This window comes from Lissotriton helveticus (assembly GCF_964261635.1).
Source record: "Lissotriton helveticus chromosome 1_1 unlocalized genomic scaffold, aLisHel1.1 SUPER_1_unloc_19, whole genome shotgun sequence".
Lineage (NCBI taxonomy): Eukaryota > Metazoa > Chordata > Amphibia > Caudata > Salamandridae > Lissotriton > Lissotriton helveticus.
In genome coordinates, this window is record NW_027611658.1 from 308,638 (window position 1) to 380,726 (window position 72,089).

Consider the following 72,089-nt stretch of genomic DNA (forward strand, 5'->3'; position numbering starts at 1 on the left):
CCCATCCGCGCAGCGAGTCGGGCCGATGGCGCTCCCGTCTGCGCCCATACGGGCCCAGGGGCCACGACCCCTGACCAATTTACGTCACCTAGGCTCATCTATGGAGCTGATCAATTGCATGCTTTGAAACCCATACCTATCCATGCAGCTGTTACCTTTGACATGCTTGATCAGTTCCCACAATTTTGCCCCCATTGCACTTTCTCTTTGGATGTCCCACAGTTATGTAACTGTTTTGTTCAGCGGACCATTACTCCTTTTTACCCTAGTTATACCTTTCTCAGCTTGAATTGTCGCTCCCTGCATAAGCATAAACGTGAGATTTTTGATCTTCTCACTGATGAATCCCCTGATGTGTTATTCATCACTGAAACATGGCTCCACGAGAGCTCCGGTCCAGACATCGCGGAAGCTTTACCCGTTGGCTACGCCATTGCTAAAAGTGACCGACCCAAGAAAACCGGGGGTGGCATTGCAATTATATTTAAGAACGCATATCTATGCCAACTCGATCCGGTCACCTTATGCAATTGTGAGGCAGCGTATTTCAAGCTTGCTCTTCATCCTAAGGTCACCCTCACTGGTCTTTTAGTGTATCGTCCTCCTGGCCCAGCTAATGCCTGGCTGGTACAATTCTCGGATTATATAGCTTCGGTTTTAACATCCTCCAGCAACTTCTTGGTTGTTGGGGATCTGAATGTCCACTTGGAGAACCTGCCAGGTCTTTAACCACGCTAAAAAGTACCTCCATCCTAATAACGTGCACTCGCATGTCCTCTCTCTCCCTCCCTCCATCCCCCAATCCTGGGCCCACTTCAAGTCCCTGGCCGCAATGGTTTGTCTCGTGTAATGCTTCCGGTCAGTGTTCTTGCGAACCCTGATTTTAAATCTTCCTCCTCCCTGATGAAAACCAGCTCAGTAAGGCAGGCGGCTGCTTGGAGTGTTGAAAAATGTACTCTGTGAGGGCAGAACGCGGACATAGACAAGCGGGATCCCCGTAGGACACTAAATGCCCATTCTAGGGCTGGGAACATCGAGCCCTCTAGGGGAGTGCCCTTCTTTGAAGTGAATCCCATCTCCATTGGAAAGTCAACCCCTTACACGCAAAAGTCCCACCCCTATGTAATTAGCATTTGTTCAAGGACCCTTTACCGTTTTGAAAAGAGGTTTGCCCATCCCAATTTAGAGAGCCCCCACCCTTTTGATGATTGCCCTGTCCTCAGAGACGTTTGCTTTGTTAAAATTCTTAAGAGAGAGGCCTTCCTCGTTTGGGTTAGTTCTGACTATTTGGCATGAGTTGTGTCTACTTCGATGTAGCCTGGCGCTTTACAAGCTTAATAATTCCATACAGTCGCAGAGGTTTCCTTTGAATCCGTATTTTCTTTCAGAATGCCTTCCCTCCAGTGATTTAGCATCAGTCAGAAACGTTGTATACCCTACACCAAATCAAGTCATTTCTGTCGTCTTGAGGACTGCCTGCAACAGGAACATCGAATTGAAACCACAGTTACAAATTCGTCCAGTCTCTGAAACAATGTAAAAGGAATATGTTTGGGGAAACCTCTGCCTCCTCCCCCTCCCCAGCCAGCTTGGTGCCGCCAGCACCTCCGCTCTCTCTCCCCGCACACAGCCTTGCTCGCATTTCTCCTCCCCCTCCCCAGCCGCCAGCACCTCCCCTCTCTCTCCCTGCAGTTTCACGGCCACCAGGCCGTGTCTCCCTTTATTTTTTCAGCCTCCCCTTTTTTCAGCCCCTGTTGTGCCGCCCGACTTGTTTCTGTTTGTTTTCTTGTTGCTATTTTTTTTGGTTTGGTGTCATGTGAGTTGCTTTGCAGAGAGCATGACGCCCAGCCCAGTTCGCCCTCCGGTTGGGTGACTTGGCAGTGTGGTGGACGTCACGGATATGTGTTGCCCTGGACTAATGCAGGCGTTAACATAAAACTGGAGTTTGGGAGGGGCTGGGAACACATGTGTAGGACGTTTTCTTGCGTCACTGGGGAATCTAGTGAGTGTGCGCTTTCCAAAACGAACCTATTCAAAACAGGCATTTAATTTGTTTGAAATCGATGACTGGGACGAATTACCTGATAACAACGTTCATTTTCTTTCTTTTTAGCATCACATGGCAGTCTGAAAATATAATTCTTAATCAGTGTTGCAGAATTGTGCACTTTAATGTTTTTAGGTCTTGCGGACAGACAGCTGTAGTTATTCATCAGAGATGCCATTTTACCACACAGTACAGAGAGAGTGTGCTTTTGGTCCAGCCATTTGCTGTTGACTTTTTTATCCGCTGGTACGATAGTCATGGCAATGTAAGGAAGGCTGCATGAGTTTGACATTATTTTCCGACTGGGTGTTGTGATAGGGTGAGGTTATATGAAGATCCTTTTCCCTGTGCAACAGTTCATTCTGCACCTCTTCACAGCTCAGTATCCTGTTGTGCAGGATGTGGCCCCTCTCTCAGCTGTTTAGCTTCTGCCTTTGCCAGTGCTTGTTGAATTGTTTCGTAAGCACAGTCCATTGCAACCGCGGAGCCCAGCCATTTGAGGTGTTATTTTTTTGTTCATACAGGCATACAGCCAAAGGGACCTAGATGTTGCTTCACACAGTACCAAGGCCATTTCACCCCCTCACCCACTCATCCTCACACACCCTCACTCACCCTCACACCCTCAACCCCCTCACAACCCTCTCACCCGCCCTCACCCTCACACATCCTTGCTCTCACCCCCTCACCCTGACACACCCTGTCACACTCACCCCCTCACCCTCACACCCCCTCACCCTCACCCTCCTCACTCACCTTCACACCCCCTCACTCACCCTCACCCACCCTCACACACCTTCACACCCCCTCATACACCCACTCACCCTCACACACCCTTACCCTCACCCCCTCACCCTCTCACACCCTCAGTCACCCTCACACTCACACTTCCTCACCATCACACGCCCTCACATCCTCTCACCCTCACAAACCCTCACCCACCCACCCTCACCACCCTCACACCCTCACCCACCTTCACACCCCCTCACCCTCACACCCTCACTCATCCTCCCCCCCTTATCCTCACACACCCTCACTCACCCTCACACCCTCACCCCCCCTCACAACCCTCTCACCCTCACTCAGCCTCACACCCTCACACACCCTCACCCACACACACTCACCCTCACACCCCCTCACCCTCGCACCCTTTCACCATCACCCCCCCTCACCCTCACACACCCTTACCCTCATCCCCTCACCCTCACACACCCTCAGTCACCCTCACACCCTCACCCCCTAACCCTCACCTCCTCACCCTCACCCTCACCCCCTCACACACCCTCACTCACCCTCACACACCCTCACCCTCACACCCCCTCACACACCCTCACCCTCACACACCCTCACTCACCCTCACACACCCACTCACCCTCACCCTCACACCCCTCACCCTCACACCACTCAGTGCTACAACACATATTGTGTTACAATAGGTGTCACATTTGCGAAAGATAAAACTATTGGCATTGTAAATAACAAAGCTATTAATTTCGCTATTTTCAAAACAAGCACATAAATAAAAAATGTGCTTTTACAATACCAATAGCTCAAACTTTCCTAATGCGAGACCTATTGCATTGCTGTGCTACTCTCCCCTGCTGCACTCTCCTGCTCTCTAGAGATGTGGCCTAACAACCAGAGCTGCCATCTAAGTCACGTAAATACAAAACATGTTGCATTCCAAATGCTATAGGTGTCACATTCGCGAAAGTTATAACTATTGGCATTGTAAATGACAAAGCTATCAATTTAGCTATTTTAAAAACCAACAAATAAATAAAATATTTGTCATTTACAAGACCAATAGCTCCAACTTTTCTAATGCGAGACCTATTGCATTTCCAATGCTTGTTTCTAATATACTCCACCTGCATTGCTTTTCGGCATTGCCTGTTCTTTGGTCTGACCATTATTTAATTAGGTTTACTTTTACTCCTACTGAAGCATTGCCCCAGTGAGTATTCGAAAGAGAGACTGGAAAAAGTTGGACATTTGCTCACTTGACAGAGCTCTTGCCACTCACTTACCCACCAGCCTACCAAATTCGGTTGACGTGGAAACCGCTGCCACCGCTGTCAACTCCTGGCTCCTTGAAGCCTTTGACATCTGCCTTCCCTTTGTCCATAAGAAGATGAAAATCCATAGAACACCTGCCCCATGGTATAATGAGACATTACAAACTGATAAATCTCGATGTAAAAAATTGGAACGCGCCTGGAGAAGGGATTACTCTCCTTCAGCTGGCCTTACTTATAAAAATGAGTTGAAGCGTTACCATAAAGCATGTACCCTAACAAGGGCAAATTATGCAAATAAAATGATCTCGGAAGCGGTTAACAAATCTAAAGTACTTTTTAGCATGGTTAAAGACCTGGCAGGTTCTCAGACTACGGCCAAACCTCCCCCCCTGTCAATCAGCAAGTGCGATGAACTCGCTCAGTACTTTATCGCTAAAATTGAAAATATTTATCAGGATATCTCCGTTCAAAGAGACAGCAACATCTCTGCGACTCTGCCCCCTAATTTAGGGGAGGTCACTGACTCTCCTGCTCCGTCCCTGGCATTACTTCTGTCTTGGCCTGATCTTCACCCCCCCACTCTCTTGGAGATCCTGAGCAAGGTTAAGTCAGGCTCTCCGATTGATCCCTTGCCTATCCCTATACTGCGCCTTCTGGATACCCCTCAACTCTCTATGATTTGCACCTTACTTAATCAGTCACTCAACACTGCTGTCGTCCCTGGTTGTTGGAAGCACGCAATGGTTACCCCGTTGTTGAAAAAACCCACTGCTGATCCCACTGTTCCTTCCAACTTTCGTCCTATTTCTTTATTACCTGCATTTTCTAAAATCTTAGAGAGGCACATTCACCAGCACCTGTCCCAGTTTGTGGCAACTAATAACTTGCTACATCCCTCTCAGTCCGGTTTCCGTCCTGGTTTTTCCACCGAGACCACTCTTCTTGGCGTAATAGAAAATCTTCGCCTGCTGCTGGACCGAGGTGATACAGTTGCTCTGATATTACTCGATCTCAGTGCAGCTTTTGACACTGTATCCCACGACATACTCCTCAGATCCCTCGCGGCTATTGGCATCAGTGGACTAGCCTTGGACTGGCTTACATCTTTCCTGACAGACCGGACTTTCCAAATATTTTCTCACTCTTCCACTTCTAAAACGTATTCTTCCCCTCACGGTGTGCCCCAAGGCTCGATCCTCAGTCCCCTCCTCTTCAATCTTTACGTCACTCCCTTGGCACTTATTGCACAACGTTCTGGACTTAATTTATTTACTTATGCGGACGATTCTCAAATCGTCTTTTCTTTATCCCAAGTTGACCCTGCCTCGACCTCCCCCCTGCAGGCGGGTCTCAGCGAATTATCCCACTGGATGAACCACAACCTGCTCAAATTAAATGGTGGGAAGACCGAGGTTTTGGTACTTGGGAATAAACCCGACCTCTGGAGCCCTGGGCACTGGCCAGCTGCTATGGGTTCTTTACCTTCCCCTTCCAAATATGTGCGTAATCTTGGGTTGATCATCGACAATGGTTTATCCATGAAATGTCAGGCCAACAAAGTGGCAGCCACCTGCTTTACCATCCTGCGGTGGCTGAGAAAAATCTTTTGGATGTTACCATCCGAAACGCAGAAGTCCGTAGTGGATGCCTTGGTGACCTCCAGGTTGGACTATGGCAACGTACTCTACCTGGGGTCTACCAAGGCAGTCACACGGCGTCTTCAATTGGTCCAAAATGCCGCCGCTCGGCTTCTCTGTGGCTGTCGTAAAACCGATCACATCACAGAACGCCTTCGGGAGCTCCATTGGCTCCGTTTTGAAAGTCGAGTAAAGTTCAAGGCTTTGAGCTACATGCACAAGATCAAGGCGGGGGTAGCTCCCTTGTATCTTCAGTCCCTTGTCAAACCCTACACTCCTTCTCGTTCTCTTCGTTCTTCTCAATATCTATTTTATGTACCTAAGTACAGACTTTCTAGAATTGGTGGCAGTTCTTTTGTTAATCTTGGACCAAGACTTTGGAACTCCCTCCCCGTGGACATTCGCATGGAGAACTGTCATGCTCGCTTCCGCAGAGCCGTTAAAACCTGGCTCTTTAACCAATAATCCCTCATCTGCTAGTGATATGCTGCTTCTGTCCTTTCAGCGCCGGGAAACCCTTATGGGTAGCTGTCGCGCTATATAAACGTAATAAATAAATAAATAAATACTTATTGTAATTTTTAAGGGACTTTGGCCTATTTTCTGATTTGCCCTTGTCCTTTATTCGTTCCCGCTCCCTCAGAGCCGTGTGCAACAGATTGTACCCTTCCCAGATGTGCTGTCCCAATCTGTCTCTGGGGTCCCTCTTAGGACTCAGCTGGCTATCTTACTACAGAAATGGTTATATCAAACAGTTGGCATCACTGTATCCCACTCACATTTTACAACTGACCTTTGAGACTGTGCAACAAGGGGGAAGGGTCGTTCAAACTTTTCCTTTAATTTTATTTTATGTATGTTATCTTTAAAAGACATTCTTCTAATTTGCAGTACCTCAAATGCCCTGTTTAAGGCCACTTGATTTTCTGTGTCCTGCAATCTAAGTGCTTGGTTGGGTGTTGCTTTCCCGTACCAATCGGTCTACAGATTTCCACACTAGGAACAAGAACTCTCTGTACTACCTTAACAGCAGTATCTGTTTGACAGAAGCTTCTTTAGTAACAAGAGATCAGTGGGTTAAAGCATGCACTGCAAGGATCGATGGGTAACCATCAAATGTTTGCTTACACGGTCTGTGAAGTTGATGTGATGGTTCATTTCTCCTGCAAAGCACTGGGCATAATCTATAGGTCACAGATTTACATACTAGTACATTTCCAATGCTGTTCTTGTATTTGGAATAGAGATCGAGGTGTAATCCCAGGTCAAAGATCCTTTCCAAACAAGATAGCTCACTGGAGTATGTGCCTGCTGCAAACCCCATCTGTACTGTTCAGGACATAAGTAGCTAGCTCAAGCTTCCACTCTTTGAGTGTGATAAAGTTAGTACCAGTAAGTTGCATTACAATTAACAGCTTTAGTAAATATCAAGGAAAAATTACGATTGTACTGGGTGTGATTTGCACAGTTATTATTAGTGTAATGATTCCACTACACCTTCACTAGATATACTGGGATGGGACTCTGGCAGATGAGCAGAACCTCTTATTCCCGATTTCTGCTGGCTCAGTGTACACTGTAGGGGCTGGGGTTCTACCTCCTGGCTCGCCCCCAAACCCCCACTCCCGGATGGGGTTTCCCTCAGCCTGGCACCTCCCTCTTCAGCTCCAACATGACCACAGGTTCAACCACCCGGTTCTTAGAAAAATGCCACTGGCAGTGGGAGAACTTTTGTAAATCATCAATTCAGCCTGGCAGCACCAGTCTAGATCACTTTCCCAATCCTCCACTGACGGAGTGGCAGCTGCCCCCCATTTCTTTGCACAGTTTGTTTAGCTACCACTGCGGCTGGCACCAATCATTGCTTTATATCTCTTGGCTAGTCGTCATTTGCCTCCGATCTCAGGAGAAACCATTTGGCCTCCAAGGGGTCTACCATGCCCAACGCCTCCGACATTAACTTGGCAATTTCCTCCAATACTCCTGAAGAATCTGGCATTCCCAGAGTAGGTGGTAGAAAGAACCTTGTTTATTCTCACTCCTACCCGTATAGCACTGACCTGAAGTAATACACCCTGTGTAGCACTTTAAGCTGTATAAGTCGAAACCTCATCCAGATCGCCACCTCTCTTGGGCCCTGCAGCATTCTACCCATTGCTCGTCTTCCATGGAGCCCATATCTTGTTCCCATACCAACTGCAGACCACCCATGGGGTCCAGGGCATTATTAATGATCTTTTTAAGGATATGGTCTTGTTCTTGCTTTGACAGTAGCCTGCCTTTTACTGGTGAGGCAGTCTCCAGGGTCTCTCCCTCAAGAATATGCTTCTGTAATGTGTGTCTCCATTGAAAATATTTCAGCCATTCTCCTTTCCCATCTCATAATCCCTTTGTAAATCCACAAACGTGATATATGCTACAGTCTCGCGATGTTTCCTAATGTTTAAATTCCCAGTAACTCCCATTTGGCAAAGCCCTCTAATTTACCTACTTCCTTCAGAAAGTCACCCGTCCAGAGCGGCGTCATTGATGAGAGTTTGCTCTCCCAACCTAAGTGCTTTCTTGCCGCTTTCCAAGACCTGGCTACTGTGTTGGTATTTACAGAAGAAGTTTATCCATTTGTTTCGTGTATAACAATTCCTGTGGGCCAAGTGTTCTACCCTGGCTCCGCTCTGTCTTCAAATATCCAGCCATTCACATTCACCAGCTCTGAGGCCCAGTAAAAACTGCGAACGCCGGGCACCACTAGGCCCCCTTTGAAGACCCCTCTATGGAACATGATCAGTGCTGTACGAGGGGACGCCCCGCACCATAGTAGCACCTGTAATTCTGAATCCACCCTACGGAAGAAGAGGTGGGGTACTTCATATGGTGAGTTTTGCAACACGTAAAGCAGACGTGGGAGAGGCATCATTTTGAACAGTACCGCTCCTTCCATTCGAGTCAGGGGGAGTGTGTGCCAATGTTTACCATCTTTATGAACCGATCTAGCTGCCACTTGAGAAGGAAGCTTGATGGGGCTGGGAGAAACAAGAGAAGGAAGCTTGATGGGGCTGAGAGACACATGAGAAGGAAGCTTGATGGGGCTGAGAGACATATGAGAAGGAAGCTTGATGGGGCTGAGAGACACATGAGAAGGAAGCTTGATGGGGCTGAGAGACACTTGAGAAGGAAGCTTGATGGGGCTGAGACACTTGAGAAGGAAGTTTGATAGGGCTGAGAGACACATGATAAGGAAGCTTGATGGTGCTGAGAGACACTATAGAAGGAAGCTTGATGGGGCTGAGACACTTGAGAAGGAAGCTTGATGGGGCTGAGAGACCCATGAGAAGGAAGCTTGATGGGGCTGAGAGACACTTGAGAAGGAAGCTTGATGGGGCTGAGACACTTGAGAAGGAAGCTTGAGGGGGCTGAGAGACACTTGAGAAGGAAGCTTGATGGGGCTGAGAGACATGAGAAGGAAGCTTGATGGGGCTGAGAGACACAAGAGAAGGAAGCTTGATGGGGCTGAGAGACACTTGAGAAGGAAGCTTGATGGGGCTGAGAGACACTTGAGAAGGAAGCTTGATGGGGCTGAGAGACTCACGAGAAGGAAGCTTGATGGGGCTGCGAGACACTTGAGAAGGAAGCTTGATCGGGCTGAGAGACACTTGAGAAGGAAGCTTGATGGGGCTGAGAGACACATGATAAGGAAGCTTGATGGTGCTGAGAGACACTATAGAAGGAAGCTTGATGGGGCTGAGAGACACAAGGGAAGGAAGCTTGATGGGGCTGAGAGACCCATGAGAAGGAAGCTTGATGGGGCTGAGAGACACAAGAGAAGGAAGCTTGATGGGGCTGAGACACTTGAGAAGGAAGCTTGATGGGGCTGAGAGACCCATGAGAAGGAAGCTTGATGGGGCTGAGAGACACTTGAGAAGGAAGCTTGATGGGGCTGAGACACTTGAGAAGGAAGCTTGATGGGGCTGAGAGACACTTGAGAAGGAAGCTTGATGGGGCTGAGAGACATGAGAAGGAAGCTTGATGGGGCTGAGAGACACAAGAGAAGGAAGCTTGATGGGGCTGAGAGACACTTGAGAAGGAAGCTTGATGGGGCTGAGAGAAACAAGAGAAGGAAGCTTGATGGGGCTGAGACACTTGAGAAGGAAGCTTGATGGAGCTGAGAGACACTTGAGAAGGAAGCTTGATGGGGCTGAGAGACACATGATAAGGAAGCTTGATGGGGCTGAGAGACACAAGAGAAGGAAGCTTGATGGGGCTGAGAGACACTTGAGAAGGACGCTTGATGGAGCTGAGAGACACTTGAGAAGGAAGCTTGATGGGGCTGAGAGACACATGATAAGGAAGCTTGATGGGGCTGAGAGACTCTTGAGAAGGAAGCTTGATGGGGCTGAGAGACTCTTGAGAAGGAAGCTTGATGGGGTTGAGAGACACAAGAGAAGGAAGCTTGATGGGGCTGAGAGACACAAGAGAAGGAAGCTTGATGGGGCTGAGACACTTGAGAAGGAAGCTTGATGGGGTTGAGAGACACAAGAGAATGAAGCTTGATGGGGCTGAGAGACACTTGAGAAGGAAGCTTGATGGGGCTGAGAGACACTTGAGAAGGAAGCTTGATGGGGCTGAGAGACACTTGAGAAGGAAGTTGATGGGGCTGAGACACTTGAGAAGGAAGCTTGATGGGGTTGAGAGACACTTGCGAAGGAAGCTTGATGGGGCTGAGACACTTGAGAAGGAAGCTTGATGGGGCTGAGAGACACAAGAGAAGAAAGCTTGATGGGGCTGACAGACTCATGAGAAGGAAGCTTGATGGGGCTGAGAGACACTTGAGAAGGAAGCTTGATGGGGCTGAGAGACACTTGAGAAGGAAGTTGATGGGGCTGAGACACTTGAGAAGGAAGCTCGATGGGGTGAGAGACACTTGAGAAGGAAGCTTGATGGGGCTGAGACACTTGAGAAGGAAGCTTGATGGGGCTGAGAGACACAAGAGAAGGAAGCTTGATGGGGCTGAGAGACACAAGAGAAGGAAGCTTGATGGGGCTGAGACACAAGAGAAGGAAGCTTGATGGAGCTGAGAGACATGAGAAGGAAGCTTGATGGAGCTGAGAGACATGAGAAGGAAGCTTGATGGGGCTGAGAGACACCAGAGAAGGAAGCTTGATGGGGCTGAGAGACACTTGAGAAGGAAGCTTGATGGGGCTGAGACACTTGAGAAGGAAGCTTGATGGGGCTGAGAGACACAAGAGAAGGAAGCTTGATGGGGCTGAGAGACTCACGAGAAGGAAGCTTGATGGGGCTGCGAGACACTTGAGAAGGAAGCTTGATCGGGCTGAGAGACACTTGAGAAGGAAGCTTGATGGGGCTGTGAGACACTTGAGAAGGAAGCTTGATGGGGCTGAGAGACCCACGAGAAGGAAGCTTGATGGGGCTGAGACACAAGAGAAGGAAGCTTGATGGGGCTGAGAGACCCATGAGAAGGAAGCTTGATGGGGCTGAGAGACACAAGAGAAGGAAGCTTGATGGGGCTGAGACACTTGAGAAGGAAGCTTGATGGGGCTGAGAGACCCATGAGAAGGAAGCTTGATGGGGCTGAGAGACACTTGAGAAGGAAGCTTGATGGGGCTGAGACACTTGAGAAGGAAGCTTGATGGGGCTGAGAGACACTTGAGAAGGAAGCTTGATGGGGCTGAGAGACACAAGAGAAGGAAGCTTGATGGGGCTGAGAGACACTTGAGAAGGAAGCTTGATGGGGCTGAGAGACACAAGAGAAGGAAGCTTGATGGGGCTGAGACACTTGAGAAGGAAGCTTGATGGAGCTGAGAGACACTTGAGAAGGAAGCTTGATGGGGCTGAGAGACACATGATAAGGAAGCTTGATGGGGCTGAGAGACACAAGAGAAGGAAGCTTGATGGGGCTGAGAGACACTTGAGAAGGAAGCTTGATGGAGCTGAGAGACACTTGAGAAGGAAGCTTGATGGGGCTGAGAGACACATGATAAGGAAGCTTGATGGGGATGAGAGACACTTGAGAAGGAAGCTTGATGGGGCTGAGAGACACTTGAGAAGGAAGCTTGATGGGGCTGAGAGACACTTGAGAAGGAAGCTTGATGGGGCTGAGAGACTCTTGAGAAGGAAGCTTGATGGGGCTGAGAGACACTTGAGAAGGATGTTGATGGGGCTGAGACACTTGAGAAGGAAGCTTGATGGGGTTGAGAGACACTTGAGAAGGAAGCTTGATGGGGCTGAGACACTTGAGAAGGAAGCTTGATGGGGCTGAGAGACACAAGAGAAGGAAGCTTGATGGGGCTGAGAGACACAAGAGAAGGAAGCTTGATGGGGCTGAGACACAAGAGAAGGAAGCTTGATGGAGCTGAGAGACATGAGAAGGAAGCTTGATGGAGCTGAGAGACATGAGAAGGAAGCTTGATGGGGCTGAGAGACACCAGAGAAGGAAGCTTGATGGGGCTGAGAGACACAAGAGAAGGAAGCTTGATGGGGCTGAGAGACACTTGAGAAGGAAGCTTGATGGGGCTGAGACACTTGAGAAGGAAGCTTGATGGGGCTGAGAGACACAAGAGAAGGAAGCTTGATGGGGCCGAGAGACTCATGAGAAGGAAGCTTGATGGGGCTGAGAGACACAAGAGAAGGAAGCTTGATGGGGCTGACAGACTCATGAGAAGGAAGATTGATGGGGCTGAGAGACACTTGAGAAGGAAGCTTGATGGGGCTGAGAGACACTTGAGAAGGAAGCTTGATGGGGCTGAGAGACACAAGAGAAGGAAGCTTGATGGGGCTGAGAGACTCATGAGAAGGAAGCTTGATGGGGCTGAGAGACACAAGAGAAGGAAGCTTGATGGGGCTGACAGACTCATGAGAAGGAAGCTTGATGGGGCTGAGAGACACTTGAGAAGGAAGCTTGATGGGGCTGAGAGACATGAGAAGGAAGCTTGATGGGGCTGAGAGACACAAGAGAAGGAAGCTTGATGGGGCTGAGAGACACTTGAGAAGGAAGCTTGATGGGGCTGAGAGACACTTGAGAAGGAAGCTTGATGGGGCTGAGAGACTCACGAGAAGGAAGCTTGATGGGGCTGTGAGACACTTGAGAAGGAAGCTTGATCGGGCTGAGAGACACTTGAGAAGGAAGCTTGATGGGGCTGCGAGACACTTGAGAAGGAAGCTTGATGGGGCTGAGAGACCCACGAGAAGGAAGCTTGATGGGGCTGAGACACAAGAGAAGGAAGCTTGATGGGGCTGAGAGACCCATGAGAAGGAAGCTTGATGGGGCTGAGAGACACAAGAGAAGGAAGCTTGATGGGGCTGAGACACTTGAGAAGGAAGCTTGATGGGGCTGAGAGACCCATGAGAAGGAAGCTTGATGGGGCTGAGAGACACTTGAGAAGGAAGCTTGATGGGGCTGAGACACTTGAGAAGGAAGCTTGATGGGGCTGAGAGACACTTGAGAAGGAAGCTTGATGGGGCTGAGAGACATGAGAAGGAAGCTTGATGGGGCTGAGAGACACAAGAGAAGGAAGCTTGATGGGGCTGAGAGACACTTGAGAAGGAAGCTTGATGGGGCTGAGAGACACAAGAGAAGGAAGCTTGATGGGGCTGAGACACTTGAGAAGGAAGCTTGATGGAGCTGAGAGACACTTGAGAAGGAAGCTTGATGGGGCTGAGAGACACATGATAAGGAAGCTTGATGGGGCTGAGAGACACAAGAGAAGGAAGCTTGATGGGGCTGAGAGACACTTGAGAAGGAAGCTTGATGGAGCTGAGAGACACTTGAGAAGGAAGCTTGATGGGGCTGAGAGACACATGATAAGGAAGCTTGATGGGGATGAGAGACACTTGAGAAGGAAGCTTGATGGGGCTGAGAGACACTTGAGAAGGAAGCTTGATGGGGCTGAGAGACACTTGAGAAGGAAGCTTGATGGGGCTGAGAGACTCTTGAGAAGGAAGCTTGATGGGGCTGAGAGACTCTTGAGAAGGAAGCTTGATGGGGTTGAGAGACACAAGAGAAGGAAGCTTGATGGGGCTGAGAGACACAAGAGAAGGAAGCTTGATGGGGCTGAGAGACACTTGAGAAGGAAGGTTGATGGGGCTGAGACACTTGAGAAGGAAGCTTGATGGGGCTGAGACACTTGAGAAGGAAGCTTGATGGGGCTGAGAGACACAAGAGAAGGAAGATTGATGGGGCTGAGAGACTCATGAGAAGGAAGCTTGATGGGGCTGAGAGACACAAGAGAAGGAAGCTTGATGGGGCTGAGAGACACAAGAGAAGGAAGCTTGATGGGGCTGAGAGACATTTGAGAAGGAAGCTTGATGGGGCTGAGAGACACCAGAGAAGGAAGCTTGATGGGGCTGAGACACTTGAGAAGGAAGTTTGATGGGGCTGAGAGACACATGAGAAGGAAGCTTGATGGGGCTGAGAGACACTTGAGAAGGAAGCTTGATGGGGCTGAGAGACACAAGAGAAGAAAGCTTGATGGGGCTGACAGACTCATGAGAAGGAAGCTTGATGGGGCTGAGAGACACTTGAGAAGAAAGCTTGATGGGGCTGAGAGACACAAGAGAAGGAAGCTTGATGGGGCTGAGATACACTTGAGAAGGAAGCTTGATGGGGCTGAGAGACACAAGAGAAGGAAGCTTGATGGGGCTGACAGACACAAGAGAAGGAAGCTTGATGGGGCTGAGAGACACTTGAGAAGGAAGCTTGATGGGGCTGAGAGACACTTGAGAAGGAAGCTTGATGGGGCCGAGAGACACTTGAGAAGGAAGCTTGATGGGGCTGAGAGACTCTTGAGAAGGAAGCTTGATGGGGCTGAGAGACTCTTGAGAAGGAAGCTTGATGGGGTTGAGAGACACAAGAGAAGGAAGCTTGATGGGGCTGAGAGACACAAGAGAAGGAAGCTTGATGGGGCTGAGACACTTGAGAAGGAAGCTTGATGGGGTTGAGAGACACAAGAGAATGAGGCTTGATGGGGCTGAGAGACACTTGAGAAGGAAGCTTGATGGGGCTGAGAGACACTTGAGAAGGAAGCTTGATGGGGCTGAGAGACACTTGAGAAGGAAGTTGATGGGGCTGAGACACTTGAGAAGGTAGCTTGATGGGGTTGAGAGACACTTGAGAAGGAAGCTTGATGGGGCTGAGACACTTGAGAAGGAAGCTTGATGGGGCTGAGAGACACAAGAGAAGAAAGCTTGATGGGGCTGACAGACTCATGAGAAGGAAGCTTGATGGGGCTGAGAGACACTTGAGAAGGAAGCTTGATGGGGCTGAGAGACACTTGAGAAGGAAGTTGATGGGGCTGAGACACTTGAGAAGGAAGCTTGATGGGGTTGAGAGACACTTGAGAAGGAAGCTTGATGGGGCTGAGACACTTGAGAAGGAAGCTTGATGGGGCTGAGAGACGCAAGAGAAGGAAGCTTGATGGGGCTGAGAGACACAAGAGAAGGAAGCTTGATGGGGCTGAGACACAAGAGAAGGAAGCTTGATGGAGCTGAGAGACATGAGAAGGAAGCTTGATGGAGCTGAGAGACATGAGAAGGAAGCTTGATGGGGCTGAGAGACACCAGAGAAGGAAGCTTGATGGGGCTGAGAGACACAAGAGAAGGAAGCTTGATGGGGCTGAGAGACACTTGAGAAGGAAGCTTGATGGGGCTGAGACACTTGAGAAGGAAGCTTGATGGGGCTGGGAGACACAAGAGAAGGAAGCTTGATGGGGCCGAGAGACTCATGAGAAGGAAGCTTGATGGGGCTGAGAGACACAAGAGAAGGAAGCTTGATGGGGCTGACAGACTCATGAGAAGGAAGATTGATGGGGCTGAGAGACACTTGAGAAGGAAGCTTGATGGGGCTGAGAGACACTTGAGAAGGAAGCTTGATGGGGCTGAGAGACACAAGAGAAGGAAGCTTGATGGGGCTGAGAGACTCATGAGAAGGAAGCTTGATGGGGCTGAGAGACACAAGAGAAGGAAGCTTGATGGGGCTGACAGACTCATGAGAAGGAAGCTTGATGGGGCTGAGAGACACTTGAGAAGGAAGCTTGATGGGGCTGAGAGACACTTGAGAAGGAAGCTTGATGGGGCTGGGAGACACATGAGAAGGAAGCTTGATGGGGCTGAGAGACACAAGAGAAGGAAGCTTGATGGGGCTGAGACACTTGAGAAGGAAGCTTGATGGGGTTGAGAGACACAAGAGAAGGAAGCTTGATGGGGCTGAGAGACACTTGAGAAGGAAGCTTGATGGGGCTGAGAGACACTTGAGAAGGAAGTTGATGGGACTGAGACACTTGAGAAGGAAGCTTGATGGGGTTGAGAGACACTTGAGAAGGAAGCTTGATGGGGCTGAGAGACACATGAGAAGGAAGCTTGATGGTGCTGAGAGACACAAGAGAAGGAAGCTTGATGGGGCTGAGAGACACAAGAGAAGGAAGCTTGATGGGGCTGAGACACAAGAGAAGGAAGCTTGATGGAGCTGAGAGACATGAGAAGGAAGCTTGATGGAGCTGAGAGACATGAGAAGGAAGCTTGATGGGGCTGAGAGACACCAGAGAAGGAAGCTTGATGGGGCTGAGAGACACAAGAGAAGGAAGCTTGATGGGGCTGAGAGACACTTGAGAAGGAAGCTTGATGGGGCTGAGACACTTGAGAAGGAAGCTTGATGGGACTGAGACACTTGAGAAGGAAGCTTGATGGGGCTGAGACACTTGAGAAGGAAGCTTGATGGGGCTGAGACACAAGAGAAGGAAGCTTGATGGGGCTGAGAGACACAAGAGAAGGAAGCTTGATGGGGCTGAGAGACACTTGAGAAGGAAGCTTGATGGGGCTGAGAGACACTTGAGAAGGAAGCTTGATGGGGCTGAGAGACACTTGAGAATGAAGCTTGATGGGGCTGAGACACTTGAGAAGGAAGCTTGAAGGGACTGAGAGACACTTGAGAAGGAAGCTTGAAGGGACTGAGAGACACTTGAGAAGGAAGCTTGATGGGGCTGAGAGACACATGAGAAGGAAGCTTGATGGGGCTGAGAGACACATGAGAAGGAAGCTTGATGGGGCTGAGAGACTTGAGAAGGAAGCTTGGTGGGGCTGAGAGACACATGAGAAGGAAGATTGATGGGGCTGAGAGACACTTGAGAAGGAAGCTTGATGGGGCTGAGAGACACTTGAGAAGGAAGCTTAATGGGGCTGCGAGACACTTGAGAAGGAAGCTTGATGGGGCTGAGAGACCCACGAGAAGGAAGCTTGATGGGGCTGAGACACAAGAGAAGGAAGCTTGATGGGGCTGAGAGACACAAGAGAAGGAAGCTTGATGGGGCTGACAGACACAAGAGAAGGAAGCTTGATGGGGCTGAGAGACACTTCAGAAGGAAGCTTGATGGGGCTGAGAGACACTTGAGAAGGAAGCTTGATGGGGCCGAGAGACACTTGAGAAGGAAGCTTGATGGGGCTGAGAGACTCTTGAGAAGGAAGCTTGATGGGGCTGAGAGACTCTTGAGAAGGAAGCTTGATGGGGTTGAGAGACACAAGAGAAGGAAGCTTGATGGGGCTGAGAGACACAAGAGAAGGAAGCTTGATGGGGCTGAGACACTTGAGAAGGAAGCTTGATGGGGTTGAGAGACACTTGAGAAGGAAGCTTGATGGGGCTGAGAGACACTTGAGAAGGAAGCTTGATGGGGCTGAGAGACACTTGAGAAGGAAGCTTGATGGGGCTGAGAGACACTTGAGAAGGAAGTTGATGGGGCTGAGACACTTGCGAAGGAAGCTTGATGGGGTTGAGAGACACTTGAGAAGGAAGCTTGATGGGGCTGAGACACTTGAGAAGGAAGCTTGATGGGGCTGAGAGACACAAGAGAAGAAAGCTTGATGGGACTGACAGACTCATGAGAAGGAAGCTTGATGGGGCTGAGAGACACTTGAGAAGGAAGCTTGATGGGGCTGAGAGACACTTGAGAAGGAAGTTGATGGGGCTGAGACACTTGAGAAGGAAGCTTGATGGGGTTGAGAGACACTTGAGAAGGAAGCTTGATGGGGCTGAGACACTTGAGAAGGAAGCTTGATGGGGCTGAGAGACACAAGAGAAGGAAGCTTGATGGGGCTGAGAGACACAAGAGAAGGAAGCTTGATGGGGCTGAGACACAAGAGAAGGAAGCTTGATGGAGCTGAGAGACATGAGAAGGAAGCTTGATGGAGCTGAGAGACATGAGAAGGAAGCTTGATGGGGCTGAGAGACACCAGAGAAGGAAGCTTGATGGGGCTGAGAGACACAAGAGAAGGAAGCTTGATGGGGCTGAGAGACACTTGAGAAGGAAGCTTGATGGGGCTGAGACACTTGAGAAGGAAGCTTGATGGGGCTGAGAGACACAAGAGAAGGAAGCTTGATGGGGCCGAGAGACTCATGAGAAGGAAGCTTGATGGGGCTGAGAGACACAAGAGAAGGAAGCTTGATGGGGCTGACAGACTCATGAGAAGGAAGATTGATGGGGCTGAGAGACACTTGAGAAGGAAACTTGATGGGGCTGAGAGACACTTGAGAAGGAAGCTTGATGGGGCTGAGAGACACAAGAGAAGGAAGCTTGATGGGGCTGAGAGACTCATGAGAAGGAAGCTTGATGGGGCTGAGAGACACAAGAGAAGGAAGCTTGATGGGGCTGACAGACTCATGAGAAGGAAGCTTGATGGGGCTGAGAGACACTTGAGAAGGAAGCTTGATGGGGCTGAGAGACACTTGAGAAGGAAGCTTGATGGGGCTGGGAGACACATGAGAAGGAAGCTTGATGGGGCTGAGAGACACAAGAGAAGGAAGCTTGATGGGGCTGAGACACAAGAGAAGGAAGCTTGATGGAGCTGAGAGACATGAGAAGGAAGCTTGATGGAGCTGAGAGACATGAGAAGGAAGCTTGATGGGGCTGAGAGACACCAGAGAAGGAAGCTTGATGGGGCTGAGAGACACAAGAGAAGGAAGCTTGATGGGGCTGAGAGACACTTGAGAAGGAAGCTTGATGGGGCTGAGACACTTGAGAAGGAAGCTTGATGGGACTGAGACACTTGAGAAGGAAGCTTGATGGGGCTGAGACACTTGAGAAGGAAGCTTGATGGGGCTGAGACACAAGAGAAGGAAGCTTGATGGGGCTGAGAGACACATGAGAAGGAAGCTTGATGGGGCTGAGAGACACTTGAGAAGGAAGCTTGATGGGGCTGAGAGACACTTGAGAAGGAAGCTTGATGGGGCTGAGAGACACTTGAGAATGAAGCTTGATGGGGCTGAGACACTTGAGAAGGAAGCTTGAAGGGACTGAGAGACACTTGAGAAGGAAGCTTGAAGGGACTGAGAGACACTTGAGAAGGAAGCTTGATGGGGCTGAGAGACACATGAGAAGGAAGCTTGATGGGGCTGAGAGACACATGAGAAGGAAGCTTGATGGGGCTGAGAGACTTGAGAAGGAAGCTTGGTGGGGCTGAGAGACACATGAGAAGGAAGATTGATGGGGCTGAGAGACACTTGAGAAGGAAGCTTGATGGGGCTGAGAGACACTTGAGAAGGAAGCTTGATGGGGCTGCGAGACACTTGAGAAGGAAGCTTGATGGGGCTGAGAGACCCACGAGAAGGAAGCTTGATGGGGCTGAGACACAAGAGAAGGAAGCTTGATGGGGCTGAGAGACACTTGAGAAGGAAGCTTGATGGGGCTGAGACACTTTAGAAGGAAGCTTGATGGGGCGGAGAGACACTTGAGAAGGAAGCTTGATGGGGCTGAGAGACACTTGAGAAGGAAGCTTGATGGTGCTGAGAGACACATGAGAAGGAAGCTTGATGGGGCTGAGACACTTCAAAAGGAAGCTTGATGGGGCTGAGAGACACTTGAGAAGGAAGCTTGATGGGGCTGAGAGACACTTGAGAAGGAAGCTTGATGGGACTGAGACCCATGAGAAGGAAGCTTGATGGGGCTGAGAGACACTTGAGAAGGAAGCTTGATGGGGCTGAGACACATGAGAAGGAAGCTTGATGGGACTGAGACCCATGAGAAGGAAGCTTGATGGGGCTGAGACCCATGAGAAGGAAGCTTGATGGGGCTGAGACCCATTAGAAGGAAGCTTGATGGGGCTGAGACACTTGAGAAGGAAGCTTGATGGGGCTGAGACCCATGAGAAGGAAGCTTGATGGGGCTAAGACACTTGAGAAGGAAGCTTGATGGGGCTGAGAGACACTTGAGAAGGAAGCTTGATGGGACTGAGACCCATGAGAAGGAAGCTTGATGGGGCTGAGAGACACTTGAGAAGGAAGCTTGATGGGACTGAGACCCATGAGAAGGAAGCTTGATGGGGCTGAGACACTTGAGAAGGAAGCTTGATGGGGCTGAGAGACACTTGAGAAGGAAGCTTGATGGGGCTGAGAGACACTTGAGAAGGAAGCTTGATGGGGCTGAGAGACACTTGAGAAGGAAGCTTGATGGGGCTGAGAGACACTTGAGAAGGAAGCTTGATGGGGCTGAGAGACACTTGAGAAGGAAGCTTGATGGGGCTGAGAGACCCATGAGAAGGAAGCTTGATGGCGCTGAGAGACACTTGAGAAGGAAGCTTGATGGGGCTGAGAGACACATGAGAAGGAAGCTTGATGGGGCTGAGAGACATGAGAAGGAAGCTTGATGGGGCTGAGAGACATGAGAAGGAAGCTTGATGGGGCTGAGAGACACTTGAGAAGGAAGCTTGATGGGGCTGAGACCCATGAGAAGGAAGCTTGATGGGGCTGAGAGACACGTGAGAAGGAAGCTTGATGGGGCTGTGAGACACAAGAGAAGGAAGCTTGATGGGGCTGAGAGACACTTGAGAAGGAAGCTTGATGGGGCTGTGAGACACTTGAGAAGGAAGCGTGATGGGGCTGAGAGACACATGAGAAGGAAGCTTGATGGGGCTGAGAGACATGAGAAGGAAGCTTGATGGGGCTGAGAGACACTTGAGAAGGAAGCTTGATGGGACTGAGACACTTGAGAAGGAAGCTTGATGGGGCTGAGAGACACATGAGAAGGAAGCTTGATGAGCTGAGAGACACAAGAGAAGGAAGCTTGATGGGGCTGAGAGACACTTGAGAAGGAAGCTTGATGGGGTGAGAGACACAAGAGAAGGAAGCTTGAAGGGGCTGAGAGACACATGAGAAGGAAGCTTGATGGGGCTGAGAGACACTTGAGAAGGAAGCTTGATGGGGCTGAGAGACACTTGAGAAGGAAGCTTGATGGGGCTGAGAGACACTTGAGAAGGAAGCTTGATGGGGCTGAGAGACACAAGAGAAGGAAGCTTGATGGGGCTGAGAGACACAAGAGAAGGAAGCTTGATGGGGCCGAGAGACACAAGAGAAGGAAGCTTGATGGGGCTGAGAGACACTTGAGGAGGAAGCTTGATGGGGCTGAGAGACACTTGTGAAGGAAGCTTGATGAGGCTGAGACACTTGAGAAGGAAGCTTGATGGGACTGAGAGACACTTGAGAAGGAAGCTTGATGGGGCTGAGAGACACTTGAGAAGGAAGCTTGATGGGGCTGAGAGACACTTGAGAAGGAAGCTTGATGGGGTGAGAGACACAAGAGAAGGAAGCTTGATGGGGTGAGAGACACTTGAGAAGGAAGCTTGATGGGGCTGAGAGACATGAGAAGGAAGCTTGATGGGGCTGAGACACTTGAGAAGGAAGCTTGATGGGGCAGAGAGACACTTGAGAAGGAAGCTTGAAGGGGCTGAGACACTTGAGAAGGAAGCTTCATGGGGCTGAGAGACACTTGAGAAGGAAGCTTGATGGGGCTGAGAGACACTTGAGAAGGAAGCTTGATGGGGCTGTGAGACACTTGAGAAGGAAGCTTGATGGGGCTGAGAGACATGAGAAGGAAGCTTGATGGGGCTGAGAGACACTCGAGAAGGAAGCTTGATGGGGCTGAGAGACACAAGAGAAGGAAGCTTGATGGGGCTGAGAGACACTTGAGAAGGAAGCTTGATGGGGCTGAGACACTTGAGAAGGAAGCGTGATGGGGCTGAGAGACACATGAGAAGGAAGCTTGATGGGGCTGAGAGACATGAGAAGGAAGCTTGATGGGGCTGAGAGACATGAGAAGGAAGCTTGATGGGGCTGAGAGACACTTGAGAAGGAAGCTTGATGGGGCTGAGAGACACAAGAGAAGGAAGCTTGATGGGGCTGAGAGACAAGAGAAGGAAGCTTGATGGGGCTGAGAGACACTTGAGAAGGAAGCTTGATGGGGCTGAGACCCATGAGAAGGAAGCTTGATGGGGCTGAGAGACATGAGAAGGAAGCTTGATGGGGCTGAGAGACACTTGAGAAGGAAGCTTGATGGGGCTGAGAGACATGAGAAGGAAGCTTGATGGGGCTGAGAGACACAAGAGAAGGAAGCTTGATGGGGCTGAGAGACACTTGAGAAGGAAGCTTGATGGGGCTGAGAGACACTTGAGAAGGAAGCTTGATGGGGCTGAGAGACTCACGAGAAGGAAGCTTGATGGGGCTGCGAGACACTTGAGAAGGAAGCTTGATCGGGCTGAGAGACACTTGAGAAGGAAGCTTGATGGGGCTGAGAGACACATGATAAGGAAGCTTGATGGTGCTGAGAGACACTATAGAAGGAAGCTTGATGGGGCTGAGAGACACAAGGGAAGGAAGCTTGATGGGGCTGAGAGACCCATGAGAAGGAAGCTTGATGGGGCTGAGAGACACAAGAGAAGGAAGCTTGATGGGGCTGAGACACTTGAGAAGGAAGCTTGATGGGGCTGAGAGACCCATGAGAAGGAAGCTTGATGGGGCTGAGAGACACTTGAGAAGGGAGCTTGATGGGGCTGAGACACTTGAGAAGGAAGCTTGATGGGGCTGAGAGACACTTGAGAAGGAAGCTTGATGGGGCTGAGAGACATGAGAAGGAAGCTTGATGGGGCTGAGAGACACAAGAGAAGGAAGCTTGATGGGGCTGAGAGACACTTGAGAAGGAAGCTTGATGGGGCTGAGAGAAACAAGAGAAGGAAGCTTGATGGGGCTGAGACACTTGAGAAGGAAGCTTGATGGAGCTGAGAGACACTTGAGAAGGAAGCTTGATGGGGCTGAGAGACACATGATAAGGAAGCTTGATGGGGCTGAGAGACACAAGAGAAGGAAGCTTGATGGGGCTGAGAGACACTTGAGAAGGACGCTTGATGGAGCTGAGAGACACTTGAGAAGGAAGCTTGATGGGGCTGAGAGACACATGATAAGGAAGCTTGATGGGGCTGAGAGACTCTTGAGAAGGAAGCTTGATGGGGCTGAGAGACTCTTGAGAAGGAAGCTTGATGGGGTTGAGAGACACAAGAGAAGGAAGCTTGATGGGGCTGAGAGACACAAGAGAAGGAAGCTTGATGGGGCTGAGACACTTGAGAAGGAAGCTTGATGGGGTTGAGAGACACAAGAGAATGAAGCTTGATGGGGCTGACAGACTCATGAGAAGGAAGCTTGATGGGGCTGAGAGACACTTGAGAAGGAAGCTTGATGGGGCTGAGAGACACTTGAGAAGGAAGTTGATGGGGCTGAGACACTTGAGAAGGAAGCTCGATGGGGTTGAGAGACACTTGAGAAGGAAGCTTGATGGGGCTGAGACACTTGAGAAGGAAGCTTGATGGGGCTGAGAGACACAAGAGAAGGAAGCTTGATGGGGCTGAGAGACACAAGAGAAGGAAGCTTGATGGGGCTGAGACACTTGAGAAGGACGCTTGATGGAGCTGAGAGACACTTGAGAAGGAAGCTTGATGGGGCTGAGAGACACTTGAGAAGGAAGCTTGATGGGGCTGAGAGACACTTGAGAAGGAAGCTTGATGGGGCTGAGAGACACTTGAGAAGGAAGTTGATGGGGCTGAGACACTTGAGAAGGAAGCTTGATGGGGTTGAGAGACACTTGCGAAGGAAGCTTGATGGGGCTGAGACACTTGAGAAGGAAGCTTGATGGGGCTGAGAGACACAAGAGAAGAAAGCTTGATGGGGCTGACAGACTCATGAGAAGGAAGCTTGATGGGGCTGAGAGACACTTGAGAAGGAAGCTTGATGGGGCTGAGAGACACTTGAGAAGGAAGTTGATGGGGCTGAGACACTTGAGAAGGAAGCTCGATGGGGTTGAGAGACACTTGAGAAGGAAGCTTGATGGGGCTGAGACACTTGAGAAGGAAGCTTGATGGGGCTGAGAGACACAAGAGAAGGAAGCTTGATGGGGCTGAGAGACACAAGAGAAGGAAGCTTGATGGGGCTGAGACACAAGAGAAGGAAGCTTGATCGAGCTGAGAGACATGAGAAGGAAGCTTGATGGAGCTGAGAGACATGAGAAGGAAGCTTGATGGGGCTGAGAGACACCAGAGAAGGAAGCTTGATGGGGCTGAGAGACACTTGAGAAGGAAGCTTGATGGGGCTGAGACACTTGAGAAGGAAGCTTGATGGGGCTGAGAGACACAAGAGAAGGAAGCTTGATGGGGCTGAGAGACTCACGAGAAGGAAGCTTGATGGGGCTGCGAGACACTTGAGAAGGAAGCTTGATCGGGCTGAGAGACACTTGAGAAGGAAGCTTGATGGGGCTGCGAGACACTTGAGAAGGAAGCTTGATGGGGCTGAGAGACCCACGAGAAGGAAGCTTGATGGGGCTGAGACACAAGAGAAGGAAGCTTGATGGGGCTGAGAGACCCATGAGAAGGAAGCTTGATGGGGCTGAGAGACACAAGAGAAGGAAGCTTGATGGGGCTGAGACACTTGAGAAGGAAGCTTGATGGGGCTGAGAGACCCATGAGAAGGAAGCTTGATGGGGCTGAGAGACACTTGAGAAGGAAGCTTGATGGGGCTGAGACACTTGAGAAGGAAGCTTGATGGGGCTGAGAGACACTTGAGAAGGAAGCTTGATGGGGCTGAGAGACATGAGAAGGAAGCTTGATGGGGCTGAGAGACACAAGAGAAGGAAGCTTGATGGGGCTGAGAGACACTTGAGAAGGAAGCTTGATGGGGCTGAGAGACACAAGAGAAGGAAGCTTGATGGGGCTGAGACACTTGAGAAGGAAGCTTGATGGAGCTGAGAGACACTTGAGAAGGAAGCTTGATGGGGCTGAGAGACACATGATAAGGAAGCTTGATGGGGCTGAGAGACACAAGAGAAGGAAGCTTGATGGGGCTGAGAGACACTTGAGAAGGAAGCTTGATGGAGCTGAGAGACACTTGAGAAGGAAGCTTGATGGGGCTGAGAGACACATGATAAGGAAGCTTGATGGGGATGAGAGACACTTGAGAAGGAAGCTTGATGGGGCTGAGAGACACTTGAGAAGGAAGCTTGATGGGGCTGAGAGACACTTGAGAAGGAAGCTTGATGGGGCTGAGAGACTCTTGAGAAGGAAGCTTGATGGGGCTGAGAGACACTTGAGAAGGAAGTTGATGGGGCTGAGACACTTGAGAAGGAAGCTTGATGGGGTTGAGAGACACTTGAGAAGGAAGCTTGATGGGGCTGAGACACTTGAGAAGGAAGATTGATGGGGCTGAGAGACACAAGAGAAGGAAGCTTGATGGGGCTGAGAGACACAAGAGAAGGAAGCTTGATGGGGCTGAGACACAAGAGAAGGAAGCTTGATGGAGCTGAGAGACATGAGAAGGAAGCTTGATGGAGCTGAGAGACATGAGAAGGAAGCTTGATGGGGCTGAGAGACACCAGAGAAGGAAGCTTGATGGGGCTGAGAGACACAAGAGAAGGAAGCTTGATGGGGCTGAGAGACACTTGAGAAGGAAGCTTGATGGGGCTGAGACACTTGAGAAGGAAGCTTGATGGGGCTGAGAGACACAAGAGAAGGAAGCTTGATGGGGCCGAGAGACTCATGAGAAGGAAGCTTGATGGGGCTGAGAGACACAAGAGAAGGAAGCTTGATGGGGCTGACAGACTCATGAGAAGGAAGATTGATGGGGCTGAGAGACACTTGAGAAGGAAGCTTGATGGGGCTGAGAGACACTTGAGAAGGAAGCTTGATGGGGCTGAGAGACACAAGAGAAGGAAGCTTGATGGGGCTGAGAGACTCATGAGAAGGAAGCTTGATGGGGCTGAGAGACACAAGAGAAGGAAGCTTGATGGGGCTGACAGACTCATGAGAAGGAAGCTTGATGGGGCTGAGAGACACTTGAGAAGGAAGCTTGATGGGGCTGAGAGACACTTGAGAAGGAAGCTTGATGGGGCTGAGAGACACAAGAGAAGGAAGCTTGATGGGGCTGAGAGACACTTGAGAAGGAAGCTTGATGGGGCTGAGAGACACTTGAGAAGGAAGCTTGATGGGGCTGAGAGACTCACGAGAAGGAAGCTTGATGGGGCTGCGAGACACTTGAGAAGGAAGCTTGATCGGGCTGAGAGACACTTGAGAAGGAAGCTTGATGGGGCTGCGAGACACTTGAGAAGGAAGCTTGATGGGGCTGAGAGACCCACGAGAAGGAAGCTTGATGGGGCTGAGACACAAGAGAAGGAAGCTTGATGGGGCTGAGAGACCCATGAGAAGGAAGCTTGATGGGGCTGAGAGACACAAGAGAAGGAAGCTTGATGGGGCTGAGACACTTGAGAAGGAAGCTTGATGGGGCTGAGAGACCCATGAGAAGGAAGCTTGATGGGGCTGAGAGACACTTGAGAAGGAAGCTTGATGGGGCTGAGACACTTGAGAAGGAAGCTTGATGGGGCTGAGAGACACTTGAGAAGGAAGCTTGATGGGGCTGAGAGACATGAGAAGGAAGCTTGATGGGGCTGAGAGACACAAGAGAAGGAAGCTTGATGGGGCTGAGAGACACTTGAGAAGGAAGCTTGATGGGGCTGAGAGACACAAGAGAAGGAAGCTTGATGGGGCTGAGACACTTGAGAAGGAAGCTTGATGGAGCTGAGAGACACTTGAGAAGGAAGCTTGATGGGGCTGAGAGACACATGATAAGGAAGCTTGATGGGGCTGAGAGACACAAGAGAAGGAAGCTTGATGGGGCTGAGAGACACTTGAGAAGGAAGCTTGATGGAGCTGAGAGACACTTGAGAAGGAAGCTTGATGGGGCTGAGAGACACATGATAAGGAAGCTTGATGGGGATGAGAGACACTTGAGAAGGAAGCTTGATGGGGCTGAGAGACACTTGAGAAGGAAGCTTGATGGGGCTGAGAGACACTTGAGAAGGAAGCTTGATGGGGCTGAGAGACTCTTGAGAAGGAAGCTTGATGGGGTTGAGAGACACAAGAGAAGGAAGCTTGATGGGGCTGAGAGACACAAGAGAAGGAAGCTTGATGGGGCTGAGAGACACTTGAGAAGGAAGGTTGATGGGGCTGAGACACTTGAGAAGGAAGCTTGATGGGGCTGAGACACTTGAGAAGGAAGCTTGATGGGGCTGAGAGACACAAGAGAAGGAAGATTGATGGGGCTGAGAGACTCATGAGAAGGAAGCTTGATGGGGCTGAGAGACACAAGAGAAGGAAGCTTGATGGGGCTGAGAGACACAAGAGAAGGAAGCTTGATGGGGCTGAGAGACATTTGAGAAGGAAGCTTGATGGGGCTGAGAGACACCAGAGAAGGAAGCTTGATGGGGCTGAGACACTTGAGAAGGAAGTTTGATGGGGCTGAGAGACACATGAGAAGGAAGCTTGATGGGGCTGAGAGACACTTGAGAAGGAAGCTTGATGGGGCTGAGAGACACAAGAGAAGAAAGCTTGATGGGGCTGACAGACTCATGAGAAGGAAGCTTGATGGGGCTGAGAGACACTTGAGAAGAAAGCTTGATGGGGCTGAGAGACACAAGAGAAGGAAGCTTGATGGGGCTGAGATACACTTGAGAAGGAAGCTTGATGGGGCTGAGAGACACAAGAGAAGGAAGCTTGATGGGGCTGACAGACACAAGAGAAGGAAGCTTGATGGGGCTGAGATACACTTGAGAAGGAAGCTTGATGGGGCTGAGAGACACTTGAGAAGGAAGCTTGATGGGGCCGAGAGACACTTGAGAAGGAAGCTTGATGGGGCTGAGAGACTCTTGAGAAGGAAGCTTGATGGGGCTGAGAGACTCTTGAGAAGGAAGCTTGATGGGGTTGAGAGACACAAGAGAAGGAAGCTTGATGGGGCTGAGAGACACAAGAGAAGGAAGCTTGATGGGGCTGAGACACTTGAGAAGGAAGCTTGATGGGGTTGAGAGACACAAGAGAATGAAGCTTGATGGGGCTGAGAGACACTTGAGAAGGAAGCTTGATGGGGCTGAGAGACACTTGAGAAGGAAGCTTGATGGGGCTGAGAGACACTTGAGAAGGAAGTTGATGGGGCTGAGACACTTGAGAAGGTAGCTTGATGGGGTTGAGAGACACTTGAGAAGGAAGCTTGATGGGGCTGAGACACTTGAGAAGGAAGCTTGATGGGGCTGAGAGACACAAGAGAAGAAAGCTTGATGGGGCTGACAGACTCATGAGAAGGAAGCTTGATGGGGCTGAGAGACACTTGAGAAGGAAGCTTGATGGGGCTGAGAGACACTTGAGAAGGAAGTTGATGGGGCTGAGACACTTGAGAAGGAAGCTTGATGGGGTTGAGAGACACTTGAGAAGGAAGCTTGATGGGGCTGAGACACTTGAGAAGGAAGCTTGATGGGGCTGAGAGACGCAAGAGAAGGAAGCTTGATGGGGCTGAGAGACACAAGAGAAGGAAGCTTGATGGGGCTGAGACACAAGAGAAGGAAGCTTGATGGAGCTGAGAGACATGAGAAGGAAGCTTGATGGAGCTGAGAGACATGAGAAGGAAGCTTGATGGGGCTGAGAGACACCAGAGAAGGAAGCTTGATGGGGCTGAGAGACACAAGAGAAGGAAGCTTGATGGGGCTGAGAGACACTTGAGAAGGAAGCTTGATGGGGCTGAGACACTTGAGAAGGAAGCTTGATGGGGCTGGGAGACACAAGAGAAGGAAGCTTGATGGGGCCGAGAGACTCATGAGAAGGAAGCTTGATGGGGCTGAGAGACACAAGAGAAGGAAGCTTGATGGGGCTGACAGACTCATGAGAAGGAAGATTGATGGGGCTGAGAGACACTTGAGAAGGAAGCTTGATGGGGCTGAGAGACACTTGAGAAGGAAGCTTGATGGGGCTGAGAGACACAAGAGAAGGAAGCTTGATGGGGCTGAGAGACTCATGAGAAGGAAGCTTGATGGGGCTGAGAGACACAAGAGAAGGAAGCTTGATGGGGCTGACAGACTCATGAGAAGGAAGCTTGATGGGGCTGAGAGACACTTGAGAAGGAAGCTTGATGGGGCTGAGAGACACTTGAGAAGGAAGCTTGATGGGGCTGGGAGACACATGAGAAGGAAGCTTGATGGGGCTGAGAGACACAAGAGAAGGAAGCTTGATGGGGCTGAGACACTTGAGAAGGAAGCTTGATGGGGTTGAGAGACACAAGAGAAGGAAGCTTGATGGGGCTGAGAGACACTTGAGAAGGAAGCTTGATGGGGCTGAGAGACACTTGAGAAGGAAGTTGATGGGACTGAGACACTTGAGAAGGAAGCTTGATGGGGTTGAGAGACACTTGAGAAGGAAGCTTGATGGGGCTGAGAGACACATGAGAAGGAAGCTTGATGGTGCTGAGAGACACAAGAGAAGGAAGCTTGATGGGGCTGAGAGACACAAGAGAAGGAAGCTTGATGGGGCTGAGACACAAGAGAAGGAAGCTTGATGGAGCTGAGAGACATGAGAAGGAAGCTTGATGGAGCTGAGAGACATGAGAAGGAAGCTTGATGGGGCTGAGAGACACCAGAGAAGGAAGCTTGATGGGGCTGAGAGACACAAGAGAAGGAAGCTTGATGGGGCTGAGAGACACTTGAGAAGGAAGCTTGATGGGGCTGAGACACTTGAGAAGGAAGCTTGATGGGACTGAGACACTTGAGAAGGAAGCTTGATGGGGCTGAGACACTTGAGAAGGAAGCTTGATGGGGCTGAGACACAAGAGAAGGAAGCTTGATGGGGCTGAGAGACACAAGAGAAGGAAGCTTGATGGGGCTGAGAGACACTTGAGAAGGAAGCTTGATGGGGCTGAGAGACACTTGAGAAGGAAGCTTGATGGGGCTGAGAGACACTTGAGAATGAAGCTTGATGGGGCTGAGACACTTGAGAAGGAAGCTTGAAGGGACTGAGAGACACTTGATAAGGAAGCTTGAAGGGACTGAGAGACACTTGAGAAGGAAGCTTGATGGGGCTGAGAGACACATGAGAAGGAAGCTTGATGGGGCTGAGAGACACATGAGAAGGAAGCTTGATGGGGCTGAGAGACTTGAGAAGGAAGCTTGGTGGGGCTGAGAGACACATGAGAAGGAAGATTGATGGGGCTGAGAGACACTTGAGAAGGAAGCTTGATGGGGCTGAGAGACACTTGAGAAGGAAGCTTGATGGGGCTGCGAGACACTTGAGAAGGAAGCTTGATGGGGCTGAGAGACCCACGAGAAGGAAGCTTGATGGGGCTGAGACACAAGAGAAGGAAGCTTGATGGGGCTGAGAGACACAAGAGAAGGAAGCTTGATGGGGCTGACAGACACAAGAGAAGGAAGCTTGATGGGGCTGAGAGACACTTGAGAAGGAAGCTTGATGGGGCTGAGAGACACTTGAGAAGGAAGCTTGATGGGGCCGAGAGACACTTGAGAAGGAAGCTTGATGGGGCTGAGAGACTCTTGAGAAGGAAGCTTGATGGGGCTGAGAGACTCTTGAGAAGGAAGCTTGATGGGGTTGAGAGACACAAGAGAAGGAAGCTTGATGGGGCTGAGAGACACAAGAGAAGGAATCTTGATGGGGCTGAGACACTTGAGAAGGAAGCTTGATGGGGTTGAGAGACACAAGAGAAGGAAGCTTGATGGGGCTGAGAGACACTTGAGAAGGAAGCTTGATGGGGCTGAGAGACACTTGAGAAGGAAGCTTGATGGGGCTGAGAGACACTTGAGAAGGAAGTTGATGGGGCTGAGACACTTGCGAAGGAAGCTTGATGGGGTTGAGAGACACTTGAGAAGGAAGCTTGATGGGGCTGAGACACTTGAGAAGGAAGCTTGATGGGGCTGAGAGACACAAGAGAAGAAAGCTTGATGGGACTGACAGACTCATGAGAAGGAAGCTTGATGGGGCTGAGAGACACTTGAGAAGGAAGCTTGATGGGGCTGAGAGACACTTGAGAAGGAAGTTGATGGGGCTGAGACACTTGAGAAGGAAGCTTGATGGGGTTGAGAGACACTTGAGAAGGAAGCTTGATGGGGCTGAGACACTTGAGAAGGAAGCTTGATGGGGCTGAGAGACACAAGAGAAGGAAGCTTGATGGGGCTGAGAGACACAAGAGAAGGAAGCTTGATGGGGCTGAGACACAAGAGAAGGAAGCTTGATGGAGCTGAGAGACATGAGAAGGAAGCTTGATGGAGCTGAGAGACATGAGAAGGAAGCTTGATGGGGCTGAGAGACACCAGAGAAGGAAGCTTGATGGGGCTGAGAGACACAAGAGAAGGAAGCTTGATGGGGCTGAGAGACACTTGAGAAGGAAGCTTGATGGGGCTGAGACACTTGAGAAGGAAGCTTGATGGGGCTGAGAGACACAAGAGAAGGAAGCTTGATGGGGCCGAGAGACTCATGAGAAGGAAGCTTGATGGGGCTGAGAGACACAAGAGAAGGAAGCTTGATGGGGCTGACAGACTCATGAGAAGGAAGATTGATGGGGCTGAGAGACACTTGAGAAGGAAGCTTGATGGGGCTGAGAGACACTTGAGAAGGAAGCTTTATGGGGCTGAGAGACACAAGAGAAGGAAGCTTGATGGGGCTGAGAGACTCATGAGAAGGAAGCTTGATGGGGCTGAGAGACACAAGAGAAGGAAGCTTGATGGGGCTGACAGACTCATGAGAAGGAAGCTTGATGGGGCTGAGAGACACTTGAGAAGGAAGCTTGATGGGGCTGAGAGACACTTGAGAAGGAAGCTTGATGGGGCTGGGAGACACATGAGAAGGAAGCTTGATGGGGCTGAGAGACACAAGAGAAGGAAGCTTGATGGGGCTGAGACACTTGAGAAGGAAGCTTGATGGGGTTGAGAGACACAAGAGAAGGAAGCTTGATGGGGCTGAGAGACACTTGAGAAGGAAGCTTGATGGGGCTGAGAGACACTTGAGAAGGAAGTTGATGGGGCTGAGACACTTGAGAAGGAAGCTTGATGGGGTTGAGAGACACTTGAGAAGGAAGCTTGATGGGGCTGAGAGACACGTGAGAAGGAAGCTTGATGGGGCTGAGAGACACAAGAGAAGGAAGCTTGATGGGGCTGAGAGACACAAGAGAAGGAAGCTTGATGGGGCTGAGACACAAGAGAAGGAAGCTTGATGGAGCTGAGAGACATGAGAAGGAAGCTTGATGGAGCTGAGAGACATGAGAAGGAAGCTTGATGGGGCTGAGAGACACCAGAGAAGGAAGCTTGATGGGGCTGAGAGACACAAGAGAAGGAAGCTTGATGGGGCTGAGAGACACTTGAGAAGGAAGCTTGATGGGGCTGAGACACTTGAGAAGGAAGCTTGATGGGACTGAGACACTTGAGAAGGAAGCTTGATGGGGCTGAGAGACACTTGAGAAGGAAGCTTGAAGGGACTGAGAGACACTTGAGAAGGAAGCTTGATGGGGCTGAGAGACACATGAGAAGGAAGCTTGATGGGGCTGAGAGACACATGAGAAGGAAGCTTGATGGGGCTGAGAGACTTGAGAAGGAAGCTTGGTGGGGCTGAGAGACACATGAGAAGGAAGATTGATGGGGCTGAGAGACACTTGAGAAGGAAGCTTGATGGGGCTGAGACACAAGAGAAGGAAGCTTGATGGGGCTGAGAGACACATGAGAAGGAAGCTTGATGGGGCTGAGAGACACTTGAGAAGGAAGCTTGATGGGGCTGAGAGACACTTGAGAAGGAAGCTTGATGGGGCTGAGAGACACTTGAGAATGAAGCTTGATGGGGCTGAGACACTTGAGAAGGAAGCTTGAAGGGACTGAGAGACACTTGAGAAGGAAGCTTGAAGGGACTGAGAGACACTTGAGAAGGAAGCTTGATGGGGCTGAGAGACACATGAGAAGGAAGCTTGATGGGGCTGAGAGACACATGAGAAGGAAGCTTGATGGGGCTGAGAGACTTGAGAAGGAAGCTTGGTGGGGCTGAGAGACACATGAGAAGGAAGATTGATGGGGCTGAGAGACACTTGAGAAGGAAGCTTGATGGGGCTGAGAGACACTTGAGAAGGAAGCTTGATGGGGCTGCGAGACACTTGAGAAGTAAGCTTGATGGGGCTGAGAGACCCACGAGAAGGAAGCTTGATGGGGCTGAGACACAAGAGAAGGAAGCTTGATGGGGCTGAGAGACACTTGAGAAGGAAGCTTGATGGGGCTGAGACCCTTTAGAAGGAAGCTTGATGGGGCGGAGAGACACTTGAGAAGGAAGCTTGATGGGGCTGAGAGACACTTGAGAAGGAAGCTTGATGGTGCTGAGAGACACATGAGAAGGAAGCTTGATGGGGCTGAGACACTTCAAAAGGAAGCTTGATGGGGCTGAGAGACACTTGAGAAGGAAGCTTGATGGGGCTGAGAGACACTTGAGAAGGAAGCTTGATGGGACTGAGACCCATGAGAAGGAAGCTTGATGGGGCTGAGAGACACTTGAGAAGGAAGCTTGATGGGGCTGAGACACATGAGAAGGAAGCTTGATGGGACTGAGACCCATGAGAAGGAAGCTTGATGGGGCTGAGACCCATGAGAAGGAAGCTTGATGGGGCTGAGACCCATTAGAAGGAAGCTTGATGGGGCTGAGACACTTGAGAAGGAAGCTTGATGGGGCTGAGACCCATGAGAAGGAAGCTTGATGGGGCTGAGACACTTGAGAAGGAAGCTTGATGGGGCTGAGAGACACTTGAGAAGGAAGCTTGATGGGACTGAGACCCATGAGAAGGAAGCTTGATGGGGCTGAGAGACACTTGAGAAGGAAGCTTGATGGGACTGAGACCCATGAGAAGGAAGCTTGATGGGGCTGAGACACTTGAGAAGGAAGCTTGATGGGGCTGAGAGACACTTGAGAAGGAAGCTTGATGGGGCTGAGAGACACTTGAGAAGGAAGCTTGATGGGGCTGAGAGACACTTGAGAAGGAAGCTTGATGGGGCTGAGAGACACTTGAGAAGGAAGCTTGATGGGGCTGAGAGACCCATGAGAAGGAAGCTTGATGGCGCTGAGAGACACTTGAGAAGGAAGCTTGATGGGGCTGAGAGACACATGAGAAGGAAGCTTGATGGGGCTGAGAGACATGAGAAGGAAGCTTGATGGGGCTGAGAGACATGAGAAGGAAGCTTGATGGGGCTGAGAGACACTTGAGAAGGAAGCTTGATGGGGCTGAGACCCATGAGAAGGAAGCTTGATGGGGCTGAGAGACACGTGAGAAGGAAGCTTGATGGGGCTGTGAGACACAAGAGAAGGAAGCTTGATGGGGCTGAGAGACACTTGAGAAGGAAGCTTGATGGGGCTGTGAGACACTTGAGAAGGAAGCGTGATGGGGCTGAGAGACACATGAGAAGGAAGCTTGATGGGGCGAGAGACATGAGAAGGAAGCTTGATGGGGCTGAGAGACACTTGAGAAGGAAGCTTGATGGGACTGAGACACTTGAGAAGGAAGCTTGATGGGGCTGAGAGACACATGAGAAGGAAGCTTGATGAGCTGAGAGACACAAGAGAAGGAAGCTTGATGGGGCTGAGAGACACTTGAGAAGGAAGCTTGATGGGGTGAGAGACACAAGAGAAGGAAGCTTGAAGGGGCTGAGAGACACATGAGAAGGAAGCTTGATGGGGCTGAGAGACACTTGAGAAGGAAGCTTGATGGGGCTGAGAGACACTTGAGAAGGAAGCTTGATGGGGCTGAGAGACACTTGAGAAGGAAGCTTGATGGGGCTGAGAGACACAAGAGAAGGAAGCTTGATGGGGCTGAGAGACACAAGAGAAGGAAGCTTGATGGGGCCGAGAGACACAAGAGAAGGAAGCTTGATGGGGCTGAGAGACACTTGAGGAGGAAGCTTGATGGGGCTGAGAGACACTTGTGAAGGAAGCTTGATGAGGCTGAGACACTTGAGAAGGAAGCTTGATGGGACTGAGAGACACTTGAGAAGGAAGCTTGATGGGGCTGAGAGACACTTGAGAAGGAAGCTTGATGGGGCTGAGAGACACTTGAGAAGGAAGCTTGATGGGGTGAGAGACACAAGAGAAGGAAGCTTGATGGGGTGAGAGACACTTGAGAAGGAAGCTTGATGGGGCTGAGAGACATGAGAAGGAAGCTTGATGGGGCTGAGACACTTGAGAAGGAAGCTTGATGGGGCAGAGAGACACTTGAGAAGGAAGCTTGAAGGGGCTGAGACACTTGAGAAGGAAGCTTCATGGGGCTGAGAGACACTTGAGAAGGAAGCTTGATGGGGCTGAGAGACACTTGAGAAGGAAGCTTGATGGGGCTGTGAGACACTTGAGAAGGAAGCTTGATGGGGCTGAGAGACATGAGAAGGAAGCTTGATGGGGCTGAGAGACACTCGAGAAGGAAGCTTGATGGGGCTGAGAGACACAAGAGAAGGAAGCTTGATGGGGCTGAGAGACACTTGAGAAGGAAGCTTGATGGGGCTGAGACACTTGAGAAGGAAGCGTGATGGGGCTGAGAGACACATGAGAAGGAAGCTTGATGGGGCTGAGAGACATGAGAAGGAAGCTTGATGGGGCTGAGAGACATGAGAAGGAAGCTTGATGGGGCTGAGAGACACTTGAGAAGGAAGCTTGATGGGGCTGAGAGACACAAGAGAAGGAAGCTTGATGGGGCTGAGAGACAAGAGAAGGAAGCTTGATGGGGCTGAGAGACACTTGAGAAGGAAGCTTGATGGGGCTGAGACCCATGAGAAGGAAGCTTGATGGGGCTGAGAGACATGAGAAGGAAGCTTGATGGGGCTGAGAGACACTTGAGAAGGAAGCTTGATGGGGCTGTGAGACACTTGAGAAGGAAGCTTGATGGGGCTGAGAGACACTTGCTTAGCTTGACAAGACCTCACTCGTGGATCAACACTGTGCAGCAGAGGCCAGTGCGTCAAGAAATATAGACGCGCCAGTTAGTCTGAATCACTTTTGCAAATGTGCGCTCTGTACAATTATACAAATCTCAATCTCGGCTGCACAGAGAGTGTTATTATTGGTGCAGAAAAGAATGATGCTTCATTTCAACTGCGCTATTCTAAAACACAGACTCTTATTTCCTCTGAAAACTATGTAATATAATTAATTGCCCGTCAATTGTCAAGGTACGAAATTGTGGCTAACATGAGGCTTTACCAACAAGCATTTACAATGCAATAGATCTCGGGTTAATTAAGTTTGAGCTATTGGCATTGCTAAATATTGCAACTGCAACAAAAGTCTATAAATTGTAGGCCAAAAAAAATTTGTATTTATTTTTGTAGCAATGGTGGAATGTTGCGCTTTAGATGAACATGTTTAACCCCTTCGATGCTGATGACGGCCCCCAGCCGTCATGCATCACGGGGCTCGTGTGCTGATGACGGCTGGGGGCCGTCATAAACCCGCCGACCTCGAAAAACGCCGCACAGGTGCAGAATCTCGGCCGCACGTAAGGGGTTAAAAGTAAAGTGCACCATACTGCGATTGCTACAATAGTTAATTGTGGATGCGTTCACAATTGATGTGTGCACTGATGGCTGGTGGTGTGTGTGCCTGTAGAAACTGTGCACTGATGGCTGGTGGTGTGTGCCTGGTGGAAGTGTGCACTGCCAGCTGGTGTTGTGTGTGCCTGGTGGAAGCGTGCACTGACGGCTTGTGGTGTGTGTGCCTGGTAAAAGCGCGCACTGACGGCTGGTGGTGTGTGTCCGATGAATGCATGCACTGACGGATGGTGGTGTGTGTGTGTGCCTGGTGAAAGCGTGCACTGACGGCTGGTGGTGTTTGTGCCCGGTGAAAACATGCACTGATGACTGATGGTGTCTGTGCTTGGTGAAAGTGTGCACTGACGGTATGGTTCTGTTTGTGGTTGTGTGTGGTTGTATTTGTGGTTGTATGTGTCGTATGTGTGGTTGTGTGTGTGGTTATATGTGTGGTTGTGGTTGTATGTGTATGTGTGGTTGTGTGTGTGTGTGGTGGTGTGTGGTTGTGTATGTGGCTGTGTGTGTGGTTGTGTGTGTGTGTGTGGTTGTGTGTGTGTGGCTGTGTGTGTGGGGTGGGTGAGGGGGCAGATAAGCGTAATGTTGTCAGCTCTGAGGAGCACACAGTTTATGCTCATATTCTGAAGCATGTGCTTCCAGACTCCCTGCTCCCCTTCACGGTCGGTCCGAGTTATACCTTGCACTGCTGTTAAGTCTCAATAAATCCCAGGCACACTTCCGCTTTGCATCTATCGCCACAGGGAAGAAGCAGTGTACCAGTGCATTGATTAATTGGCCGGCTGATGAGACCCTCCTGTGAAATCTAAAGCATTTAATAAAATAACGCTCTTGTTTGCTCTTGAGATAATAAAGTGACCCTTCGGTGAGACCCGAGAGTTAGCCTTTGAGATCCAAGGGTGATTATACCTGAGACGCCAAAAGAAGCTGCTGTGACATGTCCAGGAGCCACCTAAATTACCCAAATGTATTACAACAAGCCATGTAAGGAATATCGCGAACAGATGTTTGTGACGGACACTCACGAAGTTTGCTTACTGTGCCTGGCGGCGGAGCACAATTCTAGGGCCTGCATCGACTGCGCTCAGTTAAATCTGAAGGTCATGCAGTTTGCTTACTGTGCCTGGCGGCGGAGCACAATTCTAGGGCCTGCATCGACTGCGCTCAGTTAAATCTGAAGGCCATGCAGTTGCTTACTGTGCCTGGCAACGGAGCACAGTTCTAGGACCTGCATCGACTGCGCTCAGTTGAATCCGAAGGTCATGCAGTTTGCTTACTGTGCCTGGCGGCGGAGCACAGTTCTAGGGCTGCATCGACTGCGCTCAGTTGAATCTGAAGGTCATGCAGTTTGCTTACTGTGCCTGGCGGCGGAGCACAGTTCTAGGGCCTGCATGGACTGCGCTCAGTTGAATCTGAAGGTCATGCAGGACTGTGAGGTGAAGTTCCATGTCACCAAATATTGGAACCCTTCACACCCTGACATGTCGGAGCGTTGGGACACCCCCTACCGGCGCGCAAGAGTCCTGCATTAAAGTTTCCAGATCCAGTCTCACACTTGGGGAACATTCCTTCGGTGAGTAAACTGTGGGTAGAAGTATCCATCAGAAACAGGCCACGTTGATAACAGGAGAAATGACACCTGGTAACAGTGACAAAACATACCGAGAAGAGAGGAGGCCGGAGACAAATAGGGGACTGACAGAGGCACAGAACAGACGTATGTAACATGGGAAAGGAGATTAAAGTCACCTGGGACACAGAGAGACTGGGCTAAGTGACAAAAAAGAGACTGTGAAACTAAGGGACACATAATCCAAAAGAACAGATACACCAGGAGACCTACAATAGACGCAGAGAGACAGAAGGGGTCAGAGAGAGGGAGATCATACCGTGGTGCAGAAGAGAACACAATGCGACATGGGACACACATAGAAAAAGAGACGAAGAAGAGACGGGGACATCTTGGGATACAGACTGGCAGAGAGTACAGACACTCAGAATAGAGACACACCAGGGGTCGGACACAGCAACACTCAGCACCACCACAGCATCACTCAGCACTACCACAGCATCACTCAGCACCACCACAGCATCACTCAGCGCAACCCCAGCATCACTCAGCACCACCACAGCATCACTCGGCACCACCACAGCACCACTCAGCACCAGCACAGCATCACTCAGCACCACCACAGCATCACTCAGCACCACCACAGCATCACTCAGCACCACCACAGCATCACTCAGCACCACTCAGCACCACCACAGCATCACTCAGCGCAACTCCAGCATCACTCAGCACTACCACAGCATCACTCAGCGCAACCACAGCATCACTCAGCGCAACCACAGCATCACTCAGCACAACCACAGCATCACTCAGCACAACCACAGCATCACTCAGCACCACAACAGCACCACTCAGCACCACAACAGCACCACTCAGCACCACCACAGCACCACTCAGCACCACCACAGCATCACTCAGCACCACCACATTATCACTCAGCACCACCACAGTGTAGGAAGGTCGATATCTGACTATGGTTACCCCCAACTTTTTGCCTAGTGTTTAGCTGGTTTTCGACTTAGTTGGCCTAGGATCCTGCTATCCAGGGCCCCAGGCTATCTGCTCTCTCCTTAAAATGGACTCCATGTACCTTAGGTACATACCCAATTGGATACTGGATCACCTTATGAACCCCTGTACTGTCTACCCTAGGTACTCAGGGCATAGGTGCATCCAAGGCCTACCAGGGGCTGCAGCATGTATTATGCCACCCCTGGCTGGCCTCCCTATTTGACACAACTGGCTGATCATTCAGCTGGGGCAAGGTGGTGTAATCACCCCTTGTTTGGATATAGTATTCCTATATCTAACCTTACATCTAGACACATATATACCTATAAGTCACTCCTATGGCAGGCCTTAACAATCCTGGAGGCAGAGAGTTTGGTTTTATGTGAGATGGTGCTCTAGCATGAGCTGAGCCAGTCTGCAGCTTTCGGAACCATTTACTTATAGCTGTTCTAGAATATATAACAACAACAAGAGAGACCACGGTTAGGCTGCTACACCCCTTGGAATTATACTAATAAACAACAAAAGAGTAACTAATAAAAAGACAAAAAAGTAAAGCAAGGCACGTAGCGGAAAGGATACAAATTACCATCACCACTACAGGAACTAGGAAGAAGAATTAGTACACACTGTGAAAACAAGAAACCGTCTGGCACCAACGAAGTTAGTGTCCAGTTTTCATCATTGGGTTCTGGTTTGTAGGTAGAAGCATTTATACCATAAGTGAAAGAAGTGATGTTAAAAGAAGGTGTATAAGTTCCCTAATGTCAAGGATTTCTTTAATAGAGGGACAGACCACCTTCATTAAAATAATGTGCAAAGCAGACAATAAATGGTTGAGTTACTTTGAACCAAACCTGTCCTTTAAGTTAAGAATTGGTCAACATGTTTCTGCTATCTCGAGCTTTAGTAGTTCAGCATTCGTCAGGACCATAGATACCCCAGCCGGTGTTCAGCGCACACTAAGGCGCAAACTCCAAGAAGGGGAGAAGAACCAACTCACAGGATTTCTGTGGCGGTGTCAAAAAAGAGGAAACCTCCAATCTGGAAAGGAAAAGCATTATATACCTTTAGCCTCTTTTGTTACAACCTTAGTAAGCATTAACTCACCCACAGACTTCATAATAGATTATAATTCAGAGCAAAGATTAAAGTGAGCCAATGAGACCGACCAACACAAACCCAGTCCGATAAAAAGTGCCATTTCATTGTATATAAACACATTAATAAAGAAAGAGAAAACAAGAACACAACCTGCATTGGATAGATTACCCTTTGCTGTGGTGTCTGTGCGTCACTTAAAATAAGTGACGGTAAGGCAAGGATTAATCTCCTTCTGTACCATGGAAACCTTCCGTAACAAGGTCATAACCCTTAATGGTACATGACTGCAGAGGTTGGAAAAAGTGCCCATTAAAATACACCTAAAAGTCAGAATAAGACACATTTCGTGTAAAAATCACGGGATTTATGTAGTGTTTAAAGACTCACTCAATTCAAGAGGTGATGTCTCCACATGGGCTCGAGGCAGGGGAATCTTCACGCCCAGAAACACTATCAAGGAAAAAGAGAGCTCGGGGCAAAACACCTTTGGACAGGCGTCCTTCGTTCAAGTTTCAGATCAAAAATTCAATCGTGCTCGGCTTTTCCTTCAAGTCAAAGCAAATAGATGCAGTAAATTACTTCAATCTGAGCGGCGACCGCTCGCTGGGTCACATCCACGGCCCGAAGGAGGCGACGCACACTCCGGCGTTGATTCGAATACCCGGGACGGCGTCGGCCGCCTGCATAGGGGTCACGTGGTTGTACCGAAACTCCCCCTTTCCTCTGGGATTTAAAGGAACATGACATAGGCAAGGGTTCGAGCCCCGGTCTGGATAGCACGGCCGGACCTTCCTTTTTAAATTGTGTTTAAATTCTAAGAATGACTGTAAATATGATAATAATCGTTCGCTAAGGAATTTTAAGGAATTATGTCAAAGTGGAATTGTTGACAAATAGGTCACACGTGTAGTGCTAGATGGTCATGGACAGCCAAGTGGCCAAACTAAATGCTAGCTGGTTATTAGTAGAACAAAGTTAACATCATAGGCAAATTAAATACTAATTAGCTTTTGGTAGATCAGGACTACCATGATGGAAGTATTTACCATTCTTGCAAGTGTCGATCCAAAACAGGAACACACAGTAGTAGTCCTTATGTATCTGGAATTTTTGGAAAACAAAATGAGCACACAGTCAGTACCCCGGATACTTCTCCCAACCCTATCTTTATTTAGACATAGATGGGGAGTGAGATAACCATCTTATCCGTACGTGAAGTCAGCGTCTCATGACTGACCCCCAGGGGATAGCGTCGTTCAAGCCTAGCTCATGTGTCCCGAGGCGGTAAATCCACCTCTGTTCTTTCTCAAAAATTCTACCTTCCGTCCCTTGTTTGAGCTGCTCGATTACAGTCCACTTGATGTCGTTGGGGCTATGACTCATTTGTAGGAAATGTGCAGTCAATTTGGTTGTACTTTTGTGGCATCTCACATTACTACGATGCTCACAAATTCGTTGCTTCACTTTTCTAGTGGCCATGCCCACATACTTCACTGACACGGGCAGGTAATTAGATAGATAACATTACTGGAGTTGCAATTCGTATGGCTTTGCTGATGCCATAGTTTGCCAGGCTCCAGCGTTTATTTATTTATTTATTTACAGGCTTGTATAGCGCTAGGAATAAACTTCCGTAGAAGTATCTCCGCGCTTGTGACAGCTTGACAGTAAACAGAAAACAGTGTTTATAGAAAATTCCAAAAGTATAACCCCCCTTCAGGAAGATGATTCTCCACCAAAAACTAACAATAGTTAGTTCTGACTAAACAGAAAGGTTTTTAATTGTTTTCTAAAATGGAAATGGTCAGAGCATTGCCTTAATAACAGAGGGAGTGCATTCCACAGTCTCGGGCCCACCACAGACAAAGCTCTACCTCCCAATCTAGCTCTGCTGACTTTGGGTACTCTCAGCAATTGCTGTTCACTAGACCTAAGGGTGCGGATAGGGACATATGGTGAACATTTTTTTGCCAAGTAATCCGGACCAAGATCATGTAGACCCTTGTGTACAGTACAACAAATCTTAAACTTCACTCGTTGCCTTATAGACAACCAGTGAAGTTCTTCTAACAAAGGTTTAGATGGTGATCTAGGGGGAGCATTAAGGACAAGCCTGGCTGCTGTGTTCTGTACAACTTGCAGACGGTCCAGTACCTCTTCATTTGCACCTCCAAAGAGACCGTTGCAATAATCAAGACGGCTGATTACTAGAGCCTGGACTAAGGTTCTTCTGATGGAATTTGGAAGGAAAGGAAAAATCCTACGAAGAAGACCAATCATATGGAAACAGGAACCGACAACGTTGTTACTATGATGTTTCATGGTCAGTTCCGGTTCCAGCCGTACGCCCAAATTCTTGATTATTAACTTTGGTTCAGGGATTGGGCCCAGGTCCAGAGGCCACCAATCGGGGGACCAAAGAACCTTAGCTTCACCGAAAAGCATCACCTCGGTCTTGCCAGCATTGCATTGAAGGAGGTTTCCAGACATCCACCGAGATACTGCTGTCATCCCCTCGGAGAAAGATTGTATAACCTCCGGGGTTAGTTGTTTAAAGGGGAAGAGCAGCTGAGTATCATCAGCGTAGGATACTGGGTGGAAACCAAAGGCTCTGGTTAGATCTGCCAAGGGGGCCACATAAGCGTTGAAAAGAGTAGGGCTTAAACAAGATCCCTGAGGGACCCCCTTGGTGATCTTTACCTCTTCCGACTTAAACTCACCCATGGTGACACATTGGGTCCGGTCGGTAAGAAAGCTCTTGATCCATCCCAGCGCCATGCCGCCGATTCCCTTCACAGTCAGACGTTCGATCAAGATGTTGTGTGAAATAGTATCGAACGCTGCCGATAAATCTAGCAGCACCAAGACAACAGAATAACCGCTGTCCTGGTACATGCGAAGATCGTCTGTTATCGACAGCAGAGCTGTTTCAGTACTAAATTTAGGTCTGAAACCTGACTGTGAGGGATCCAAACTTCCAGATTGTTCTAGGAAGTTAGACAGATGTTTATTTGTGTGCTTCTCGATGATTTTCCCCATGAAAGGTAGTAGAGAAATCGGCCTAAGGTTAGACAAGTTGGTCCAGGGAGAAGAGGTATTCTTCCTAATAGGTCTAACTAAGGCCCTTTTCCAGTTACAAGGAACTGTTCCTGTTTTTAGGGAAAGATTTACCAAGGCCTGAATATCAGGACTAAGTATTTTCCCTAATGGTCCCATTAACCTGGCCGGTAGTAAGTCAGAAGGACTTCTGCTTTTTATACTGTTGAGCAGCTTCTCAACGTCTAACAGGGAAATATCGGGAAATTTGTCAAAGACATTGGTATTAGTGGGCACAGTTTGATCTAACATGTGATCATCCTGGCTGATTCTAGCTAGGGCAAGTGTTTCTATCTTGTCATAGATGTTATCAATTTTCTTTGTGAAGAAACTTGAGATGTCATCACAAAGATGTTGGGATGCTATCTCTGCACTTTCACACGCCACCGGTTTTAGGAACGTGTTTACAATCTGGAAGAGTACTTTCGAGTCATTGCCTGCTGCCTCTAACTGCGAGGTCACATGGTTCTTACGTGCAGACCGAATGGCTTTATGATAGGTGTTTGTAGCCACCCAATGACTGGGTTTGTCTTCCTGTAAGTGTGATTTTCTCCATCTCTTTTCAGCTTTCCTAGCTAGACGTTTAAGGTTTCGCAGGCATTGAAAACTCAAGCACAAAATGATCTGTCCAGTTGTACTGTTTGGGTATAGAGCATTCAATACCAGAAAAATTAGAAAGAATTAAATCTAAGGTGTGACCTGCCACATGCATAGGTCCATTATTACGCTGTTTTAGTCCAAGTAGTGATAGATCAGTCAGGAAGGATTGGGCATCAGTGTTATTTGCAACCTCACTGTGTATGTTAAAATCACCAACCAGTAGAAAATCTTTATCGATGCAGACATGTGGAGCCAATGCTTCCACTAACTGTTTAGAGGCATCTTTTATAGGGCCCGGAGGACGATAAATCAGAGCTCCTTTCCTACTATATTTAGATGACGTGCCTATCTTAAAAACCAACATTTCCAAGACCGGGCTGCACCATTGGTCCAGCACCGTAATTAAAATGTCATCTTTATGAACAATGGCTATTCCCCCACCAATTTTCTTGGGTCTATCTAACCTAATAATTTTATAACCCTCCGGAATTCCAAGTGTGATGGCCGGAACAGAGTGGGGTTTAAGCCATGTCTCTGTAAGGAAACACAAATCGGCTTTATAAGTAGAGATAAGATCCCAAACCTCCGTATAATGCTTTGGCAGAGATCTTATGTTACATAGTATATTTTTCCCGCCCTGTATTTGGGTAGTGGGATTGCGTTTTATATGTTTGGAGGGACAGGCATTTCCAGCTAATAGGAACTGATGTTGACATGTCCTGCATGAAAACGGCCCTTCCAATGAACACTTATGCTTTTCCTTGCATTGTATGAGTGTATTATTACTCAAATGCCTCAACATTTGTGACAAGTAAATCAGCCTGTGTACCTTACATTGAAAAGTTGATAGTGCCATGGCCCCTGGTCCCGTTTGGTCACGGACGGGCACAGACGGGCTTCTCTCTGGCGCGTCTCAGGCGCTTCGCTGCGCGTTCGCTGCGACGAGGGGGCTAAATACCCCTCTGTGAGCTGAAGGCTAGAGCGCTAACCGCTCGATGTGGGCGGAAGTAACCTGGCTCTGCCTGCCCGCCCTCCGCTCAACGGCACTGGTTGCCGAGTCGGACCGGGGCGGACAGGTCGTGGAATCGAGCTCAGGCTGTGCAGAAATGTATTTACACAATGCGTTAATGTCTTTGTGGTAGCAGTCAGGTGACAAACACTGCATCCCCGCATGGGAAATGCCCAGTCACTGCTGGCAGACCCCAAGCTCTCCGTACATCTGGTTCAGTGGCAGTATCGTTATTTCTTGGTCGTGTGTGTACCAGGGAGTCTTGAAGACTCCTTTCTCGTTTGTATGGGAAAAAGGATTTTGGCCAGTTGTGTTTATTACTCGTTAAGATCTTCCAGTGCTTCCCAATGCAGCGACTGACTACATTGGAAATGTTACTGTAGGTTGTCACACATGTCAGTGGGGCACTTGCTTCTGGCTCTTTCATGTAGTCCTCCAGGAGTGCCTCTCTTAAGTGCATTAAAATCCTCGCGGTTATTGCTAACTTTGGTTTGGCTTTATCAAAACATGTTGGGTAAGGTGTCATACGATTTGGAATACTACCCCCTCGCAAGTTCTGGCGACTGGGGTAGCATTCCACCCTTCTAGAGGGAAACGACATGTACCTAACGAGAACCCCGGTTAAAGTTAACCAGAGCCTCAACATCACAAAATGGATGCTGCCACCACAGACACAAGTCTGACCTCCTGCTGCTGGGAGTCCTTCCAGCGAGGGAGGCTTGGACAAAGGATTTCCTGCCTTGGGAGGTGCTAGCACCACCCCAGACAGGATTTTGTGTAGTGGGTTAGGGAGGGCTGAATAGAATTAGACATTGCCTGGGGCACACAAGGTGACCCATGCATAGGCCAGTTCAAACCGGTGCTGGGGTACTCCAGCCCCAGCTCTGGCGCGAAACTGGACAAAGGAACCACCCCCCTTCCTGGTCCCACCCATAGGAGGTACCTAGTAGGTAATCCAGGCCCTAGATTTGGTATATAGTTAGGAGCTGAGTCCAAATACTTTAGATTATCCTGACTGAAACACTGATACGAAACTCTGGACCTTCACCACTCGACTTCCAAAGAAGAAGACTGAAGAATCTCCCTTGTGGTCAAGGAGTGACCACCCTGTACCCGCAGGCACCACCCAGCGCTCAATGACTTGCTTTGCCGCCGCCTCCCACCGCAGCCCGAGCCTAGAGCCTGAAAAGAACCGGATTCCCAGACATCCAACAGCCCGATACACAGTCCCTGCAAATCTGAGACCCGTGGAGGCGACGAGAGACGTGGGACCGGCCATCTTGAAAATTCCACGACCTGCTAACTGTGCAGCACTCGAGGCACCGTCGATGCTTTGCATTGGGGTTTGAGAAGCCCCAGCCCCGAGCACCATTTGCAGCAAATATCAGCCCTGTATCCTCCACGAGTTCTGCGTGGGGCCCTTTTGCATTTTCCTGCTCGATGCGTCTGCCCGGTCACTTGCCCGTTGGCTAGTGGCCATCTTGGTGATGAATCTTTGAATCTACGCCACTGGTCTGGTTGCTCCAGACTGGCCCTTGCTTCTGTGAAAAGAAGCAGCCACTCAGACCTTGCTGGTCTGAGTAAGAAGAAGAAGGAAAACGAAAGGAGCCAGGCCCTTAGGGACAGATGAGGAGGCTGGACCTTATTATACTCTTTATACCAAAAATTGCCTCATCACCTACATTTATGTCCACACTTATGGAAAAGTTGAACACGCTACCAATCGTATTCAACAAGGTATTTTTATTTTTACCAAACTGATTATAGAATTAATCCAAATTCAAACAAGCGAATTTTAACACACATAAAGACACATTGATACATAGATTATTAACACCATAAATATCAAGTTCTTAAACTATACACATATGATCCTGATTTTGCTTGAAAAGACAATCGAATACAAAATAAGTGATGATTCTACAACAAACAGAGCATTTCAAACATGTGTTACATACAACAATACATTTGCTACAATAATCAGTGATTAAAGCATAAAGGGTAATGAAAAGAGGGAAGATAGAAAAGAAACAAAGTTAATTTGTAAGTTTTTACAACAGCAAAAATTGCTGGTATAACGAAATGGATCGCCACAATTCCTTTCTAACTGGCCGACGCGTTTCGATTCCAGTGAGCAATTTCCTGGAATCTCATCAGGGCATAAAAAGTTCTGTCTGTGAGAAGGAAAGGGATTGAATTAGGGTTCTGAAAACTGTGGATTCTCTCTCCCAAATAAGTGACGCTAAGCAAAAGGAATCAACCTACCAGATTGTGGGAATTGCGAGGATGCACATGGTTTCTGTGTGTGCAACGTCGAACTTCTTAGGCATAAACTCAAAAGCTGGGCGGGGCACCACCTACGGATTAAGCAATTCTTGTCAGACCTATGTCTGTTGTCTGTACAAAAACGCATTACTTTTGGATTGAATAAAGTGAAGCGACATACCGTCAGGAGGCGGAAAACTGGATCCTGCCGGCTGCCGCTGTGTCACCGTTATGCTCTCGGTTGAGTGAAGGGCAGAACACTGAAATGTTTACGCTGGGGAGACGGGAGCAACGGGTAAGTACCATGGACTGGAATCTGGCCAAACTAATTATACAAAGGGGGGATAAAACCACGTACCTTTCTTTGAAAGCTGCAAGGCTAAAGGCTTCGTATTATTCTCTCATGGATTTTTCATCGTGACTTTGGAATTATTGAGGCTTCTGCTGTAAAGATAGCGGGATAAATCACTAAATCAAAAATGTCAGGTGGATGTTACAAATCGAGGAAAGAATAAAAGGGAGCGTTGCATACCTGTGTCCTCACTAGTCTCTGTCTGCGGCGTTCTGTACCGAGTCCAAAATGGACGACAGGTGTGTTTACCTGTATAAAACTATCGGGTAGGGTTCTTTGCATTGTGGGAAACGTAGTTCTTGAAGCACAAATGAAAACGTAATGTGGCACATATGTTTGGAAAACATATGTCACATTGGTGTGGGTGGTGCCCCGTAAATATGAATTTATGAATATTAAAAAAAGAGGAATGAGACAAGCAGAGCAGCCGAAGTAGCTGCGCATGGCCAAAGCACTGTGATTTTATACTCTGGACATTTCAGATAAAGTGTTAAGGCCCTTTTGCGCACTCTTGAATTTTAGGATAAGATATGCCTCTTTTTGAAGGAGCATTCTGTCGATGTCCACATTCCGATTAGGGGATCGAAGTGTGTATAACACCGTCCATTTCAGATCGTTTACATCGTGTTTCTCCGTCAGAAAGTGATCAACCATTGGGGCATTGACAATTTTGTTTTTTATCCTTGACCTGTGCTGGCAAATACGGGTGTTAACTTGTTGTGTCGTTTTACCTATATATATTTTTGCGCAGGGACATCGAATTAAATAAACCACATTCTTGGTTTTGCAATTGGAAAATTCTCTGTGTTTCCATCTTGTCCCCTCGTGTTCGAACTCATCACCTTCAATGGTATTGGGGCACACAACACAGGTGCCACATTTGTGGTGCCCTGTGATCGGTTTAAGGTTCCATTGGGTTAGTAAGTCGCATTTCTTTTTAGGTAAAGATATATCAGCCCTCGTGATTTGCTGCCCTATGCTTTGGTTTTTCTTGTACGCGAATAGGGGCCGTGGGAACGGGCATTCGAGGTTGGCAAGTAAATGCCAATTGCTCAGCACGGCTTTTCTCAATTTGTGGGTGTCTGGTCCAAAGGTGGAAACGCAGACCAATCTTTCAAGAGCAGGTTTGGGCCGAGTTTGTAGAAGGGTTTCTCGAGGAGTGTAGCGCGCTCTTTTAAGAGAGTGCTTTAGTAACTTTTTCGGATACCCTCTGTCTTTCATTTCTTGGCAGAACCTCTCTGCATGGGATGAGAAATCCTCCAAGTAAGAGCAGTTTCTCCTGATACGCAATAACTGCCCATAGGGGAGATTGGATTTGAGATTGCGAGGATGGGCACTCTTGTAGTGCAGGATGGTGTTTCTATCCGTCTCCTTTTTATACAGGGATGACTTTAGTTCGCCATCGATGGATGTCATTTCTACATCGAGGAAGGTCATTTTGGAATTGCTGTGGGCAATGGAGAATTTGATATCCCCATGTCTATTGTTCAACCAATCGTGGAACGCTACCAGGTCGGTCTGGCTCCCCTGCCACAGGAGCCAGACGTCATCTATGTAACGAAACCACTGCAGGATATGATGTTTAAATGGGTTGTTATTCTCAACAAATTTCTCCTCGTATTGTGCCATGTACAATACGGCCATTTCAGGGGCATAAGGGCACCCCATCGCGGTGCCCTTGACCTGCATAAAGAATTCTCCATTGAATGAGAAGTAATTCTTCTTTAAAGCAATCTCAGCCAGTTTGACAATAAAGGTGGTGGGAACTTGGTGAGGCCTTTCTCTCATGTCTAGGTATATCTCCATCACCTCTAACGCTTCTTCCTGAGGAATCTGCGTATAGAGGGAGGAGACATCCATTGTGACCATTAGTTGGGTCTCCTGATCAAATTTGGTCCCCTCTACCTTAAGTAAAAAGTCCGTGGTGTCTCTCAGATAAGATTTCACTTTAATCAAGAATGGTTTTACAAAGAAATCTACATACTGGGAAAGTGGTTCAAGACAGGAGTCACACCCAGAGACGATTGGACGTCCTGGGGGATTTTGGAGACTCTTGTGGATTTTGGGCAAGAGGTATAGTACTGGAGTTCTTGGACTCTTTTTAGCTAGATATTCATGTTCTTTTTTACCCAAAAATCCTTCTTCAAAACCTGTTTCTAATGTCTCGGAAATCAGTCGTTGAATGGCATTGACTGGATCCTCAGTGAGGCGTCTGTACCAAGTCTGATTATTGACTTGTTTGTTGCCTTCAGCTAGGTATTGATTGCGTGCCCAAACAACTACTGCCCCACCCTTATCAGCCTGTTTTATGACTATTGAGGTGTCTTCTTTCAGGGATTTAATAGCTGCGCGTTGTCTTTGGCCCATGTTTTGATGGACAAAGTGTCTCCCTTTTTCCAAGTTGTCAATAGATGACAACAGTACTTGTTCGAACGCTAAAACCTCTTTTGGGATATTTTGATTGGGAACAAAGTTAGACTTGTTTCTTAAACCAGTCACTTCTACATTGGGTGATGGTACATAGTTACAAAAGAATGTTTTAAGCGTATTTTGCGACAAAACTCAATAGCTTCCAGTTTGAGTCTCGTGTAGTCAGTGTGTTTACATGGCACAAATTTTAATCCTAGATTCAAAACAGAATATTCATCTGGCATTAGTGGTCTGGTTGACAGATTGACGACCGAGCTGCCGCTACCTACGATTTGTACGAGCGGTTCCTGGTCCTCATCTCCCAAGGTTGTTTGTAGCGGGTTTTTGGCTGTTGGCCCTGTTCTATAAAAGACACCTGTTTTTTTGATGGATTACGGTTGTCAGATCCCGATGAATCAGAAGATGAAGTTTCCGAGAACGTTGTAAACCGGTTTCTCGACCGGCCTTGATATGTAGATAACACTCTACGAGAATCTTGTTGGGTATAATAGTCCTCTTTCAAAAAAGGATATACCTGCTCAATTTTGAAGGACTTGACGTCCCTGTCATACTTAGAGGTTTTATCATTAATGGTGTTGTCTTTAAAAATCCTAATTTCTTTATCTATTTTTTCCAACAGTGCCTTGGCGTCCGCCACCAGCGGGCTGCTCTTTATTGTCTCAATAAGTTCCTCGATCTCTTTTTCTTCCTGTAGGCACAGTCTCTGGGCAGTTTCAATAGTATGGACCATGAGGTCCCGACTGCACTTGGTATTTATAAAACTAAAACCTTTTTTATATTCTACATCTTCAATGAATATTACAGGGACATTTTTAACCTGTAGGCCCCAAGGGATGGTACCACCCTTCAGATGCCTAAGGAGAAAATGCCCATGTAACTCTGTTCGTACATGTTTTTTCTGTAGTCTTATTAGTCTAACTGATTCATTCTGCTGTTTAGCAGTCGTACTGAGCGTCACATTAGAGAAGGGAGAGTTGTCAATGAGATTTTGAATGTGGCTTTCGCTAAAAGATAGCGTGTCTTTATCTGCCATTTTTTTTGGGAAATATAGGGATTCCCCAAACTGTTACTCAGTTGAATTCAAAACGAAAACAAAAAGTGTCCGTAGGCTCTCGCGGGTGGACACCCGCACAAGGATAAAGAAAAATAAAGGAGCCAGGCCCTTAGGGACAGATGAGGAGGCTGGACCTTATTATATTCTTTCTACCAAAAATTGCCTCATCACCTACATTTATGTCCACACTTATGGAAAAGTTGAACACGCTACCAATCGTATTCAACAAGGTATTTTTATTTTTACCAAACTGATTATAGAATTAATCCAAATTCAAACAAGCGAATTTTAACATACATAAAGACACATTGATACATAGATTATTTACACCATAAATATCAAGTTCTTAAACTATACACATATGATCCTGATTTTGCTTGAAAAAACAATCGAATACAAAATAAGTGATGATTCTACAACAAACAGAGCATTTCAAACATGTGTTACATACAACAATACATTTGCTACAATAATCAGTGATTAAAGCATAATGGGTAATGAAAAGAGGGAAGATAGAAAAGAAACAAAGTTAATTTGTAAGTTTTTACAACAGCAAAAATTGCTGGTATAACGAAATGGATCGCCACAATTCCTTTCTAACTGGCCGACGCGTTTCGATTCCAGTGAGCAATTTCCTGGAATCTCATCAGGGCATAAAAAGTTCTGTCTGTGAGAAGGAAAGGGATTGAATTAGGGTTCTGAAAACTGTGGATTCTCTCTCCCAAATAAGTGACGCTAAGCAAAAGGAATCAACCTACCAGATTGTGGGAATTGCGAGGATGCACATGGTTTCTGTGTGTGCAACGTCGAACTTCTTAGGCATAAACTCAAAAGCTGGGCGGGGCACCACCTACGGATTAAGCAATTCTTGTCAGACCTATGTCTGTTGTCTGTACAAAAACGCATTACTTTTGGATTGAATAAAGTGAAGCGACATACTGTCAGGAGGCGGAAAACTGGATCCTGCCGGCTGCCGCTGTGTCACCGTTATGCTCTCGGTTGAGTGAAGGGCAGAACACTGAAATGTTTACGCTGGGGAGACGGGAGCAACGGGTAAGTACCATGGACTGGAATCTGGCCAAACTAATTATACAAAGGGGGGATAAAACCACGTACCTTTCTTTGAAAGCTGCAAGGCTAAAGGCTTCGTATTATTCTCTCATGGATTTTTCATCGTGACTTTGGAATTATTGAGGCTTCCGCTGTAAAGATGGCGGGATAAATCACTAAATCAAAAATGTCAGGTGGATGTTACAAATCGAGGAAAGAATAAAAGGGAGCGTTGCATACCTGTGTCCTCACCAGTCTCTGTCTGCGGCGTTCTGTACCGAGTCCAAAATGGACGACAGGTGTGTTTACCTGTATAAAACTATCGGGTAGGGTTCTTTGCATTGTGGGAAACGTAGTTCTTGAAGCACAAATGAAAACGTAATGTGGCACATATGTTTGGAAAACATATGTCACATTGGTGTGGGTGGTGCCCCGTAAATAAGAAAAATAAAAAAAGAGAAATCCTCCAAGTAAGAGCAGTTTCTCCTGATACGCAATATTGGAGGATTTCTCATCCCATGCAGAGAGGTTCTGCCAAGAAATGAAAGACAGAGGGTATCCGAAAAAGTTACTAAAGCACTCTCTTAAAAGAGCGCGCTACACTCCTCGAGAAACCCTTCTACAAACTCGGCCCAAACCTGCTCTTGAAAGATTGGTCTGCGTTTCCACCTTTGGACCAGACACCCACAAATTGAGAAAAGCTGTGCTGAGCAATTGGCATTTACTTGCCAACCTCGAATGCCCGTTCCCACGGCCCCTATTCGCGTACAAGAAAAACCAAAGCATAGGGCAGCAAATCACGAGGGCTGATGTATCTTTACCTAAAAAGAAATGCGACTTACTAACCCAATGGAACCTTAAACCGATCACAGGGCACCACAAATGTAGCACCTGTGTTGTGTGCCCCAATACCATTGAAGGTGATGAGTTCGAACACGAGGGGACAAGATGGAAACACAGAGAATTTTCCAATTGCAAAACCAAGAATGTGGTTTATTTAATTCGATGACCCTGCGCAAAAATGTATATATGTAAAACGACACAACAAGTTAACACCCGTATTTGCCAGCACAGGTCAAGGATAAAAAACAAAATTGTCAATGCCCCAATGGTTGATCACTTTCTGACGGAGAAACACGATGTAAACGATCTGAAATGGACGGTGTTATACACACTTCGATCCCCTAATCGGAATGTGGACATCGACAGAATGCTCCTTCAAAAAGAGGCATATCTTATCCTAAAATTCAAGAGTGCGCAAAAGGGCTTTAACACTTTATCTGAAATTTCCAGAGTATACAATCACAGTGCTTTGGCCATGCGCAGCTACTTCGGCTGCTCTGCTTGTCTCATTCCTCTTTTTTTAATATTCATAAATTCATATTTACGGGGCACCACCCACACCAATGTGACATATGTTTTCCAAACATATGTGCCACATTACGTTTTCATTTGTGCTTCAAGAACTACGTTTCCCACAATGCAAAGAACCCTACCCGATAGTTTTATACAGGTAAACACACCTGTCGTCCATTTTGGACTCGGTACAGAACGCCGCAGACAGAGACTGGTGAGGACACAGGTATGCAACGCTCCCTTTTATTCTTTCCTCGATTTGTAACATCCACCTGACATTTTTGATTTAGTGATTTATCCCGCTATCTTTACAGTGGAAGCCTCAATAATTCCAAAGTCACGATGAAAAATCCATGAGAGAATAATACGAAGCCTTTAGCCTTGCAGCTTTCAAAGAAAGGTATGTGGTTTTATCCCCCCTTTGTATAATTAGTTTGGCCAGATTCCAGTCCATGGTACTTACCCGTTGCTCCCGTCTCCCCAGCGTAAACATTTCAGTGTTCTGCCCTTCACTCAACCGAGAGCATAACGGTGACACAGCGGCAGCCGGCAGGATCCAGTTTTCCGCCTCCTAACGGTATGTCGCTTCACTTTATTCAATCCAAAAGTAATGCGTTTTTGTACAGACAACAGACATAGGTCTGACAAGAATTGCTTAATCCGTAGGTGGTGCCCCGCCCAGCTTTTGAGTTTATGCCTAAGAAGTTCGACGTTGCACACACAGAAACCATGTGCATCCTCGCAATTCCCACAATCTGGTAGGTTGATTCCTTTTGCTTAGCGTCACTTATTTGGGAGAGAGAATCCACAGTTTTCAGAACCCTAATTCAATCCCTTTCCTTCTCACAGACAGAACTTTTTATGCCCTGATGAGATTCCAGGAAATTGCTCACTGGAATCGAAACGCGTCGGCCAGTTAGAAAGGAATTGTGGCGATCCATTTCGTTATACCAGCAATTTTTGCTGTTGTAAAAACTTACAAATTAACTTTGTTTCTTTTCTATCTTCCCTCTTTTCATTACCCTTTATGCTTTAATCACTGATTATTGTAGCAAATGTATTGTTGTATGTAACACATGTTTGAAATGCTCTGTTTGTTGTAGAATCATCACTTATTTTGTATTCGATTGTCTTTTCAAGCAAAATCAGGATCATATGTGTATAGTTTAAGAACTTGATATTTATGGTGTAAATAATCTATGTATCAATGTGTCTTTATGTGTGTTAAAATTCGCTTGTTTGAATTTGGATTAATTCTATAATCAGTTTGGTAAAAATAAAAATACCTTGTTGAATACGATTGGTAGCGTGTTCAACTTTTCCATAAGTGTGGACATAAATGTAGGTGATGAGGCAATTTTTGGTATAAAGGTCTGAGTAAGAAGCCAACTTCGTTTCCTGCGTGGCTTGCATTTGCCAAGGCCTGTTTGCTCCGATCTTGAAGCCCACACCGCCAGCAGCGAGAGCCTTTGTGGGACAATCCGTGCCTGACTCCTGGTTGTCGTCGACGCCTCCTCGTCCACGAGGCTGAAGAGACAAGCTTCTCGACATCACCTGCTTGCATCCCGACATTGCCTGGTTCCTTCCTGGTTCCTTCCTGGTCACTGGCTAGTGACCCAGACTCTGTCCCCTCTGCTTTCAGGTCTTCTACATCTTTGATCCACCCTTGGATCCACCGGAACTCTTCTCTCCTGGTTGCCTGCAGCATCTTTACTTCAAGGCGCCATAGAACTCCACGAAGAAACCCAACACACTTTGGCACCTATGCACCCGCTTCCTGTGGGCGAGGTAACGCTGGCACTCTGGTGCTCCTGTGTAGAGTAACTCTCCTAGTATCTAAGTTTCAAGTAGTTAGGTTCTAGACCATCAGGAAGACTCCCAATCTTTAACTTTGTGACTTTTACGCACCCATTGTTTTCAATGAGTGCACGCGTGTAACTTTCAGCACTGCACACACATCCCGTGGGCCTCCTGTTCACTAACCATTGTTAGCTCAATGTAGCCCCAGCGATTCCCAAGGCCCTAGGCCTTACCACTGTTCGAATCGTGGTTCTTATACCACTTATTTAGTATATGTTTTCACGGGCCACCAGGGCCTATCCATATTTGTGCAACTTTTGTATATTTTATCAAGTAACTTGTTTCACGTATGTGCTTCTGTGCTGATAAAGAGTATAGGGGATTGTTTTAGAAATAAAGACATATATATTTTCAATATATATCCTGTGTGGTGTCCTTTCACTTGGTATTAAAAGGGATTACATATGGTAAAACAGCTGGCTTCACATGCCACTTGAGTTTAGCCTAAGACTGCTCTGTCCATGCTACCATTAGGATAGCTGGTCTATAAAGTTGACTTACAACCATCACCATAAGGGTTGCTTGGCATGATACAAGGTGATCACTAGAACTAGTGAGCATCATATATCAGGCCAACTTCTCATACACAGCACCACCACAGCACCACTCAGCACCACCATAGCACCACTCAGCACCACCACAGCACCACTCAGCAACACTACAGCATCACTCTGGAACACCACAGCATCACTATGCGCTACCACAGCATCATTATGCGCCACCACAGCATCACTCAGGGCCTCTACAACATCACTCGGCCTCACAGCATCACTCAGGACCTTCACAGCATCACTCAGGGCCTCCACAGCATCACTCAGGGCCTCCACAGCATCACTCTGGGCCTCCACGGCATCACTCAGGACCTCCACAGCATCACTCAGGGCCTCCACAGCATCACTCACGGCATCCACAGCATCACTCACGGCCTCCACAGCATCACTCACGGCCTCCACAGCATCACTTAGGGCCTCCACAGCATCACTCACGGCCTCCACAGCATCACTCACGGCCTCCACAGCATCACTCACGGTCTCCACAGCATCACTCACGGCCTCCACAACATCACTCACGGCCTCCACAGCATCACTCACGGTCTCCACAGCAGCACTCACGGCCTCCACAGCATCACTCACGGCCTCCACAGCATCACTCACGGCCTCTACAGCATCACTCAGGGCCTCCACAGCATCACTCAGGGACACCACAACATCACTATGCGCAACCACAGCATCACTGAACGCCACAGCATCAGTCGTCGCCACCACAACATCACTCCGCGCCATCACAGCATCGATATGTGCAACCATTCAACAACAACTGGTTCAAATATGTTCTCTCAATGTTTCAAGCTTTATTACAAATGTCACAAAAAGATGTTAATAATTCACTTCTGTTCTTGGATTTTCGTCACAATAAAATACACTGAACATAATCTTCACAAAAGTTATTTACAAAAGTTTAAGCTATTGCCATTATAAATTACAATCACTTTTATTTAAGTATTAATTATTTAAAAAAAATTAAAAGCCATTGTTATTTGTAATATCAATACATCTAAGTCACGTAAATACAAAACATATTGCATTACAAATGCTATAGGTGTCACATTTGCGAAAGTTATAACTATTGGCATTGTAAATGACAAAGCTATTAATTTAGCTATTTTCAAAACCAACACATAAATAAAATAATTGTCATTTACAAGACCAATAGCTAAAAATTTCCTAATGCGAGACCTATTGCATTGCAAATGCTTGTTGCCTTATTGTGTGCCTTGATTTGTGTTCTTTTGTTTTTTCTCTGTCAGCCCGTTGTGCCCTTTTGTACCCCCTGCCTTCTGTGACCCCCTTCCCCCGCATTGCCTCCGTGCCCTTTTGTGCCCTTCTACCCCATGCCTTCCGTGCCCCCTTTCTGTGCCCCCGTAGTGCCCCTGGGTCCTCTCCCCACCCTCCCCCTGGTTTCACTCGCTGCCACTTCCCGCCGCTGCGTCCCTGCAGCCCCGCCCCTGCTGCTCCCATTCGCCACCCCACTCCCGCCTCCGAGCTGCTCCTCCCTCCCACAGCCCCTCTTATGGAGGCCGCATAGCGGTGAAGGGAGCGACCTTTGACCCTGTTCTCAGGCAGGTCACCCCCCCAGCCGCCGAACGGTCCTCCTGTGATGCTGCCCCCGCTGTCGCCTTGCCCCTGCCGCTGCCTGGTGCGGCGTGAACCTCCCTGGTCTCGCCAAATGCTTGTTGCCTTATTGTGTGCCTGGATTTGTGTTATTTTGTTTTTTCTCTGTCTGCCCGTTGTGCCCTTTTGTACCCCCTGCCTTCTGTGACCCCCTTCCCCCGCATTGTCTCCGTGCCTTTTTGTGCCCTTTTACCCCTTGCCTTCCGTGCCCCCTTTCTGTGCCCCCATAGTGCCCCTGGGCCCTCTCCCAGCCCCCCCCCCGGTTTCCCTCGCTGCCACTTCCCGCCACTGCGTCCCTGCGGCTCCGCCCCCCGCTGCTCCCATTTGCCGCCCCACTCCCGCCTCCCAGTTGCTCCTCCCTCCCACAGCCCCTCTTATGGAGGCCGCACAGTGGCCGCGCAGCGGCCACGCAGAGCGGGCGCACCAAAGGCAAGCCCGTCTAAGCCCGTCCGTGCCTGGACCGTGCTCAGCGCCAGAACCTCTGGTCCCCGCACCCCCCGCAACGCCAGACTGCACTACGACTCCAGCACCCTCCACGCACTCAACGCCGGACGAGACCACCCCTGCTATCGGGCCACCGCGAAGCGCACCCAAGGGCCCTTCACCTGCCGGAACTGCAGATTCACCAGCATCCAGCCCACCAAACCACCAACCAGAGAACCCAACCACCTCCGCTGCATCCTCCTCAACACCCACTCTGCTCGCAAACACGCCATCGAACTCTGGGACCTCCTAGACTTTACTGCCCTCGACGTCGCCTTCCTGACGGAGACCTGGCTGAACGCCACCTCAGCACCAGACATCGTCATAGCCATCCCACATTGTTTGCATCAGATTCACCTTGTGCCTGACCTGTGTTATTGCATTATTTGCATCACATTCTCCTCGTGCATGGCCTGTGCTATTGATTGTTTGCCTCAGATTCTCTGAGTGCCTGGCCTGTGTTATTGCATTGTTTGCTTCAGATTCTCCTAGTGCCTGGCCTGTGTTATTGCATTGTTTGCATCAGATTCTCCTCGTGCCTGGCCTCTGTTATTGCATTGTTTGCATCAGATTCTCCTTGTGCCTGGCTCTTGTTATTGCATTGTTTGCAACAGATTTTTCCAGTGCCTGGCCTGTGTTATTGCATTGTTTACATCAGATTCTCCTAGTGCTGGCCTGTGTTATTGCATTGTTTGCGTCAGATTCTCCCAACGACTGGCCTGTGTTATTGCATTGTTTACATCAGATTCTCCTCATGCCAGGCCTGTGTTATTGCAGTGTTTGTGTCAGACTCTCCTAGTGCCCGGCCTGTGTTATTGCATTGTTTGCATCAGATTCACCTTGTGCCTGACTTGTGTTATTGCATTATTTGCATCACATTCTCCTCGTGCATGGCCTGTGCTATTGATTGTTTGCCTCAGATTCTCTGAGTGCCTGGCCTGTGTTATTGCATTGTTTGCACCAATCCTAGTACTTCGCCATCATCCACAAGGATACCCTAAGAGACTTAACCAACACCGATGACACCCTCACCACCGCCGAGCACATGCACTTCCAGATCCACACCAACCCCAACACCACCCTCAGAGGAACACTCGTCTATAGACCACCCGGACCATGACCACAGTTCAGCGACACCATCGCCGACCTCGTCAGCACCCACACCCTCGCCTCCACAGACTACATCCTCCTCGGGGACCTAAACTTCTACCTCGAGAACAACAACGACACCAACTCCACCGCCCTGATCGACAACCTCGCCAACCTCGGACTCAAACAGCTTGTGACAACACCCACCCATGCCGCTGGACACACGCTGGACCCCATCTTCTCCACAAGCCCCCACGTCTCCTTCAACCACACCACCGAACCCCACTGGACCGACCACAGATGCGTCCACTTCACCTTCAGGAAACCCACCACACACCACTGCACCCAACAGTTGCCACGCCGCTGCTGGGGCAAGGTCACCAAGGACCAACTGACTACCACCCTCGCCCTGAGACTACCCGCCGACCCCACCGACCCCAACACCATCGCGACCAAGCTCAAACAGTGGATCAACGACTGCGCCAACACCCTCGCCCCTCTCAAGATCTCCACAACCAACCACACCAACAAAAAAGCCGCCTGGTTCACCGAAGACCTCCGGATCTCCAAGCGCACCTGTCAGAAGCTGGAAAAGAAATGGCTCCACAACCGAACACCAGACAGCCACACAGCCCACAAGAGCGCCACCCGCCGACACCACCAACTCATCAGAACCGCCAAGAGGACCTCCTTCAAGGACCGCCTAGACAACAACGCACACAACATCAAAGAGCTCTTCAGCATCGTGAAAGAACTCTCCAACCCCAGCTCCAACACCAACGACATCCCACCATCACAGGACCTATGCGACTCCCTGCCCACCTTCTTTCACCGCAAGATCTCCGACATCCACGACAGCTTCAACTCCGACACCCCGCACCCACCACCGAGTCCCTCACCCCTGCGACCACCACACGCACCAGTCACCTGACCGCCTGGTCCAAAGTCAGCGACAAAGACACCATCAAAACCATGAACTCCATCCACTCCGGATCCCCATCCGACCCCTGCCCTCACCATGTCTTCAACAAAGCCAGCACAACCATCGCGCCACACCTCTGGAAAACAATCAACAGTTCCTTCAAGACAGCAACCTTCCCGGAAACCTGGAAGCACGCCAAGATTAACGCCCTTCTGAAGAAGCCCAAGGCGGGCCCCAAAGACCTCAAGAACCTCAGGCCCATCTCCCTGCTCCATTCCCGGCAAAAGTGACAGAGAAGATTGTCAACAAACAGCTAACCCACCTCCTGGAAGACAACAACATCCTGGACCCTTCCCAATCCTATTCCGCAGCAACCTCAGCACTGAGACCGCCCTCATCGGCGCCACTGACGACATCAGGATCCTGATGGACAAAGGAGAAACAGCCGCCCTCATCCTCCTGGACCTATCAGCAGCCTTTGACACAGTCTGCCGCCGCACCCTAACAGTGCGCCTCCACGACGCCAGAATCCAAGAGAAGGCCCTGGCCTGGACCACATCCTTCCTCTCCGGCAGAACCCAGAGCGTCCGCCTCCCACCCTTCCGCTCGAAAACCACAGAGATCATGTGTGGCGTCCCACAGGGATCCTCCCTCAGCCCGACGCTGTTCAATATCTACATGGAATTGCTCGCCCACGTTGCACAACAATATAACCTCAACATCATCTCCCACGCCGACGACACCCAGCTGATCATATTCCTCACCGAAGACCCCCACACAGCCAAAGCCAACCTCCACAGAGGAATGAAGGCCGTAGCCGACTGGATGAAGGACAGCAGACTGAAGCTGAATTCAGACAAGACGGAGGTCCTCATCCTCAGACCCACCCCATCAGCCTGGGATGACTCCTGGTGGCCCACATCGATAGGCACAGCCCCGGAACCCACAGACCATGCACGCAACCTGGGGGCCATCCTCGACTCCACCCTCTCCATGACCAGGCAAGTCAACGCCGTCTCTGTGTCCTGCTTCAACACCCTCCAAATGCACCACAGGATCTTCAAATGGATCCCTCCAGCCACGAGAAAAACCGTCACCCAGGCCCTCATCACAAGCAGACTCGACTACGGGAACGCCCTCTACTCAGGAACGACAACCAAGCTCCTGAGACGACTACAACGAATCCTGAACGCCTCAGCATGACTGATCCTCAACGTCCCCCGACGCAGCCACATCACACCCCACCCGAGAGGTCTGCACTGGCTCCCCATCAACAAGAGGATCACCTTCAAACTCTTCATCCACGCACACAAAGCACTACACAACACCGGACCTACATACCTCAACAACCAACTCAGCTTCCACACCCCCACCCGAAGCCTCTGCTCAGCCAACCTCGCCCTCGCCACAGTTCCTCGTATCTGGAAGACCACCGCCGGTGGCAGATCCTTCTCCTACCTCGCCGCCAAGGCCTGGAATGCTCTCCCTACCAGCCTACGACAGACTCAGAACCGGCTGGCCTTCAGAAGACTTCTCAAGACCTGGCTCTTTGATCAGTAGCGCCCCCCCGCGCCTTGAGACCCTCACGGGTATGTAGCGCGCTTTAGAAATGCAGTGATTGATTGATTGATTGATTGCATTGTATGCATCAGATTCTCCTCGTGCCTGGCTCTTGGTATTGCATTTTTTGCATCAGATTCTCCCCATGCCTGGCCTGTGTTATTGCATTGTTTACATCAGATTCTCCTAGTGCTGGCCCGTGTTATTGCATTGTTTGCGTCAGATTCTCCCAATGCCTGACCTGTGTAATTGCATTGTTTGCATCAATCCTAGTATGTGGCCTCTGTTATTGCGTTGTTTGCAGCAATCCTAGTACTTGGCCTGTGTTATTGCATTGCTTGCATCAGATTCTCCTCATGCCTGGCCTGTGTTATAGCATTGTTTGCGTAAGATTCTCCCAACTCCTGGCCCATGTTATTGCATTGTTTGCATCAGATTCTCCTCGTGTCTGGCCTCTGTTATTGCATTGTTTGCATCAGATTCTCCTCGTGCCTGGCTCTTGTTATTAGCGGCTGACAGGTCCAGGAGGATGAGGGCCGCAGTTTCTCCGTTGTCTAGCAGGGTCCTGATGTCTTCCGTGGCGGCGATGAGGGCAGTCTCTGTACTGTGGTAGCTGCGGAACCCGGACTGGGATGGGTACAGGATGCTGTTCTCCTCGAGATAGCGGGTCAGTTGTTCGTTGACTATCTTTTCGATGACCTTCGCCGGGAAAGGGAGCAGGGAGACGGGTCGGAAGTTCTTGAGGTCCTTGGGTCCGCCTTGGGTTTCTTGAGTAAGGGGTTGATCTCGGCGTGCTTCCGGGAAGGTAGCTGTCTCTGAGGAGATGTTGATGCCTCACGGAGGTGAGGTGCGATGGCGGTGCTGGCTTTGCTGAAGATGTTGCATGGGCATGGGTCTGATGGAGATCCTGAGTAGATGGTGTTCATGGTCTTGATGGTATCGTCGTCGTTGATGTTTGTCCAGGAGAGAAGGCGGTTGGTGCGGATTGTGATCGTGGGGGCGGCGGTCTCAGTGGGTGTTGGGCAGTCGTGGCATTGAAGCAGTCGTGGATGTCTGCGATCTTGCGGTGGAAGAATGTGGCAAGCAAGTCGCACAGGTCTTGTGAAGGTGGGATGTCGTTGGTGTTGGAGCTGGGTATAGGAGAGTAGGGTCTGCTTCCTATGGTCACCCCCACTTTTTGCTGTGATTTTCTGGTTTTTCGACTTTAGTGTGGCTGTGGGCCTGCTGATCAGACCCACTGCCCAGCTGTTCTCTCTCTAAATTGATACCATGTACTTTAGGTACATACATGATTGGGTATTGGGTCACCTTTGTGAGCCCCAGTATAGTGTACCTTAGGTACCCAGGGCATAGGTGCATCCAAGGCCTACCAGGTGCTGCAGCATGTATTATGCCACCCCTGGCTGGCCATCCAAACTGACACCACAGGCTGATCACTCAACCTGGGCAAGGTGGTGTAATCACCCCTTGCTTAGATATAGTATACCTATATCTACCCTTATATATAGACAAATATGTACCTATAAGTCACTCCTATGGCAGGCCTTAACAATCCTGGAGGCAGAGTGCTTGGTTTTATGTGAGAGGGTGCCCTAGCATGAGCTGAGCCCCTCTGCGGCTTTCAGAACCATGTCCTTATAGCTGTTCTATGATATAGCCATACCATATAATCTTAACTTTGGAATACATGAAGCACCCTGTGGGGGCTCCTGGGAGTTCCAAGGTCAACCAAGTAGGTTACCTCTCCCTTTTGCTCAACAATAGTGTGGGGTCCAGACCATTTGTCTTGGAGTGCTGCTGGGGCCACTGGCTCCAACACCCACACTTTCTGTCCTGGCTGGTAAACAGTCAGCACAGCCTTTAGGTCATGCCAGGCTTTTTGGAGTTCCTGGCTAACCTCAAGGTTTTTGAATTCCTTTTTCATGTACTCGGCCATCCTGGAGCGGAGACCAAGTACATAGTCCACAATGTCTTGCTTAGGCTTTTTGAGAGGTAACTGCCATCCTTCCTTCACCAGACAAAGGGGTCCTCTTACATGATGCCCAAACAGAAGTTCAAAAGGGCTGTAGCCAACCCCCTTCTGTGGGACCTCTCTATAAGCAAATAAAAGGCAGGGCAGAAGGATGTCCCATCTTCGCCTAAGATTTTCAGGTAAACCCTTGATCATGTCCTTTAAGGTCTTGTTGAATCTCTCCACCAGACCATTACACTGTGGGTGATAGGGTGTGGTGAACTTATAGTTCACTCCACACTCTTCCACATAGCAGTCAAATATCCAGACATAAAGTTTGCACCTCTGTCTGAGACAACCTCTTTCGGAAAACCCACTCTTGAGAAAACTCCCAGGAGGGCTCTAGCCACAACAGGGGCTGTTGTGGTCCTTAAGGGAATAGCTTCTGGGTATCTGGTGGCATGATACACTACCACCAGAATAAACATGTGCCCAGAGGCTGTTTGGGGATCCATTGGTCCAACAATGTCTATCCCAACTCTTTCAAAGGGAACCCCCACCACAGATAGTTTTATTAGGGGAGCCTTTGTGGTGCCACCTGATTTGCCAAGCACAGGAGCGACAAAACTCCTTGGCATCTTCTGATATGTGTGGCCAGTGAAAGTGAGGGACAAGCCTGTCCCAAGTCTTGTTCTGGCCAAGATGTCCTGCTAAGGGAATATCATGGGCTAAGGTAAGAAGGAAGCCCCTGAATGCCAAAGGTATGAGCAACCTCCCAGAAGCACCAGGCTTGGGGTCGCTAGCCTCTGAATAATGGAGCCCTTTATCCCAATACACTCTATGGGTACCTGTAGCGTTCCCAGCAGCCTCAGCAGCAGCTTGCTGTCTGAGGGGCTCAAGAGAGGGGCAGTCTAGCTGCGCCTTCCTCAGATCTGCCCTTGAAGGTCCCCCTGTCCCAAGAAACTCAACCTGATCAGGCTCAAGCTCTTCTAGGACAGTTCCTTCTTGGGTCTCACTATCAGCTTCCTCAGAAGGCTGATCCTCATTCTGAGGCAGGGGGGAAGGCACTGCCTTAACCCTACTGCTCTTTCTCTTGGTAGGCCACTGTTCACTGTTCCATAGTTTCAGGATCCTGGGCCTGTTCAGTTTTGCACTTTTTGGCCTATGACTTGGTCACAGCAAGGACATGTGCTGATATACCTAGCATTTCTGCATGAGTCCTATACTCCACTTCAGACCAGACTGAAGATTCCAGATCATTGCCAAGCAGACACTCTACAGGGAGGTCTGAACTAACAACAACTATTTTGAGGCCAGTTACCCCTCCCTAGGAGAAATTAACAATTGACATACTATGGGTGGTAGTGATATTGCTTGCATTGGTCACTAGGTAATTGTCACCTAGTATTATCTGACACTGGTACATGTGTCCCTGTAGGCCTGAGTTATTGGGACTCACAGTAGAGGACATAGCCATGTCCACATCACAAACAAGAACAGCTTGAGTTGGTATTCTGACTAGGCCAGAATCGATCTCAGTACCCCACTATAGCCTTGGGTTGAGAACCACCACTGTTAACTGTACTAGGGGGTACAGGTGCCTTAGGGGCTACAGTGGTTGGAGCTGTCTCCTTCTTGGTGCAATCACTAGTCCAGTGAGGATAAACCTTACAAGTTTTGCACCAGGGTTTCTTTGGGCCTTCCTTTTTCTTAGATTGTTGGGAACCCCCACCATTAGAAGCTTTTTGAGGACCTTGAGAAGACTTCTGGTCTTTTGCTTTCTCCCCACCCTTTTGGTCTTCCTTCTTCTGATCACCACCTTGGTTCTGGACCTTCTGCTTCACCCTGGTTCTGACCCATTTGTCTGCCTTCTTTCCCAATTCTTGGGGAGAGGTCAGATCAGAGTCAATCAGGTGTTGATGCAATAGCTGGTTCTGACAATTATTAAGAATTTGCTCTCTCATAATCAAATTATACAATCCTGTATAGTCTTTGACCGTACTGCCCAGTAACTAGCCTTCCAGAGCCTTAGTGGCACAATCTACAAAGTCAGTGCAGTCCTGAGTCTGTGTCTTCTGGGTGTCTCTGAACAGCAACGTATACTGCTCAGTGGTTAAGCCAAACCCATCTATTAGAACACTCTTCAGGACATTGTAGTTGTCAGCATCCTCATCACTAACTGTGAGGAGCTTGTCTCTACCTTTTTCTGAAAAAGAGAGCCATAAGATTGCTGCCCACTGACTTTGGGGTAACTGAGGTACTTTGCAAGCCCTCTTCAAAGCAGTTATCCACCTGTGGATGTCATCCCCACTCTGGTAGGGAGGGACAATCTTTCTTAGGTTTCTATGGTCATTTGACCTTTCCCTAGCTCTAGGGATGTTGCTGCCACCAGTGGAATCTAATCCACTCAACCTTTGCTCTCTAGCAAGAGCCAGGGTCTCTTTGGCAAAGGCAATTTCTTGCCTCTTGATCCTAACATTGACTTCCTTCATCCTAGCCTTATGCTCTCTTCTCTGAGGTGAAGTCATCCTCCTCATTGCTGAGGTATCTGACCCTATTGAGTCATCAGAGTGGTGGGAGTCACTGGAAAGTGACTTCCTCCTTCTGTGCCCAGTGTTAGGCCTACTTGGGGGCCTGGAAGGGAATCTCTCCTGTCCAGCCCCAGGTAGTCCTATGTTGACCTGGTCCAGTTCTTCAACTTGGACCTGATCATCATCCTCATCCTCATCAGACCCCCCTGGATTGTCATCCTGGGAATCCTCTGTTGGGGGATCCCCCCCCCCCCCTTCCACTACCAGTCCGATCTGGGGCTGCTGCCTTCTCTGCATCATACTCCACTAACACATCTATAAGGTGTCTTAGGGTTGGACTCTGTCCTTGCCTCAGTCTCCTGAGTGAACACAAACTTCTAAGCTCATTAAAAGTAAATGTGTCATATCTAGATGGTGCCCTGGGAGGGTCCACTTCTATGGGGAGAGACCCACTAGGCTCTCCTCTCAAGGACATTCTCTAGTGAGGTATGGTGTGTGCACCTACCTACACTAAGTGTTACCTACCAGAACCTCTCTAGGAGTTGTAGTCAGGGTGTGCTAGGCCCTTTCCTCTACAACAACTAAGTTCAGTAGAACTTAAGTATTCCACAATGGTAACTCGCGTCTGTGTTCCCACACTGCACGCGTCTCCCGTGGGTCTCCTACTTCCACACCTTTGGTCCTGTAGTGTAGCCCCAGCGATTCCCTAGGCCCTAGGCCTATTCACTTTTCCTGAAGTGGCTCTTATACCACTTACTTAGTATATGGCTCGTGAGGCTCCTAGGGCAGAATTGTATTTGTGCAACTTATAGTATTCTTAATGAGTAACTTGTAACGTATCTCGAACTCTGACCTCTTAAAGAGTGCAGAGGGGTTGTGTTAGTAATAGATACATATATATTTGATATAGACCTTGTGTGGTGTCCTTTCATTTGGTATTCAAGGGATTATATATGGTAAAACAGCTGGCTTCACATGCTCTCTGAAGTTTTAGCAAGACTGCTTGTCCATGCTACCACTAGGATAGCTGGCCTATAAGGTTGACTTTACAACCATCATCATAAGGGTCGTTTAGACTGGTGCAAGGAGCCCACTAGAATAGTGGACAACATATGCCAGGCTAACTTCTCACACTGGGGTTGGAGAGTTCTTTCACGATGTTGACGAGCTTGTTGCTGTTGTGTGCGTTGTTGTCTAGTCAGCCTTTGAAGGAGACTCTTTTGGCTGATCTGATGAGGTGATGGTGTATGCGGGTGGCGTTTTTGTGGGTTGTGCAGTTGTCCGGTGTTCGTTCACTGAGCCATTTTTTCTCCAGTTTTCAACAGGTTTGCTTGGAGGCCTGGAGGTCTTCTGTGAACTAGCTGGCTTTGTTGCTGGTGTGACATCTGAGGATTTCTTGAGTGGGGCGAGGGTGTTGGTGCAGTCGTCGATCCACTGTCTGAGGTTGCAAGCGGTGGTGTCGGGGTCAGTGGGGTCAGCGGGTGGGCTCTGGCTGAGTGTGGCAGTTAGCTGGTCTTCGGTGACTTTGCCCCAGCAGCGACGTGGCATCTGTTGGGTGCGGTGGTGCGTGGTGGGCTTCCTGAAGGTGAAGTGGATGCAGTGATGGTCAGTCCAGTGGTGTTCGTCGTGTGGTTGAAGGAAATGTGGGGGCTTGCGGAGTTGATGGGGTCATGCGTGTGGACGGCGGCGTGGGTGGGTGTTGTCACAAGCTTTCTGAGTCCGGGGCTGGTGAGATTGTTGATCAGGGTGGTGGAATTGGTGTTGGTGTTGTTCTCGAGGTGGAAGTTTAGGTCCCCGAGGAGGATGTAGTCCTTAGAGGCGAGGGCGTGTGTGCTGATGAAGTCAGCGATGGAGTCGCTGAACTACAGTCGGGATCTGGGGGTCTGTAGATGAGGGTTCCTCGGAGGGTGGTGTTGGGGTCGGTGTGGATCTGGAAGTGCAGGTGGTCGGCGGTGCTGAGGGTGTCGTCGGTGTTGGTCGAGTCTCTGAGGGTGTTCTTGTGGACGATACCGATTCCTCCTCCTACTCCTTTGGTGCGGTCCATGCGGTTCATCTTGTAGCCTTCCGGGATGGCTATGGCGATGTCAGGAGCTGAGGCGGGGTTCAGCCAAGTCTCCATCAGGAAGGGGACGTCTGGGGAGGTTGAGTCGAGGAGGTCCGCATGTTTGCGGGTGGAGCGGGTGTTGAGGAGGATGCATCTGAGGAAGTTGGGTTCTTTCCTGGGCGGAGGTTTGGCAGGGTGGATGCTGGTGAAGCTGCAGTTCCGGCAGGTGAAGGGTCCTTGGGTGCACTTCGGGATGCCCCGGAAGCAGGCTTGTTCTCGTCCGGCGTTGAGTGCATGGAGGGTGCTGGCATCGTAGCGCAGTTGGGCATTGTGGTGTTCGCGGGGTCAGGGGTTCTGGCACTGGGCATGGTCCAGGCGCGGACGGGCACAGATGGGCTTGCCCTAGGCGTGCCTTTGGTGTGCCAGTGGCGCACCCGCTCCGTGCGTCTGCGCATTGCCCGCCATAAGTAGGGGATTTGGAAGGGAGGATGAGCTGGGATGGGGGAGCTGTCTAATGTAAGCGGGGGGCGGGGCAGCAGGGGGGGGCAGCGGCAGGAAGCGGGACCGGTGAGGAAAACAAGGAAAAGCAGACACAAAGGGACAACGAGGGCAATACACGAGCAATAAAAACAATATTTAGACAACCATAGGGGCACAGAAAACGAGCACAATAAGCGGGCAAAAGCAAGGCAAAAGCGAGTAAAAGCAATCTTAAGGCACAGAACAGGCACAATAAAATGGGCAAAAAACGAGTACAGAAGCCGAAAAAGCAAACCTAAGGCCTACCACTGGCCACCAGGGATGAGGCACCGATGGTAGCCTGCGTGTGGAGGTGGGTCTCGAACTAGGCAGCATCTGAGCTGGAGCACGGGAGCAGTCCGGTGGAGCTACGTGGTGTGGGAGCGACCTGCCTGGCAACAGGGTCAAGGGTCGCTCTCACTGCCGCGCAGAGGCCGCCATAAGTAGGGGAGGTGTGAGGGAGGTTCAGCTGGGAGGGAGGAGCGGACTAATGGGAGCTGTGGGGCAGGCCGCAGAGGGTGCTGCGGCGGGAAGCCTGACCGGCGAGGTTACACAAGGCAAAGCGGGCACCAAGGGATAACGAGGGCAGTACAAAAACAATAATTACAATATTTAGACAACCATAGGGGCACAGAAAACAAGCACAATAAGCGGGCAAAAGCCAGGTAAAAGAGGGTAAAAACAAACCTAAGGCACAAAACAGGCGCAATAAAACGGGCAAAAACAATACAGAAGCGGAAAAAAGCAAACCTAAGGCCTACCACTGGCCACCAGGGATGAGGCGCAGGTGGTAGCCTGTGGGTGGAGGTGGGCCTCGAACTAGGCAACAGCTGAGCTGGAGCACGGGCGCAGTCTGGTATAGCTATGTGGCATGGGAGCGAGCTGCCTGGCAACAGGGTCATGGGTCTCTGAGCCATGTGTTCAGTTTTTCTTAAAAGTATCTGCTCTGAACTTTCAAGACGAAGGTTCTGAGTAAGTTTGTTCCACTTCAAGGGACCAAGAAAAGAGAAGGAATGACACCTGCCCTCCCCCAGGAAATTCTTGGGACCAAAGCTAGTGCCTTACTGGAAGAGCAGAGCTTCCTTGCAGGGCAGTACACATGAATTCTTGTGGCCAGATATCTGGGGCCTATCGGGTGGAAGGTTCCAAGGAGCAGGACTAGCTCCTTGAACACAGTTTGTTTCCTCACAGGCAGCCAGTACAGCACATGCAGGTGCGTAGAAGCCCAAATTACCAATCGCTGATTAAGAAGTAGTCGTGCTGCAGCATTCTGGACCACTTGGAGTCTCTGGCAGCATAGTCCAATAGGCCAAGATAAAGAACATTTGCACAATCCAGGCTAGATGTAATCAAGGCATGGATCAAAGTTTTCTTGGTGGGACCAGACAGAAGGGACAAAAACATCTTTACTACATGGAGTAGAACAAAGCAGCTCCCTACCACGGACCTGACTTGAGATTGAATCGGAAGCTGGTTGTCAAATTTGAACCCTAGGTTTCTAGGTACTCCTGTTTGAGGAAGCTGAAGTGGTGCTTCTTCTTACCAGCTTGTCGAACAGTTAGGGGGTGAAAGAGAATTTCCGTCTTGTCGGCATTGCACATTAGTTGGTGCTAATGCTTCTAGGAGAACATTGTAGTCAAGCAGGGACTGTTTGAATCAGGAATAATTTCTTTGCCTATATGTGATATAATCTTGGCTCCAAACAGCTCATGCACCTTCAAAACTACACAGAGGTTACTCCCCTGTCACATTGCTGAAATAGAAAGGCAAGAGTGTTCGAACGGAGAGATAGAAGTGGTCAACTAAAACAGTGGAATCATTGGAAACAAGAGCCATCAAGCCTTTTGTGGGGTGCTACACTCAGTTTTTAACCATTTTGAAGGTGCTGGACCTGTCTTTCTTTCATGTATAAGGGGTTGGCTGTACAGCAGAGACAGATCCCCGTGGAGTGGATAGAAGGGATATATACGGACACCTTCATCTCTGGATTTTGTAAACACCTTTGAGATTTGCCATAAGTGCTCATTTGTAGAAAACTAAGATAACAAATTGTGGCTGGGAGATATCATTTTTCCTGAAGAAGGTGGCTGTCAAATATTAGAAGCCGCCGAAACGCGTTAATGCTTTCCAAATAATCTTTTACACTAGATCTTTGGGACATTTTGTTAGTTGAAGATAACTGAGCAGATGAGATATTCCAACTTTTTAACAAATGATCTGTTATAGACTAGTGATGGTTTAATGACATGAGATAACTGTCTAATATGTTCTCCCGCTGTGTTTGTCTAATGAAAAGGGTTTTTTGATTGGGAATTTTATTTGAATTGTTTAATTATATGTTTTGTATGCTCTTTTTTAATTATATACAACAATTGTTTTTTTAAAGATTGACATTGTTTGTACAGTTTTTTAATTAATTTATAATACATTGTTGAAGAAAATTTGGTGCACACTGAGTATAGTAAGAACTCATTTTTATTCTCAGTATGTTTTGGTGATATTGTTTTTTGATATACGTCTGACAGTGAAGTGATTGAGTTTGCCAAAGGGGATCTTTATTTCTTGACTATGGTCTACTTGGTGCCCTACCACTTTGGTTTTAAAGGGCCCCTCTCTTTTACTGAGATCATTTTGATGAGTATACAGAAAACGGGGTGAGTTATCATTTTAAACAGGGCCCATATCTCCTTAATGAGAGAGGCAGAGATATCCAGGCCCAAAAGTCTCGCTTCTGCGACAACCTAGGTCGGCAAATAGTTTGCTCTCAACTCCTGCTCTGTGAGTGGGTAATTTCTATCACCAGATATTGAAAATGGTTCTCCCATTACCTGAAGGTCAGCAGTAACCTGGCATGATGGCATGTCCTCATTAACTTGCACATAAATGGATTTCCCACAATTTACCTGTAACCCAGAAGCATCTCCATAAACCTGAAGGATCTCTATTAATCTATGTATAGTAATGTCAGGGTCTGGAATGTAAAGCAGTATGTCATCCACGTAAAGTGTGTCATCTTCGTAAAGCAACATTCTATCCTTATGATTGTCTCCCCAGTCCAGATCCCAAACCTGTGGATTTAAACGGATCCACTCCACCAGAGGCTTAATAATAAGGGCGGACAATAGGGGCATGAGAGGGTAATCTTGTCTGGTGTCCTTCTATGTCGAGAGTGGGACCAATAATGTGCCATTTAATCTCACTTGTGCCCAAGGGGAGGTATAAAGGGTATTGACAAAACAAATTAAATGTGGCCCAAAATTCATTTTGGTAGAGCAGTTCACACAAATGGCCACTCTACCAAGTCAAAAGTCATCTTTATATCTAGCAAAAGTAGGGCCGCTGGGCTGCGGAAATGGTGCACATGGGAGAGTATAATGTGGAGGTGCCGGAGGCAATGACGAGTGCTCTTATTCCTCATAAAGCCATTTTGATCATCGTGCACTAGGGTTCGGATGACATTATGTAATCTCATGGCTAGCACTTTTGTTTGGGCTTTAGTTTTGATATTATTAATGATTGAATTATAGGAGGTTCAGAGTTGTGGGGGCGTATGCGGCTTCAGAGTAACTGAAATAACTGCCCCTCGCAAGAAGTAAGAAAATATGCAATTCACAAAGGCCTCTTCAAACATAAACTTTAAATACGGAAAAAGCAGGGAGGCAAATGCCTTGAAGAATTGA